Genomic DNA, 72,089 nt, shown 5'->3' with positions numbered 1-72,089 from the left:
TGGTGAAGAAGATAAAGGGGTTGGCGGGGGTGTGATGGGCTGTGTCTGGCCAACCTAATGGTAGCTGATTTTGCGACCACATAGGATGTGCTAATCAGAATAACAGTAATAAAAGAAACAGCGTGTTTCTCTAATGAGACTCAATGCCCTGATTTAGAGAGGGTCACCAGTGAAGGAACGATTTAGGTTCCCTTTGTGCTCCAAAGGGGCATAAATGCCTATAGCAGTGCACTAATTAATAAATATAACAATAAATAACAAGGCCTACTGGAAGAGCCACATGAGCTGGTTCAGAGGTATTGTTGCTAAAGCTAACAACTACAGTAAAATTTAGCAAGTAACTACATCTTAATCAAGGAGGGTCCTCGCTTGTGGTGGAGTCTTTGAATAGGGTGGACTATGAATGTCTTACAGCCATTGTTCAGCGTCATCTGGTGGCATGGGAAAACCCTCTTCAGTGGTGCTCTTGGTGTTAATGGGGTGTCAAAATGGCTGGGGGTGGAATGGTAACAAACCCGCCTGGTACTCCTGGTACATACTGCATTTCCCTGTACTATTTACACCACATGGCGTGCAGTATTCCAGATGCTGATACTGGGGGTGCAAACCAGGCATCCAGTATCAGTTATCTGGTATCAGGCTTTGAACAGCCACGTTCAATGAAAGCACCTCTAGGGAATGTGGCTTGGGAAGACAGTGAGGAAAATGCAGCACCACTCCTCTCATTAAACGAATTGTGACAAAACACTGACACTGCACACAGGATAAGAATTCTGGTGTTCATGCATACTCCACTGAAGTGCAACAGATGATTATGTGAACCACTTGGTGTTGCACAGGACAAGCTGCCAAGAGTATGGCCAGAAGGTGTTGCCTGACTGAAGCAGAAGAAGAGACTGCTTGGATGATAGTTCGGCATGTGTGGCGTCAGGAAAGCATGTTCATCTAAGCTCTACCTCCACCACAAGTGACCAGTGAGGGTGCTGGAGGGTTGTGGTGGTACCTTGGTGGATAGATACTTCACTTATCACTGGTTTTTGGTCTGTGCAGCCTGCTGTCTGCTGCTACAGGTGGAGGTGATGGAAGTCGCCACAACATGTAAGGGCATCTGGTGTTCCTTCCCATTCCTTTGCAAAGCACCAGATGATGTATAATAACAAGAATATAAAATTAAATTAATTGTGAGAAGGAAAGTTGCTACTCACCGTATAGTGGAGATGCTGAGTTGCAGATAGTCACAACAAAAAGATTTTCATACTTAAAGCTTTTGGCCAATTGGCCTTTGTCAACAATAGACACAAATACACACACACACACACACACACACACACACACACACACACACACACACACACACACGCAAATGCAACTCAGACACATGACTGAAGTCTCAGGCAACTGAAACATGAAACCACACTGCGAGCAGCAGCACAGTGCATGATGGGAATGGAGTCTGGGTGGGGAAGAGGAGGAGGCTGGGGTGGGGTGGGGGAGGGATGGTATGGAGGGAAGGGTGTGGAGGGAGGGGGGGCAGGAAGGAGCAGAAAAGGAGAGAAATGAATAAAAAAATAAATAAATAAATAAAAAGGCTGGGTGTGGTGGTGGAAAGACGGCTGTGTAATGCTGGAATGGGGCTGGGGAATGGGCTGGATGGGTCAGGACAGCAACTAACGTAGGTTGAGGCCTGGAGGGTTACAGGAATGTAGGATGTATTGCCGGGAAAGTTCCTATCTGTGCAGTTCAGAAAAGCTGGTGTTGGTGGGATGGATCCATATGGCACAGGCTGTGAAGCAGTCACTGAAATGGAGGATATCATGTTTGGCAGTGTGTTCAGCAACAGGATGGTCCACTTGTTTCTTGGCCACAGTTTGTCGGTGGCTGTTCATGTGGACAGACAGCTAGTTGGTTGTCTTGCCTACATAGAATGCAGCACAGTGATTGCAGCTTAGCTTGTAGACTGCATGACTGTTTTCACAGGTAGCCCTTCTTTTGATGGGATAGGTGATGTTAGTGACCGGTCTGGAGTAGGTGATGGTAGGAGGATGTACAGGACAGGTCTTGCATCTAGGTCTATTATGGGGGTAAGAGCCATGAGGTAAGGGATTGGGGGCAGGGGCTGTGTATATTGTGTAGGTTTGGTGGATGGCGGAATACTACTTTGGGAGGATAGTGAGCAGGACATTACTCATTTCAGGGCAGGACGAGAGATAATCAAAACCCTGGTGGAGAAAGTAATTCAGTTGCTCCAGTCCTGGGTGGTACTGATACATGAGGGGAATGCTCCTCTGTGGCCGGACAGTGGGGCTTTGGGAGGTGGTGGGAGACTGGAAAGATAAGGCATGGGAGATTTGTTTTTGTACAAGGTTGAGAGGATAATTATGGTCAGTAATTAGTTTTTTATTTATTTATTTTATTAATTTTTTAAATATATTTCCTTTCCACTATTTCCTCCCCCCCTCCTCCAGCCTTCCCCTCCTCTCCCCTGCTCGCCGCCCAACCTGCAGCACTTCATTGTCTGCCATCACCACCATACCATCCCTCCCCCATCCAGCCCAAGCCTCATCCTTTCCCCCACCCAGTCACCACTCCCATCATGCACTGGTGCTGCTGCTCGCAGTGTTGTTTCAGTTGCCTGAGACTGCAGTTGTGTGTGTGAGTTGTGTTTGTGTGAGTGTGTGTGTGTGCATATGTGTGTCTTATTGTTGACAAATGCTATTGGTCGAAAGTTTTGAGAGTGAAAATCTGTGAGGCAGCATTGCCACTATATGGTGAGTAGCAACTTTCCTTCTCATACTATTACTACATTCCATCCTGGATTTTCCATTGTTAAATTAAATTAATTGTTGGATAAAACAAACTTGTTGCTGCCTAACTACAGGAGTGGGAGCACACTACAATATATTAATTTAGTGGCTCTGCTATTAATTTAGGTATGTTTGGTTTTGTGCTATTGCATAGTGCCCTTACTGAAATTATTTTAAATCGTGAGAATCCAGCCGAATGACTAGATTATGCAAAGAGGAATGGTAGCTTCAGAAAATTCTCAAAAACAAACGTTTATTTGTGTTGACATAAAATAAAATTCAGGGTGATGTATTCTTTAGCAGTTAATGTAAACCACAAATGCTGATTTGCTACAAAATAAGTTTTGTATTCAAAACACCAGTGCCAAAAATGTAGGAAAAGACACATTGCTACTTACTGTAAAGAACACAAATCAAGTTACAGGCAGGCATAATTAAAAGGCACTCACATATAACTTTCGGCCACAGCCTTTGTCAGTAAAAGAGACACACACATGCACCATTCACACACAAACACACACATATATAAGCAAACACACCTCACGCATACATGAGTGCCAACTCCAGCATCTTGGGCTGGAATATAAGCAAACACACCTCACACATACGTGAGTGCCAGCTCCAGCATATCGGGCTGGAATCAAAGATGTTTTGTGTATTTGCTTCAATTCTAGTAGAGAATTAGAAACTCTTTAGTAGCCTAATGGATTAAAAGATAATCAGTGGACTTAATCTCCAGCCTGAGATGCTGGGAGTTGGCAGTCGTGCGTGCATGAGGTGTGTGTGTGTGTGTGTGTGTGTGTGTGTGTGTGTGTGTGTGTGTGTGTGTGTGTGTGTGTTTCTATTTTAGTGACTAAGGCTGTGGCTGAGAGCTATATGTGAGTGTCTTTTAATTGTGCTTGTATGTAACTTGACATGTCTTCTTTACAGTAAGTAGCAATCTCTCGTTTCCTACATTGTGAGTACTAGTGTTTTGGATACATAACTTATTTTGTAACAAATCAACATTTTTAGTTTACATTAACTGCAGTGCAGTTTCATCTGTGCTTACAGAGTGACATGGGCGAGCAGCAGTAGCAGAAACTAGTTGTATGTTCTGTTTTTCGTATTAGTTCCACAGGTTTAATTCAAATTACTTGTGTGTTTGTGTGGTGAAATTTTTCGGATCTTTATGTATTTTCGAATTGGAAAGGGGTAGTCTCAAATTTTAATAACGGTAGAGTGTAACATTGTGTAGGCAGTTGTCATTTGTACTAAGACAGGGGTAGGATCGCATTGTAATATCTGTATAGTGGCATAGTCATGGTCATTTGATTGCTTAGTTCATAAGTAATTGTGAGGCAACTGTACACTCACATATTGCTGTTTTATTTGTCGCAACTCTATACGTCCAGATATTAGCAGTAGGATGGATAGGTGTGCTGTGTTCGGGCGCAGGAGGAACTGGCCACGGTCAGCTGCCTTCAGGCTGCTGCCTCAAGGTGCAGCGGGGTTTGGCGCATCGCATGAGACACCCCAGGTGTCACTTGCTGCATCCACTGACTCAGCCGCCGAGGCACCTTCTAGTGTACCCGGCGCATTTGGGCCGCCCTCACCTCAGGGTGAGTGGCGGACTGCAACGCATTTGCGTCACTCGAGGTGGAGGGTCAATGTGGAGGCTGGCCTCGCCCATTCATCCTGTCAGTGGGTAGGTGGCTGCTCCTTCAGCAGGGCCCGAGCAGGCAAATGGGGGCAAAGGCTTGCTGGTTATTGGGAGCTCCAATGTTAGGCGGGTGATGGCGCCCCTTAGAGAAATAGCGTACATGACTGGTAAGAATTCCAACGTGCACTCAGTTTGTCTGCTGGGGGGCCTCACACAAGATGTGTAGGCGGCCTTGCCTGCAGCTATCGAGCGTACAGGGTGCAGTCGTCTGCAAGTAGTTGCTCACATCAGCACCAATGATGCCTGTCGCTTGGGTTCTGAGGCAATCCTCAGTTCGTACAGGCAGCTGGCAGATTTGGTGAAGACCGCTGCTCTCGCATGTGGGTTGCAAACAGAGCTCTCCATTTGCAGCATCGTTCCCAGAGTGGATCGTGGTCCTTTGGTTTGGAGCCGAGTGTAGAGTCTCAACCAGAGGCTTCGTTGACTCTGTGATGGTCTTGGCTGCAGATTCCTGGACTTGCGTTACTGGGTGGGGAATTGTAGGACGCCCCTAGATAGGTCAGGGGTGCACTACACAAAGGAAGCGGCTACTCAGGTAGCAGAGTACTTGTGGCATGCACATGGGGGTGTTTTAGGCTAGGCAGTAGTGTGAGGTGTCCTGATGAACACTCACGATTCGACGTGCAGGCAGGGAAATCAGGATGCGCTCAGTGTAAAGACACTTCAGCTATCAAGGTATTAGAAGTAAATTTTCATTGTGTTCGGAATAAAGTTCCTGAATTTACTGCCATCCAGGAAGTGTGTGGTGCGCAAATTATTCTCGGGACTGAGACCTGGCTGAACCCTGAGATAGGAAGTTCTGAAATATTTAGTGAGGGTTGGAATGTGTATCGGAAAGACAGATTAGACACCGTAGGAGGTGGTATCTTCATTGCAGTTGACAAAAATATTGTGTCTGCTGAGGTCGAAGTAGAGTGTGATTGTGAAGTTATCTGGACACGTTTAACAGGACTAGGAGAAATCAAGTTAATTGTTGGGTGTTATTACTGGCCACCAGGTTCCACCGTGACAGTTCTAGAATCATTCAAAGGGAGTCTACACTCTGTATCGCAGAAGTACCTGGATCATGCTATATCAGTCGGAGGCGACTTCAGCCTACCTAACATAGATTGGGATGTCTATGGACTCATTACAGGTGGTACAGACAAGCCATTGTGTGAATTACTTTTGAACACATTATCCAAAAACTGTATTGAGCAGCTAAATCGACAGTCAATGCGTAATGGAAATATTTTAGGTCTGGTAGCCACAAACAGACCAGACCTCATCGACAGTGTCAGTGTTGAGACAGGGATTAGTGATCATGATGTTGTCATTACATCTATGGTTACAAAAGTCGGTCAAGAAGGCTAGGAGAGTATTCTTACTAGAAAGAGCAGATAAGCAGTTGTTAGCATCCCACTTAGTAAATGAATCCACTTCATTTACTTCCGGTACGATGGATGTGGAAGAATTATGGGGCCAAATTTTAAACACATTGTAAATCGCACATTGGAGAAGTATGTTCCGAAAAAGTGGGTTACAGATGGAAAAGACCCACTGTGGTTTAACAGCGCAATTCGGAGAGTGCTCAGGAAGCAAAGACAGTTGCACTCGCGGTACAAGAAAGATCGGGAGAATGAGGACAGGAAAAAGTTTGTAGAGATTTATGCTGCTGTAAAAAGAGCGATGCACAAAGCATACAACCACTACCACCGTCATACCTTAGCAAAAGATCTTGCTGAAAACCCAAGGAAATTCTGGTCTTACGTAAAATCGGTAAGCGGGTTGAAGGCTTCCATCCAGTCAGTCACTGATAAGTCTGGCCTGGCAACGGAAGACAGCAAAACAAAAGCTGAAATTTTAAATTTAGCATTTGAGAAATCTTTTACACAGGAGGATCATATAAACATACCGCCATTTGAGTCTCATACAGATTCCCATATGGAGACCATAGTGATAGACATCCCTGGGGTTGTGAAGCAGCTGAATGAGTTGAAAATAAGTAAATTGCCAGGTCCTGATGGGATTCCAATTCTGTTTTACAGAAAGCACTCTACTGCATTGGCTCCTTACTTAGCTTGCATTTATCGCAAATCTCTTGCCCAACGTAAAGTCCCGAGTGACTGGAAAAAAGTGCAGGTGACGCCTGTATATAAGAAGGGTAGAAGGATGGATCCTCAAAATTACAGACCAATATCCTTAACATCGGTTTGTTGTAGGATTCTCAAACATATTCTCAGTTCAAATATAATGAATTTCCTTGAGACAGAGAAGTTGCTGTCCATGCATCAGCACGGCTTTAGAAAGCATCGCTCCTGCGAAACGCAACTCGCCCTTTTTTCACATGATATCTTGCGAACCATGAATGAAGGGTATCAGACGGGTCCCATATTCCTTGACTTCCGGAAAGTGTTTGACTAGGTGCCCCACTGCAGACTCCTAACTAAGGTACGAGCATATGGGATTGGTTTCTAAGTATGTGAGTGGCTCGAAGACTTCTTAAGTAATAGAACCCAGTACGTTGTACTCGATGGTGAGTGTTCATCGGAGGAGAGGGTATCATCTGGAGTGCCCCAGGGAAGTGTGGTAGGTCCGCTGTTGTTTTCTATCTACATAAATGATCTTTTTGATAGGGTAGATAGCAATGTGTGGCTGTTTGCTGATGATGCTGTGGTGTATGGGAAGGTGTCACCATTGAGTGACTGTAGGAGGATACAAGATGACTTGGACAGGATTTGTGATTGGTATTGCAGCTAACTCTAAATATAGATAAATGTAAATTAATGCATATGAATAGGAAAAAGAATCATGTAATGTTTGAATACTCCATTAGTAGTGTAGTGTTTGACACAGTCACGTCAATTAAATATTTGGGCGTAACATTGCAGAGCGATACGAAGTGGGACAAACATGTAATGGCAGTTGTGGGGAAGGCGGATAGTCGTCTTTGGTTCATTGATAGAATTTTGGGAAGATGTGATTCATCTGTAAAGGAGACCGCTTATAAAACACTAATACGACCTATTCTTGAGTACTGCTCAAGCATTTGGGATCTCTATCAGGTCGGATTGAGGGAGGACATAGAAGCAAGATTTGTTACTGGTAGGTTTGATCATCACGCGAGTATTACGTAAATGCTTCAGGAACTCGGGTGAGAGTCTCTAGAGGAAAGGAGGCATTCTTTTTGTGAATCGCTACTGAGGAAATTTAGAGTACCAGCATTTGAGGCTGACTGCAGTACAATTTTACTGTCGCCGACTTACATTTCACGGAAAGACCACAAATATAAGAGGGATTACTGCTCATACAGAGGCATATAGGCAGTCATTTTTCCCTCGTTCTGTTTGGGAGTGGAACAGGAAGAGAAGATTCTAGTTGTGGTACGAGGTACCCTCCGCCACACACCGTATGGTGGATTGTGGAGTATGTATGTAGATGTAGATGTAGAATACATCATCCCTGAATTTTTTTCTGTATCAACAGAAATAAATGTGTGTTTTTGAGAATGTTCAGAAACTACTATTGCTCTTTGCATAATCTATGAGTAATTCGTAGTAAATCAGCATTTGTGATTTAGTTACTGTAGCAGATATTCTAACTAACATATTGTGTTTAAGTTTTTCCATTTTTATCACAAATTAACTCTATTTTCGTGTTTGTCAACAATTGAAATCAACCTTAAAATGTTTTAGGAAAATTAGTAATTTTTACCAGAGATTCTTGTGATACCTTAATTGAAATATTGTTTTTTTTGTATTTGCTTTAATTCTTGTAGGGAAGTAGCAACTTTTTAGTTCAACAAATTAACAGATAATCAGTGAACCTAATTTAAAGTTATTGGTTCATTGCCTGTAATGTATTGCACCAGTCAAAATGCAACCCCACTGTGAATGCTGTTCTCAACACAGGATGAGTTGGTTGATGTTCATAAGCAGCTGCAAATTGGTCTCACTACTGCCAATCAATTGGCAGCTGCGGCAAATTTGTGTGTTGGAAGAGCTTCCAAGAGTCATGTACCTGTGCTACTGGTACCAGAGGTACCTCAAGTACTATCGTCTCCTGTGGATCCTGTCTCCTCTGCAGAAAGTACATGATCTGTCATTACTCTTCCACTTGACTGCAAGTGGTGAGTCAGTGGTAGACCTAGGTGTCCTGTACAGAATGGATGGGGACCAGGGAGGACTCAGGGTGTCGTGGTGATCTCCCTAACCAACAAGTTTGAGGTGCTGCCTTTCACGAAACCAAAACTTAGCTATTGGGACCCACTTCACCTCTTCTGGGGAAACCTATTTTGTCTGGTGTCAGAGGAGGCAAATGTAAGTGGGTAAGTGTCTAATCATCAGCACTTCAAACATATGGCGAATGATGATACCCACTAGGGAACTGGCAGAAAAGGAGACGAAAGGACACCAGATGCACACTCATTGTGGGTGCCTGGGGGGCCTCATTCAACATGTTGAAGAAGCTATTCCAGCAGCCATTGAGGGAACAGGTTGCAACCAACTGCAGATTGTGGCACACACTGGAACGAATAATGCCTGCCATCTGGGCTCTGAGGTCATACTTGGGTCATTTCCAGTAACTGGCAGAAAAGGTTGAGATGACCAGCCCTGTGCGTGGAGTTTCAATGAAGCTCACGATCTGCGGCATTGTTCACAGAACTGATTTTGGCCTTTTGGCTCTGGGACAAGTGGAAGGACTGAACCAGAGACTTTGACGGTTCTGTGACAAGCTAGGCTGCGATTTCTAGGAGTTGTGCCATAGGGCTGAGAACTGTCGGGTCCCAGTAAATGGGTCAGGTGTGCACTGCATTGCAGAGCCTGCTGTGTGTGGGGTGTATACAAAAGTTTTTTTAATTAGGTGACTCTCCATCCAATCCAGATAGTGATAGTTGTAGGAAACCCAGAAGTATCTGTATAAGAATGAAAGAAGTGCCTCCTACAGGCAAGAGTATTAAAATCATAATGGTTAACTACCAGAGCATTCACAACAAAGTGCTAGAGTTCACACTCATAAAAAGCAGTGAGACTCACATAAGAGGGGAAGGAAGGTTAAGGTGGCCAGGTTGGAAAAAGTGGCCATTGCTTATTTGATGTCTTCAACAGTGGTGCTTCCTACAGAGAAGTGGCCAAATTGGCTGTAATCAACACCATTAGTATTGCCTGTGACATTGTCAAAGGAAGCTTTCTTTGTTACCTTTCTGTGAAAACATTTATGTTTTTCATTCATTTGATGTAAGGTAAGTCCCTCATATTAATGTCTTTGCTCCACTTTTATGTAGTGCAACAGGCTTTTGCAATATCATGGTTCACGCAATGCCTTTTGGCTGACAAACATATGTCAGTGTCATTTCCTTCAGCTGTATTGATTTGCATGTTAGCCACTGATACCAACATGGCATAAGATCAGGAAAACTGGCCACACTACGCATTGGGACAAGTGGCCAAGGTGGCCTTTTTTCTCGACAGATGGCCACCATTCCCAACAAATCATTTTCAATCTGTTTGTCCCACTGAGAATTAGCTAATTCCATATTTTATGCATAGTATAACTACTGAAATTTAAACATTAGAAATTGTTTTATACACGAAACTAATATCCATTATTCCATTGTACTGCTCTTCTGCAAGGGTTTGCAACAGCTTCAACATCCCAAGAAAACACATCCAGAAAACAGAACAACAATTGTGGGACCCTACTGTTATGCGAAAAAGTAATTGAAACAGTAACGAATAATAATATGTCCTTTTCATGAACAACAAAACAATTATTTCAGGTAATATGCTAAAACAAAGAGTTCTACGGAAAAAAATAGCGGTTCATTTGGCAGGAAAAAGGTTATGGGCAATGTAAGGGCAGTGTTCAATGAAGAGCAAGAAATCCTCAATCACATTTTTGAAATAGAAGAACAATTTTATGGAATTATATTGAATGATCTGTGGTGATTAGCATTCCAGTTGGCAGAGCACAACAAAATACCACATCATTTCAACAAAGAGTCTGAAATGGCAGGCAGAGACTGGGTGGATAAGGTGTGGGAGCTGTAAGAGCTGGGCTCGTGAACTGTGCACTGGATGTGATGAGGACGATGACAACTTCATGATCGAATTTTGTACATGTGTTAGTATTGTTTCTGAATGGATAAATTGAGAGTGAATCAGACTGAAAGAGTAAATCATAATATTTTTTTTGTTTCTGTATTTATGTCATTAGGAATTCTTTGCATTTTTGTGCAAACAATGTACTGCAACATGTTTCTTTCTCATTTGTGCTTTTGTTCTCCTAATAATAATCAATGGTTAAATGAAAACTATAAACCTTCCACTGCACCCCATTAGATAGGGAAAAATGGCCACTATGTAAGCATACTCTTGCCTTAGCTAAAAATACATGGCGTGATACCTTACAGTTTGTAGATTCAAGATGTATATGTCACAAGCTTCAATTAATACCCATGGTTTCATGAGAATTTAATTTCATTTAGAGTGGCCACTTTATCCCACCTTCCCCTACTAGGTACAGAAAGCTGGTTGAAACCTGAAATTGGTAGCAGTGAGATTTTTGGGGAAAATTTGATATGTTTCAAGAGGATAAGCAAATGGATAATGTTGGTGGTGTATTTATCACAGTAGACAAGAAAGTCAAATATACCAAGATAGAAACTGAAGCTGCGTGTCAGATTTTTTGCCCAAACTCAGTATCAGGGATGGGCATAAAATAATAATTAGACCCTTCTATTGTCCACCAAACTCATCTCTTTATGTAACCAAAAACTTTCAAGAAAACATCATTTTACTTGTACATAGGTTCCCCAGTCATACTGTTATCATTGGTGGAGACTTTATAATCATCCAAAAATTAATTAGGAAAATATTACAGTTTTGTTAGTTGTGTGTGTGATAAGACACTCTGTGAAACATTACTAAATGCTTTCTCTGAAGACTACCTAGAACAGATAGTTAGGAACCCCACTCATGACAGAAATGTATTGTATCTAATGGCAAACAATAGACTCGACCTCTTTGAGGATGTCCACAGCAACAATGGTATCAGTGACTACGACGCGGTTGTGCCAATAATAATAACCAAATTACAAAGGACATCTAAAACAAGCAGAAAGATATGTATGTTGAGAGACCTGGACAAAAAAAATCTACCAAATTACAAAGGACAACTAAAACAAGCAGAAAGATATACATATTGAGTAAGCTGGTTAAAAAAAATCAGTAGTGTCAATGAAGCGCTTGAAACTCTCAGCACATGGCAGGTGCATGTAGGGCAGGGATGGCCAAGATTTTGGCTTGCGTGCCATGTCTGGGCTCAAATGCCAAAGTGCTCAGCCTCGCTTCACATTTCTCCCACCACCACACCACACTGTCTGAGTATGAGGAGGGCGAAGAGGGGAAAACAGTGAATGTGCCACATTTAAATGGCAGTACAGTCATACTGCATGTGATTTGTTTTTATATTTCACATTTCTTAACAACATAGATCACAAACAAAACAAGTTTTCAGTATTAATATTTTTGGCACTCTTATGACATAACTTCTATCTGGTACAAAATGTTGGTGTATGGAGAGATGTAGACAATTTCACAGAGTTTCATATCAATATTGTCCTGTAATTGTGATTTATTTAGTTTCATAATGGAAAAAATGTCTTCCACACAAATATTTCAATCAAAATATTATAGCATTTGTGCAACCTTGTTATGCAGACCTGGAAAATCTAAGTGAGAAAAGCAATGTAGATATCCTGTACAGTTTTAACATAAGAAAGATTTCTAATTAAACTGGAATTACCTAGCAGGTCAGACAGTTGCATCTGCACATGCACAGGGGCATTTCCAATTGAAATGGCAGATGGTCTCAAAAACAGCTCAAAATAGATGAAAGACTGACAGTATTGCCAAAACCTTTATAAAACTATTTTAATTCTTGCAAAGTCACAATGAATTCTTCAAACCTATTGCTTTCTTTAATGCCAATGAGATTAGGGAACTGGATTGTCTTTGTCAAAATGTTTCACTTGTATAATGCAATTTTCTTTTTAAATGCATTCCCATTAAATCAAAAAGAAGTTTCTTGCATTGTCTCCCTATGGGTAATGTGCAGTCAAGTCCACTTTAAATACAAAGTTTGCAATACATTCTGTTCTAATTTTCATTCCTGCAGTGCTTTTTCCTTCATAAATTCAACAATAGCGAGTCTTAAACCAAAAAACCATTCCAGGCATGCTCCTTGACCTAACCATTTACTTTGCAGTAATATATGAAATTTGCATACTCTTCATTCATTTCCATTGAAAACTGTTGCAACTGAAAATGGAACAATGGTTGTGACTTAAGAAAATTTACTGCTTTTACCAACGATTTCTTCAAGTGCTCCTTGCATGCAAATTTAGCACAGAGTGCAGCTTGATGTACAGAACAATAAATCGTGTCAGTCGATCATCGTAATTTTTTGCTCTTTCATTGTCATCTAAAAGTTTAAATTTTTTCTGCATGGTACTATAATGTCGCTTCATAAGGTGCCCTCAACCACATAGCTGGAATATGGGTGAAGCTGTAATGCCATGACATAATTAGGTGCAGAAGATCATAATGCATGAGGGATATATAGTGCACCACATAAGGCGTCCTCCTCCAAATGGTCCATACTTCGGGAAAATTTGGAAAGATGGAGGTCAAACCCAGAAAGAGTTTGCTGAAAGTAAGCCAAGAGGTAGGAGACTCCTTTTAGTCACCTCTTACAAAAGGCAACATTACCTCAGGCCTATTTTAACCCCCTAACCTGCAAGAGGACATGGTTTTGAAAGTCAAGTTCATATCTTTATTCTTCATGCACCTGCAGCACTGCTCTTGTCACCTAAATATGTTACAACATTATCTTGTCACCTAAATATGTTACAACATTATCTTACCAAAATTACGTATTAAACATGTAGAAATAAACTGGGATAATGAAGTAGATTGTTTGTACTGCTGCTAATATTTGGTGTTATTGTGGAGAACTCATTGGTTTGACACTCCGACATAACTTAGTCAACTATTTATTTATCATAATTACTTGGTCTGTTCTGCAACAAATATTGTATACTCATTTTATAGCTGACTCCAAGCACAGTTAGATAGTGTGTCATATTGTAAATGTAGTTTCTGTTACTGTTGTTATAGGAAATTCCGCATATAAACGATAATAACATTGCTAATATTTGTTGTACAAACATGGTGATAATTTTGTGACTCTTTATTATGATGATTTCAGCATTATTACTAGATTTTCTGTAGCTCTTCTGAAAGTGATTTCATTATTCTCAGTGAAAATATAAGATTAGCTTTTGATGTAGCTATAATCTCACCACGCTGTCTAGCATCTACCAACACTGTGGTGGCAAAGTTTCACTCCCTTCAGCTGTGGTGAAATCCAGGTGGCTTCCACTGTCTGACTTGTGATTTACCTATTCATCACCTTGCTTCCCTTGTTGTGGTCCCTTGGACTGTGTGGTGCCTCATGCTTACATGTCTGTCCTGATTTGTTGCCATTTCTTTAAGGTTTACCATTACTCGGTATATATCATGTGAGACAAAAAGGAAACTCTATATGATACAAAAAGGAAACTCTATCTGATACGTAGGGACACCTTTGGTACTAGCATTATAGCTCATTACAAAAATTACTGTAAAATATTGAAGAAGGTTATCCAGAAATCTAAACACCTGCATTATGAGAAGAAGATAAATACATCCAGGAATAAAATAAAAACAATATGGGATATAGTTAAGTCAGAGACAAGTAGGACCAGAAATGAGGAGGAACAAATAGCTCTAAAAATAAATGAAATCATGGTAACAAACACATGTTGTGTTGCAAACCATTTAAACAAGTATTTTGTCTCTGTTACTGATAGCATGGGGTTGTCAGGTTCAGTAAATAATGCAATGGAATATCTGAGACCAATGCACACAAGCAATCTCAGTAAACTGGAACTGACACTTACTTCACCCAAAGAAATAGAATCCAACATAAAGTCCTTGAAATCAAAGCATTCTAGTGGTTATGATAACGTATCAAAAAACTTAATAAAAGAGTGTTCATGTGAGCTTAGTCATATCTTAATTTATTTGTGTAATCAATCACTTGTCTCAGGAACATTCCTGGACTGGCTTAAATATGCTGAAGTTATACCTCTCCACAAGAAAGGGGACAAAGAAATGCTGTCAAATTACTGACCGATCTCACTTTTGCCAGCTTTTTCAAAAATCTTTGAAAAGGTTATGTTCGAGCATCTAATTAAGCACCTTATTGAAAATAACATACTGTCAAAGTCGCAGTTTGGATTTCTTAAGGGTTCTGATATTGAGAAAGCTATTTACACTTAACAGCGAAAATGTCCTTAATTCATCGGACAACAAATTAGAGGCAACTGGCATATTCTGTGACCTGTCAAAGGTGTTTGACTGTGTGAATCACAGCATTCTTTTAAGTAAATTAAAATATTATGGCATCACTGGTAGTGCTGCAAAGTGGTTTCAGTCATATCTTACTAATAGAAAACAAAGGGTGTCATTATGTAACACTTCAGCATTAGGCAATCAGACATCATCTGACCGGGAAGAAATTACATGTGGTGTTCCCCAAGGTTCCCTACTAGGCCCACTACTGTTTCTTGTGTATATTAATGACCTGTCCTCTGTTACATTGCCAGATGCCAAGTTTGTCTTATTTGCAGATGATACAAACATTGCAATAAATAGTAAACCAAATATAAATTTAGAAAGGGCAGCTAATCAAATTTTTACTGACAGTAATAAGTGGTTCATAGCCATTTCACTGTCATTAAACTTTGAAAAGACCCGCTATATGCAGTTCAGAACTTTCAAGAGATTTCCTTCTGGTGTGTGTATAAAATATGACAACATGGAAATAGGAGAAGTTGGGAGTGTAAAATTCTTGGGATTACAACTAGATAATAAATTCAGTTAGGAGAAACATACTAACAAACTGCTGAAGTGCCTAAACAAGTCTGTGTTTGCAGTGAGAATGATGTCAGACATAGGAGATATAAATATAAAAAACTGGCATATTTTCTTATTTTCACTCCATTATGTCATATGGTATCATATTTTGGGGTAACTCCACAAACAGGGAAAAAATCTTTAGAGTACAGCAGTGTATAATAAGAGTAATTAGTAGTGTAAATCCAAGAACATCATGTCAAAACCTATTCAAAGAATTGGGCATATTAACCACAGCTTCTCAGTATATTTATTCCTTAATGCAGTTTGTTGTAAATAATACATCTCTTTCTCCAACTAACTGCTTAGTACACAGTATCAATACTAAGAATAAGACCAATATACATAAAGATTTAAAATCACTTACTCTTGCCCAGAAAGGAGTCCATTAGTCAGCAACGCATATTTTCAATAAGTTACCAGCAACCATTAAGAGTTTCAGACAAGGCACAATTTAAACATAATTTAAAAGAATGTTTGGTGGCCAACTCCTCCTATTCCATCCATGAGGTTCTCAACAAGTGCAGTAGACCATTTTAATGAAAATTTATTATACTTTAATTTCTGACAATACTTGGTTGTAACAGCCATGTAACTACCCATTATGTGAATGATGGATGTATGGAAAGAAGATGTCAGTCTTAAGTCTGTAAATAGTGGAAGTTTAATTTTAAATCTTGTACATAATCTGACTGTTCTTAGCTGAGGATCCCTGAAATGAATAATTTACTTTAATTTTTGACAATACTTGGTCGTAATAGCCAAGAAACTAGCAAATGTCTGAATGATGGATTTAATGAAAGCAGATGTAAGTATTAAACCTGTAAATATTAAAAGTTTAAATTTAATTCATGTACATAATTTTACTGTTTATTGACTGAGGATCATTAAAATTATTGAAACTCAAGTTTTTCTAATTACATTTTTGTAATGTGTTTGTCTGACATGTTCCACATCCAGGAAGATTCCCTCTCTTTTGGGTGTATGGAATGATTAATTAGTCTAATCTAATCTAGTCTGCCAAAGATTAATAGACTCCTACACTTTTGCATTGCATCCCCTTTACACAGGAGAAAGCAGTGTCTTGTCTTTCAAGCATGTTTAAATGCTCATAAAACTATTGTAGTTGGTTAGAAATAATAATTTGTTAAACAATCATGACAATAATACTTTCAGAACGTCTACAGAAATAGTAATGGGAAGCAGTGTAAAGACAGATAGTGTAGACGAAATTATAATTCCTGTGTGGTATTTCTACAGCTTGATACATCCTCTTTTTACACAATGTGTATGATGTCAACACTACATTGAAACTATCAGTCATTACATTTAATGATATCTGCAGTCTTTCTAACAATATATAAACTGCCAAAGATAAAACGCCAAGTAAATTATGGAAATCTTGTGGTGACACAATAAAAGTACCTGGAAGCTATTATCACCAAAAGATAAATGACAGGGTATAATTCTTGGAGGACTAAAATGTACAACATCAGCACCATCTTTTTCTTCTCCTTCTTTTCAACCAAGATTCACGGCTTTGTTCTAGTAGCCAATCTAAGATTACATCACACCTAGACCTGTAATTTACAATGGTTTGCGGTAGTCTTGGTGTTTTCTTAGAGATTTTGTATTCTTTGAACTTTGTTTACTAATTTGAAAAGCCGTAATTCCTATTGTTGCTGAATAACCTGCAGAGTTCTAAGAGAGTCAGTGCGGATATGAAACTTACTTCTTCCAAGAAGTGTCATGTGTTATAGTGCCTTCTTGGGTGTCCAGAGCTCTACATTGTATACTGAGAAGTAGCTTTGCAGGCAGCATATATTGACAAATGTGGGAAGATAACAGAACAGCCAACATTGTTCGCTTGCTTCAACCCATCAGTAAAAACCACAATGTGCTCTGGACACATTGATAAAATTAAATTAAAAACCCATTTTAAAACTAAAGTCAGGGTGTTGAGCTTATTGTACTCCATCATGTCCAAATTAAGACTGGGCCTGCCAAGTAATCATGGTTCCATCCCTGTTTAAGAATCAGTATGTCTGCTAAACCAGGTCGCTCAAGAAATTAGTTTGCACCAACAGAAAAAAGCTTTAGCAGCTCAGCAAGGGATAAACAAGCATTCTGTGGGTTGTGCTCAGCTCCAACATTAGCAACAGTATGATTAAACACGGAATCCACTTTATTTGTATAGACCAGGTCACTATCTACCCATTGCACTGGCAGAAGAAAGAGGTGGCCTTCTTCTGGGTCCTTTTATACATGGGAATCTGTGGGAATGATGAAGCTGACAGAGCAGTAAAACCAGCCTTCCAGAAAAAAAAACCACACTTCATCTTCACATCTCCCTGCAGGCTGTCATGTCATGAGTGATGAAGTGAGGGCTGGTTGGCAATGGCTGGAAGCAGACAACAAAAGCTATGGTCAGTCAAACGGACTGTTCACACATGGTGGACTTCCTTTCAAATTCTGAAAACGGATGATGAAGTCTTCCTCACTCACTTTCACATTGGCCCCTGCCCACCTATGCATGATTATCTTTTGCAATAAGAAGACCCACTGAAATGCAGTGTTTGCGGTACCATAGTCACAATGCACCATATTTTAACGTCATGTGTGTTGCATGCTGATACTAGAGAAGCCTTTAGTCTACTGAGGGACTTACCCTCTATTTTAGGTGATGACAAAATGGGGGATAACAACTGTTGATTTTTTTGTGTGGCATTAGGGCTCCTGTCCAGCTTAATTTGACAGTGGTTTTAATGTGTTTTTAGTGGTTGGCTTATCCTTGTAGTTCCATGATCAGACAGCCTTCTTACTGTCTTCCACAGTTTTTAAACTCTTTACACATGTGACAATGGTATGACTAATCCACTGGAACTTGTTTGTGACATTTTCTATTGCTGTGGCTATAGTTATAAGAGCTTCACTTTTTATTTCAGCAAGAATACTCCTCATTCACCAGTACCATGATCTTGTGAAATGATGCTAGTGGCCTAGGTGTTTCGTGCTGCCAAGGCCAGACCTCGATGGCCAGAGAAAGCGGTCATGTGGTATGTTAGTTTTGTTTGCGTGAATGTGCGTGTGTATGTTGTCTAATTCAGAAAAAGGCCTTTTGGCTAAAAACTTGGAAGTTTAGCAGTCTTTTTATTGTGCCTGTCTGCAACTCAACATCTCCACTATATGGTTAGTAGTGACCTACCCTTTTCAATATATAGTTTCAATTTGTAGTGTACATTTTATGTCCATTCTGCTTGTCTGCTACCTTTCACATGTGAAAGCAGCCATGGCTCGAATCAGCATTACCACTATTTATGTCTATATGACCATGGTTTGAAAGTGCACACAATTATGGTAACTATTAACCCACAGTTTGACACAACACTGTCATCAGCACTTCCCACACAAGTCTTGTTATTTGTTTGGAATAGATCTTGCCATTAGTTCATGCTTCCCATGAGAAAACTTGCAGTTTTGGTGAGATTTCATAAAACTATCAAAATGTCTTACAGACCTTTCCGTAGCGATCTTCATGTATACATTTCCACGTTGCTCCTGCTTGTTTTGAAACGTCATCAACTGCCCTTCCGTTAGGTCATCATTTTGGTCTTCCCAGATTTTTTTTTTTTTTAAATTCTTGGTCCACTGACCATTCATTGACTTTATTCTATCTCCTATTTGCCTTGATTCCATTTTCAGTCACTTGTAATTTTGTCTTCTCTCCAGTCTATTTCCTAATTCAATTTTTTTTTTCCTGTCTGTCCTAGTAATTCCCCACGTGCATCTCTAAATTAGTTGCTGAGTAGCTGTCAAGTTTTTAATTACCTTTGCTTTAAAATTTCATGTCGTACTGCGATAGGAGAAACCAAGTGATACACACTTATTATAAACTTCCATTTCAGACATATTAAAATGTTAATTTTGATATCTATTTAATTTACCAAAAGTACTTCTAGACATTTTTACTGTTCTGTTAATTTATCTTGATCCAGTCTTGTACTTTAACTGCCTAAATACAAAGACTCACCATCTGATTTTAGAACTTCAATATCATTTTTTACAGTTTTCTTTTTAGTTAGCTGATTTTATGCCCCTTTTAAATAAATAAAGAAGTAGTAGTGAAGACAATATGTAAGAGCTCAGTTGCATTGCTCCACTTGTATTACATTTCCTGATGATGAGTCCAGGATGGAATAGCAACGATATTGTTGGTTAGATTGCTACTCACCACATGGAGGAGACATAGAAGCTTATGGACAAGTCCTCCTCAGAAACAGTGTTCTCATACATTTACACATCAACAATTCAATCACAAATATGACAGTCTCCAGGTGCTAAGGCCCCATTGTGTCTGCATCTGATGTGAGGAGCACTCCGCTGGGGTGAATGATATGGGTAAGAATGAGGCATGTAGCAGGAAGAGGAAGTGTAGCAGGATAGAGGTGGAGGAAGCTGCTAATACTACTTGTTGGACCAAACAGGGATGTGTTAGGGACAGGAAAGGGCTGGTAGGTTCAGCATTGGATGGCTGTTCTGGAGAGGACAGAGTGGGAGGTGGGGTGGTGAATGAGATATAACAAATCATTTCAGAGAAATTGAGTTCCATGTAGGAGATTCGCTGTGGACCCCAGAGCCTTGCAGATCATGACAAACCCACTGACCTCATGGGAGAAAAAGAATATGTTTGGCTAAGAGCCAGCTAACAAAGGTGATATAGACAATACAGAACTGAGAATGACTGTAGTGTCTTATTCTGACTTGAATGTGATGTGGAATGAATAATTGTAATAGAGGTACAATATATGTGTATTTAAGATGAAGAAGTATAAAGTTTGTTAGTCAGTAGTTGGAATTGTTAGACTAAATTTCAGGTGGCACAAGCAGAGCAGCTTTTAAGACAGATACTGAAGCCTGAGTGTCCTGTTCATGGTCATTTGAGTGCTGGTTACAAAGCAAGCAGTCTAGTTTATCAATGACAGTGAGAACAAGACCGTTCTTAATAGACTACCTCCTTTCAACATTGTAGCCTACAACACATTACACTCTAAGAGGGAGAAGAAAGGGGAAAAGAGAGGAAAAGAGAAAAGAAAAGGACTTGTACAAATTTGTGGGTAAGTTTGTGCATATGTGTGTGTGTGTGTGTGTGTGTGTGTGTGTGTGTGTGTGTGTGTGTGTGTGTGTGTGTTTTACTGTATTGTGTGTGTGTGTGTGTGTGTGTGTGTGTGTGTGTGTGTGTTTTACTGTATTGGGAGAAGGGAAGAAGATAGGTAGTAGGAGCTCACCAAGTTGTAATGGTTGACATCAGGTGGGGTTACAGGAATGAAACAAATGTTGGGGGGGGGGGGGGGGGGGCACATTCCTGCCTGCACAATTCAGAAAATCCGGTGTTGGAAGAATCTAATCTAAATACCACAAATTGTGAAACAGTCATTAAACTGAAGCACATTGTGTTCAGTTACTGGATGATACAGCAACCTTTTGGCCACAGTCTGGCAATGGCCATTCATGTAAACAGACAGCTTATTAGTAGTCATGCCCATGTAGAGCATGGAGCAGTGATTGCATATCAGTTTGTAGGTAACATGGCTGCTTTCGCGTGTGCCTCTGATGAAGTAAGAGATGACAATGTCAGTTGTGAAGACTGAGAGTTGGTGGTAGTGGGACGATGTACGGAACAGGTTTTGCATCTATGTCCATTGCAGAGATATGAGCCAAGGGGCAAGGTATTGGGAGCAGGAATGGAGTAAAGATTGACAAGGATATTACGTAGGTTAGAAGCATGCACTAGAATACCAATGTGGGAGGGGTGAGGAGGATAGCGGGGACCCAGATCACGTAAGAAACAGATTGACCGTCCGTACGGCGGAACAGGCAACCTTAAAAAGAGTTTTCCCATTGGTCAACAGATGCAGGCGATGCTGCAATGTTAACTGACCTGTCCATGTTGCGGAATTGGCAACGCTGTATGTTTGGTGATGTGAATGACGCTGATTTGCGTTTGGCTAGAGCGCTGCGCGCGAAATGCATTCGTCACACAGCTGACTGTAGACCATGATCGGCTATGGTTTCTCCCGAGTTTTCAGTCGAAGAATGTAGATTAGCTCCTGTAATTCTACAAACAAAGTTTATTTCTACTGTAGGGATACTTCTCACAATCATATGCAAAATGAAATAAATGAAAAGTAACACACAAATATTTCTCGTGAGTTACTGTTTAAATGCAGACTGTATTGCAGTCGCATAGGTTTTACACTTGCCTTCCATGTCGTCTATTTCCTCTTTGTTTTACAGCTCTTCTGATATGGATTATGGTGGTAAAAAAGATCTCCACGTACAGATTAACACTTCAACTTCTTTGAAATATAATCCGTTAATTTACTGACAAATATTGCACTGAGCAGTGGGTTTCGTGTCCTGACATTTCTGACATAATTATTTATTTTGGATAGAGTATGTATAGGGATTAGGTGAGTTATAACAACAATATATTTTCACATTGAGACTGTAAATAAGTTTAAGAAACAGATTTTGCTTCCTTTCTAAGTATTTCTGCAAGCGTTCTTAAGTATAACCACATTTTGCATTTGATTACTGTTAGTTGTAAATGAATGTAATTTAATGTATGCACTTAACAACGATATCTTCGAAAAAAATAAATATTGTAAATCTTTAAATATCAATATATATATATATATATATATAAAAAATGTGATTGTAAACATCTTAACTTTGCGGTCAGCACATCTACTATTGTCACAAGCAGATTTAATGCATTACTTCTTTCTAGTTAAACGTGGTAGAGTGATCAAGGAAAGGCAATGAAACTTATTTGTGCAGCTTAATGGAGAATCTTTATTTGGTACTTAAATACAATATGAATAAATTACATTTTTTTATAATTTTCAGTTTTGAGACAGTTCTACTACACTTGTCTTTGAACATTGTTCTGCAACTGTAATACAATTTGCATTTCACAAAATGATTCAAAATGAAAAGCCTGCGTTCTCCACATTCCTCATCGTCCAACCTGTGAAAGTTTTCAATTTTTGATTTGATGTAATTAACAATACTAAACTTTATATTTCTCTTATAAATAAACCGTAAAAAACAAGACTCATATGCCTGTAAAGACATTTCAATAATGTTTACTAAACTCAACAGTTGGAGCGCTGAGTCCCACTGAAGAATGACACAAACTCCCAGTTGCATATTTTTGTATGGAGAATAAATAATTCCCTCTTCTCTTGAAGCTCACTGCTACATGTAAGTGTCTCCTTACATCTCAAACAACCATACCTTTTGATGCATATGTGTGCTATGTAGCCAGCAAAATATGCTACTGAACACTGTTCAGAGGAAAGGTCTTGCTGTGAGGAAGACAAATGCTCATCGTCCTCGATGGTACTCCCTTCTTCATTCATAGAGGAACCAGGGGTGTTCGGAATTCCGACGTTTCCAGAGCTCTCCAACAGCTGAGATTCATCATCTTCTTTTTGTAACACACCGTTGTTCAGTAACAGCATCTTGTCAGTGTCATTCTCACAAGTTGAAGCGTCAAAAGGCTTCATTAGTGAGTTAATAGTTCTTGTTCGGAACAAGTACCTTAGTGTTCTAACTGTTGGATTACGGTTGTAGCCTCCTTTCTAACGGTACACAGAAAATAAATTCTCAAGAGCATCTTGATTCAATCTGCCGGTCAGTAAAAATTTAATGCCGACAGTTTGTTCCTCAAGAAAAAACTGAGCAATAGCATTCACAGTCTGGATTAAACCCGTAATGCATGGTGGTATCGTTATTTTACCTGTCTTCTTTTTTTTTCAATTTTATTTATGGTACATAAGACATCCTTTGCATTCTGTAGCGTTTCCATTACTACTGGGCATTGTTCTGATAATGCACACCTATATGGATTAGAGGAAAATGCTGTCCTGCTGTTCAAAATGTCAAACAAATTGTTCATAAATTCTATAAAAGTAGCTGTGCTCTCTGCTGTATCACTCTGCAATTCTTTAGTTGCTACACAAGTTCTGATAGCTGCAGCAATGGAGTGGCTGAGGACCTGGACTGCCATTTTTTACATTCATTTTCTGGAATGAATCAGGTTGCAAATGACTGTCAGTGAGTTTTACCAACATTCTGCTTTTTTTGTTCTTCTTATCTATGTCATATGTTTTCCTGACATCTTCAAATGAAACAACAGCATTGTTGAAAATGAAGTCGCCACTAAGCAGATTGTTTCGTATGCTTTTGAATAAATTTGGGACATCATAAATATAAAACAGTTTCTGTCCATTTACAATAAAATAAGGTTTTTCAGGTGTAACATGTAAATGCTTCACAACACTTCAATTACTAGCTCCCTGATCACGAACGACTAATTTTGGCTCTAGGTTTGCATTTTGCAATAAAATAATTAGTTCCTGAAAGAGTCCCAATAAATCCACATGTTTTACTCCCGAATTAGACAAAAAATATGAAACAGGCAACTTCTGGTTACTGTAGATGCCTCTAATCATAAAAACAAGTGCATAATTTGCAGGAAGTGGTTTCCTTCCCCTATCACCCAAATCTTCTAGACCTTCTAATAAATCGAGATCTTTTGCATATTCCAGATGATGCATTATCGACATCTCATCAAAAGATACTATACATGCCTCTTCTAAATAAATTTGTGCCTCAAATTTCTTGCTAAGTTGACTAAAAAGCTTTTTGTTAAACCCTGGTAGAAATTTTGTGACGCCAATCCATTGTCTAATTGTGGACAGTCCAGGTAATATGATACCCAATTTTCGCAAAAATTTATATGCTGCAGGAGATTTGTAAAACAACATCAGAGAGAGATTTTTCTCGATAGAAGACTATGGACGTTTTTTGCTCTTGCACTTCATTGCAGCCAGTGCCCTGGAGTAATCAGATGGGAAGCAGAAACTGCTTAACACATGGGTTATATTACTTGAGCTCCTACAATGCAATAATCTACTCTTAACTTTTGACAAGTAGGAAGTTTTGTTTTTCAGTGATCTGTTCATATCCTGTATTTTCTGTTTCACTTTTTGCTTTGTAGGAGTATCCTCATTATCATGATGTAGCATACAGAGTTTTCTTTTAACTTGTCTCACAGGCATTTCTATGATTTCTTTCGGGTCTGGAAATGGCTCACACTTTTGTGGTGTTGCATTTGTTTCTGTCAGAAGGTGACTAGCTGCACTGTATGTTCTCCTTGGAATGTTCACTTTCAGTTCAGGTGATGACAATCACTAGTTCCCTCACATACTGCTGAAGAACCAGTGTCAGATGTAAATTTTACAGGAACTGCTGTGTGTATAAGCCGTTGTTTCGTACTGTTCATGAATGACTTTCATCAAAATGGACATCACATAGCAGCCTATTGTGCAGTTTTTCTGGGTCCATATCCAGCAGTTTGACATTGCCTGTAACAATAACTATCTATCAGAAAAATACGATATATGTATATGCCATTAACATATTTAGTAGCACAGTCTACATCAGCATGGTAGAAAGGAATCTTTCATTAAGTATTTGCTAAGAGAGATCTTTGTGTGCAACCTTTTTTGGACTTTAAATATTATGATTAATTCTGGGATTGTGGTCCTATGGCGTTTTAAGCCTGGTCAACACTGAGCAAACTAAAACAGGAAAAACTGCATTCTCATATGTGTAGATGAATTTGAGCAAACGACATTCAGTCGTGTTTGGTTCGTAAACTTTCCTCGGTGCCCACAGTGCCTCTGAAGTTCCTGCAAAAGTTAAGAAACACGTGATTTCTAATCTCTTCTGTGTGACATTACCTATAATGTTGTTTCTCTTTTAGTGCTTAGCTTTTCACAGTGAAAAACAATTAAGTAGTGAAAGCATAACATCAATGTTTGTGAGTGTTTGCAAGACGAAATGCTGATTCTGTAGTATTCAGTTCCATTCACCACTGCGAGACAATAACATTCAGTCTTTTTCGGTACGCATTTGGTTGTGTTTGTTAGTGTTCAGCTGGCTGTCGGTTTTTGAGCAAAGCATCAAAAGAAGTTTGCTCGTCTCCCCTTTGGCGTTATCAGAACGGAGAGTACTCGTCTTCTTGCGAACTGCTTTATGTTGCTGCTAGTAAATTTCCTTGTCAGGTGTAATGAGGAGCCAGCGAAAGGCATCAACCGACATATGTGCAAAATTCTGGAATAAATCTAAAGAAGGCTGGAGCTGCAATTCAGTGTTAAGTGCACTGGCACTACTTCCAAGCATTTCACATCTACGTAATAAATTAAGCCACCAACATATTTATTTTCCTACACCACTTTGTTTGATTTGTCAAAACCAGTGGGCAAAATAATCATATCTCAATATCAAAGATTTATATCGTAGCTGTAACTAGAAGTCTGCGCGGACAGGAAAAATGCCGCCGTCCGTATGTGCACCGCATCCACAAGATCATTACCCACATCTGCCAACTTGCTTATCCGCATTCTGTGATATTAACGTTTTGTAAAGCAGTTTAACCCACCACTGCTCTGAAAAGAGACTTGTGCCTGGCCTGAATTTTTGTCTGCTGATGTCCGCACTCGGTTGTGACGCGAATTAAGGCTTGACATATTTCAGTGACAGTCATTTCAAATTTAAATTCTTTTACTTTGCATGTAACTTATCGCAAATGATATAAGAGTGGCACAAAATGATGAATTTTGGATTGTTGTTGAAAGGGGGCTGAAAATGCGGTAATATACAAGTGAAAGCGTGTTTTTCGAGCATATTTTGGTGGTGTCAACTTTGAAAAGCCACAGACGGCAAACCATAATTATGTTAAAAATTTACTTTGTACAGTTTAAAGATAACCCGCAAATATTCGCAGCAGATGTACGCTTTTATCTGCAGCACAGTTATTACTGGAGATATCCGCACTCGCGCAGACCTGTTACTGTAAGTAGTGTTGTTTTCGAGTGAAAGCTGTGTGAGGATTATTAGCGCACGGGATTAGCCGAGCGGTCTAAGGCGCTGCAGTCATGGACTGTGCAGCTGGTCCCAGCGGAGGTTCGAGTCCTCCCTCGGGCATGGGTGTGTGTGTGTTTGTCCTTAGGATAATTTCTGTTAAGTAGTGTGTAAGCTTAGGGACTGATGACCTTAGCAGTTAAGTCCCATAAGATTTCACACACATTTGAACATTTTTTGATAAAAAAAATTAGAATAGGCAGTGACTATAGTTTGCATGCTATGCTTGTTCTCTTCTATTCTCCTCCCATCATTCCAGTATAAACGCTTGTTCACATGTGTAAACGAATGGCAGTGAACATTGGCGAATTATCTATGAATACTCATTTGCAGCAGTGTAAACGAGGTTTTACACTCATTCATTTCATTCGCTCTAGTATATACCAGGATGACCTAGCAGTTAGATGACGGCTATTATTCATTTATTTCACTGTTGCGATTTCAGCTCTAGAGCCATTTTCAAGTACCAAGGGAAAGGTCTTGTAAGGTAATGCTTCTTAAATTGTTTACCAAATGTTACCACACTAAGCTTTGCATGTTGTTATCCATATCTTATATTGGTTTCAGTTTTCACATTGCACACAAAAATGCTTCTACAGCCAAAATTACAATAGTGAAGTGAATAAACAGTTTAAAAAAGTCCAAATCGCAGCAAAGATTTCATTTAAAAATTATATGATATGATTCTTGTACAGGAAGAGCTGCCACATTATATCAGAATATAAGATTGACAATATTTAGATACGATCAAATGCTTAGGGCTCTTTATTAATTCTTACTCGTAATTAATTTATTGATTTACCTGAATTTAAAATCCACTCGCGTAACCTTTCTTTATCTTTGGCGGGAAATCTGAACAATTTTAGTTCAGGATTTGTTCGTCTACTCCTTCCACAGTTGATATACTCCCAGGCCCTCGGCATGATGACTCGATCCACTACCACCGGTATGTCAGAAACAGCTGTACTTCACAGACGCCAAATAGTGGAAAGCTGCACGTGTTCGGCCGATGTTGCCACATATTTCACAGAACAGAGTGCCATCTAGTGATTGATTCCAGATGTATGGGTGTGACGCTGTTGCCGCCTGGTGGCCATTCCCTGACAAGGGTTGTCTGCTAGACCAAGCAATCGGGCAATCTGTTTCTTATGTGATCTGGGGTGCAGAGAAAATTTTTCATTTCAGGACAGAATGAGAGATAGTCAGAACATTGTTGGAGAATATGATTCAGGTGCTTGAGTCCTTAGTGGTATGCAGTCACAGGATAATTGCTCCTTTGTGTGGGATGCGAGTGTGGTAGCTGACTGGTGTAGTGAAGCTCAGGAGATCTGTGTATGGACAAGGTTGGGAGGGTAATTTCATGAGACCCTTGGCATATTTGGAGAGGGCTGCTCATCAGTACAGATTCTATGACTATGGGTAGCTAGGCCATAAGGAAAGGACTTCCTGGTATGTAATGAGTGCCAACTGCTGAAGAGGAGCTATTGTTGGTGGTTGGTAGGTCTTATGTGGACAGTGGAACTGATGTAGCCATGCTTGAGACAGAGATTGGTTTAGAGTAAGGTGGCTTGCTTGCTGGGATGAAGAGGACTTGTTGAAGCAGATGGGGGAGATGATGTTTAGGCTCAGGAGGAACATGGATAAGGTGTCCTCAACCTCAAACCAGATCATGAAGATGTCATCAGTGAATATGAGGGGTTTGAGATTCTGTGTGGTTAGAAAAGATTCCTCTACATGGCCCATGAATATGCAATGTTCCACTTACCTGTTTGAACAGTTTTGATGTCTCACGTTGTAGAATAACAATATTTACCTTCACACATCTGCCATTGGCAGATGCACCTCCATCAAATCTGCCTGAAAAGTGGTTATCAAAAGTAGGCTATCCTCAGTGATGTAGGGTATGCCAGGTTTGCAGTGCAGGTTGAATAACCTATGGTTTATGGCCATATCTGGGGTCTCCTTCACTTTAACTATAGCCCAGATAAAATGATTAGCCACATACTACACTTGGTAGATTTCCTATGATGTGGTTGTTCATGTATGGTAACCTAACACTGGAGTGACACAAAAGTCCACGAGTGGCAAACAGATACATAATGTACTCACTGAATCACGGTCCTTGAAGTCTAACAGTCATATACCCACAAAAAGTTATGTGCACAGTGAGTAACTGTTATGGACCACAACACAGTTCACAATTAAATCCAACTGTCACAGTTAGCAGAATACATCATTGAAGATTAGTACAGTTCATGAAATTAATTATGAACCCTGGTGAGACATTTTCTGACTCATAACTGGTACTTAAAAAGTTACAGGGTGTTACAACTAACAGCAAATACTCATCCTTGTTTCTCAGTGATCTCTGATGCTGCAGTAGCAGTAAAAAAGTTGCGAACATCTGCTCCACCAAAACTTGCTGCAACTTACTGAGTTCTTGATAGTGTATCTAATGATTTGGTAGTGCCAAGAGAAATTTCAACAAATTCAGGCTGATCTCATGTTCTCTTTCAGAATTACATATTTATCAGGTAATATGATTACAAGACTGTAACAAAACTGGCACACAAAAACTATAAGAAAGTGGTGACCCAGATGGTTGATTTGCCATTCCTTCTGTATTATTTTAAAAATTACTTGTTATGTCATCCATTAGTAGCAACAGAAAATTTATGGGTTACGATCAAAGACATGCTGGTGTATACAGGCTGACATCACAGAATTACCTATAGGCTCACTCTTCTCACTTTGCAACATGAAGTTGTACGTGGATGCTAGCTTCATAAAATATGCTTAATAACAATGCTTTTTATAAAGTTACTTGTATCATGACGATTATTAACTGGAAAATTTTCCTAACATTTGCATGTATTCCTTCCATGAACACTAACTAAAACTAGTTTCCCTTCTTCTGATAGGTATTCAGGAATTATAAAATGAGAATTGATTAAGGATTATGTTCAGTTATTGATTAATAACAGTCAAACCAATGTAGAAGCAGTGCTTGCAAAAGTAAAAAAGAAATTAATGACAGAATTGGCATCAGTATAATAACTTAAGTTCTGAAATGATCAGATGAAATAAGATTGTTATAAAATTTATATAAGCTTGTAAATGTGGCAGTCTGGCACTTGAGGTCAACACATATCCTTTTGTTGTTGTGGTCTTCAGTCAAAAGACTGGTTTGATGCAGCTCTCCATGCTGCTCTTTCCTGTGCAAGTCTCTTCATCTCTGAGTAACTAGTGCAACCTACATTCTTCTGGATCTAAATAGTGTATTCATCTCTTGGTCTTCCTCTGTGATCTTTACCCTCCATGATTCCCTCCAATACTAAATGTGCGCTTGTTGATGTCTCAGATCATGTTCTACCAAGTAATCCGTTCTTCTAGTTAAGTTGTGCTACAAATTCCTCTTCTCCCTCCAATACTAAATGTGTGCTCCCTTGATGTCTCAGATCATGTTCTACTAAGCAATCCGTTCTTCTAGTTAAGGTGTGATACAAATTCCTCTTCTCTCCGGTTGTGTTCAATACCTCCACATTAGATACATGATATACCAATCTAATTTTCAGCATTCTTCTGTAGCACCACATTTCAAAAGCTTCTAGTCTCTTCTTGCCTTTCCATAATCTATCTTCTAAGATGTGTTTTAGTGTTAGTATTGCCTTATGAGTTCCTACATTTCTATGCAATCCAAGACGATCTTCCCCAAGGTCGGCTTCTACCAGTTTTTCCATTCATCTGTAAAAAAATTATGTTAGTATTTTGCAACTTTTTAAACTGATAGTTTATAATTTTCATACCAGTCGACACCTGCTTTCTTTGGAATTGGATTTAATGTACTCTTCTTGAAGTCTGAGGGTATTTTGTCTGTCTCATACATCATGTTCACCAGATGGAAGAGTTCTGTCATGGTTGGCTCTCCCAAGGCTATCAGTTGTTTTAACAGAGTGTTGTCTACTCTCAGGGCCTTGTTTTGACTTAAGTCTTTGAGTGGTCTGTCAAATTCTTCACTTAGTATCATATCTCCTATCTCATCTTTATCTATGTCCTTTCCAATTTCCATACATTACCCTCAAGTACATCACCCTTGTATAGACCTCCTTTTTACTCCTTCCACTTTTCTGCTTTCTCTTCTTTGCTTAGGACTGGTTTTTCACCTGAGCTCTTGATATTCATGCAGGTGGTTCTCTTTTCTCCAAAGGTCTCTTTGATTTTCCTATAGGCAGCATCTATCTTACCCCTATTGATACACGCTTCTACAGCCTTACATTGGTCCTATAGCTATTCCCGCTTAGCCATTTTACACTTCCTGTCAATCTTATTTTTGAGACGTATGTATTCCTTTTCACATGCTTCATTTACTGCATTTTTATATTTTCTCCTTTCAGCAATTAATTTCAGTCTTTCTTGTGTTACCCAAGGATATCTGCTAGCCCTTGACTTTTCGCCTGCTTGATCCTCTACTGCCTTCACTATTTCATCTCTCAAAGCTGGCCATTCTTCTTCTACTGTATTCCTTTCCCCTGTTCTTGTCAATCATTCTCTAATGCTCCCTCTGAAACTCTTTACAACCTATGGTTCTTTCATTTTATCCAGGTCCCATCTCCTTAAACTTAAGTTTCTACCTTTTTGCAGTTTCTTCAGTTTTAATCTACAGTTCATGACCAATAAATTATGGTCAGAGTCCACATCTGCCCCTGGAAATGTCTTACAATTTAAAACCTGGTTCCCAAATCTCTGTCTTACCATTACATAATCTACCTGAAACCTTCCAGTGTCTCCAGGTCTTTCCCACTTATACAACCTTTTTTCATGATTTTTAAACTAAGTGTTAGCTATGATTGAGTTATGCCCTGTGTAAAATTTTACAAGGCGACTTCCTCTTTAATTCCTTACCCTCTGTCCATATTCAGCTACTACGTTTCCTTCTCTACATTTTCTTACCATTGAATCCCAGGTCCCCATGACTATTAAATTTTCATTTCCAATAACTATCTGAATAATTTCTTTCAAGCAATGGAAAATCCAGAATGGAATGTAACAGTACGACAGAAGGAAAGTTGCTACTCACCATGTAGTGGAGATGCTGAGTCATGATAGGCACAATAAAAAGATTCACACAATCATAGCTTTTGGCCATTAAGGCCTTTGTCAGCAGTAGACACACATACACACACGCACACACACACTCACGCAAGCGCAATTCACACACATGTCTGCAGTCCCAGAGAGCTGAAACTACACTGCGAGCAGCAGCACCTGTGCATGAAGGGAGTGGCAACTGGGTGGGGGTAAGGAGGAGGCTGTGGCGGGGAGGGGTAGGGATAGTATGGTGGGAGTGGCGAACAGTGAAGTGTTGCAGTTTAGACGGAGGGCAGGAGAGAAGTTGCAGAGGGGGTAGGGGGTAAGTAGTGGAAAGTAGAGAAATAAAAATAAAAGGAAATTAAAAGAATGGGTGTGGCGGTGAAGTGACAGCTGTGTAGTGCTGGAATGGGAACAGGGAGGGGGCTGGATGGGTGAGGACAGTGACTAATGAGGGTTGAGGCCAGGAGTGTTATGGGAACGTAGGATGTATTGCAGAGAAATTTCCCACCTGCACAATTCAGAAAAGCTGGTGTTGGTGGGAAGTATCCATATGCCACAGGCTGTGAAGCAGTCATTGAGATGAGGGGTATCATGTTTGGCAGCATGTTCAGCTGCAGGGTGGTCCACTTATTTTTTGGCCACAGTTTGTCGGTGGCCATTCATGCGGACAGACAGCTTGTTGGTTGTCATGCCTACATAGAATGCAGCACAGTGGTGGCAGCCTAGTTTGTAAATCACGTGACTGGTTTCACAGGTAGCCTTGCCTTTGATGGGATAGGTGATGTTAGTGACTGGTAGGTGGTGGTAGGAGAATGTATGTAGGATGTATGTAGGCGTAGATGCAAGACCTGTCCCATACATCCTCCTACCACCACCTACTCCAGTCTGGCCACTAACGTCACCCATCCCACCAAAGGCAGGGCTACCTATGAAACCAGTCATGTGATTTATGAGCTAAGCTGCAACCACTGTGCTGCACTGTAAGGAAGGCATGACAACCAACAAGCTGTCTGTCCTTATGAACGGCAACTGACGAACTGTGCCCAAAAAACAAGTGGACTGCCCTGTAGCTGAACACGCAGCCAAACATGATACCCCTCATCTCAATGACTGCTTCACAGCCAGTGCCATATGGATCCTTCCCACCAACACCAGTTTTTCTGAATTGTGCAGTTGCTAACTTTCCCTGCAATACGTCCTACGTTCCTGTAGCACTCCTGGCCTCAACTTTCGTTAGTCACTGTCCTCACCCATACAGCCCCCTCCCTGTTCCCACTCCAGCACTACACAGCTGTCATTTCACCGCCACACCCAGTCTTTTAATTTCCCTCTCCTGCCCTCCGTCTAAACTGCAACACTTCACTGTCCGCTACTCCCACCATACTATCCCTACCCCAACCCCTTCCAGCCTCCACCTTACCCCCACCCAGTCACCACTCCCATCATGCACCGGTGCTGCTGTTCGCAGTGTAGCTTCAGCTCTCTGAGACTGCAGACATGTGTGCAAGTTGTGCTTGCGTGAGTGTGTGAGTGTTTGTGTGTGTGTCTACTGCTGACAAAGGCCTTAATGGCCAGAAGCTCTGATTGTGTGAATCTCTTTATTGTGCCTATCACGACTCAGCATCTCTGCTGTATGGTGAGTAGCAACTTTCCTTCTCTCGTATTGAATAATTTCTTTTATTGTGTCATACATTCTTCAATCTCTTCATCATCTTCAGAGCTAGTTGGCATATATACTTGTACTACTGTGGTAGGCACAGGCTTCATGTCTGTCTTGGCTACAACAATGCGTTTACTATGCTGTTTGTAGCTTATCAATGTTCCTATTTCTTTTATTCATTATTAAACCTACTCCTGAATTACCAATATTTGATTTTTTATTTATAATCCTGTATTCACCTGACCAGAAGTCTTGTTCCTCTTGCCATCAAACTTCACTAATTCCCATTGTATCTAATTTAACATATCCATTTCCCTTTTTAAAGTTTCTAACCTACTTGCCCAATTAAGGGGTCTGACATTCCACACTCTAATCCATAGAATGCTAGTTTTGTTTCTGCTGATAACAATACCATCCTGGAGTAGTTCCCACCAGGAGGATCTGAGTGGGGGCTATTTTACCTCAGGAATATTTTACCCAAGAGGACGCCTTCATCATTTAACCATACAGTGAAGCTGCATGCCCTCAGGGAAAATTACAGCTGTAGTTTCCCCTTGCTTTCATCCTAATGACCATATATTGCTATGTTTCAACATCCCCTCCCCCCTCTCTGCCTCCCTCCCTCCCTCTGTTCAGAGTATCACAGATTTAAAAAAATGACACTCTGTCAAAAATTAAACTTGTGTCAATTGCCGGAAACATAATATAAAATTTCCCGAAAACTACCTCTCAACACTACACAAGGTTGTTTTCAGTGTACATAAAATATGGTAGTGAGTGTAGCAGATTAAATATCCAGCAACTATGAGTATATACTGAGAGAATAGCTTAACAAAAATATTGATTTCCACATAATTTGAAAAATAAGTAAAAGGAGCAGTTACACATAATTATATATATCTTTAAAAATATTCTTTCATGTTATATGCTTGTCTCACTGCTTTAGAAGATTCCACACCATTTGTGGTGACACTTTCGTCCAGTTTCTTAATATTCCTCTAGTGTTCACAGGCACACATTTTCTGTGTTGAATAGTGGCAGGGGTGGGGTGTGGGTGGGGAGGGGGGGGATAAAATGTAATATGTAATTGAAACTGATTAATAATTGCACCTTAAATAATTAAAAAAAGAAATTTTGAAAGAATAATTGAAAAAAAATAATAGAAGGTCCATTGTTTGGATGTTGGTCCGTAAATCTCTGTGACACTATCATCATATTAACAGTCTTTGGTTGTACTGGTCTCTCATTGTATATTAAACCTATTGAGTCCAGTACAGATAGAAAGTATTCAGTGTCGTGTTCTGGAATGGTAATGTGTTTTTCCCTAATGTGGGCAGGAAGACGGCTCTTTAAAATTTTCAGCACGTCTACTTGAGATTCCGGGTTCATCCAGTACCTGGTTTTAATCAAATATTTTTCAGTATAGCCCCTTAAGCTTCCATACTTGCTACTGAGTGGAGCTGGGTCTGAGCCTCTCTTGTATGGCCTCAGACCAATACTTATCCAGAAATGCTCTCTCAAACTGTTCACAATAGTGGCAATGTTCCGACATGTCTGTAGCTCATAGCAGAATGTCATTCTGTGTGTATCCAACAACAGATCTAATTTTCTGGGATTCCATCTGGGTACTAAAATATTTTGAAATTTTCTGATAAAGACCACAGGGTATGTTCTTTTCCCTTCAGAAGTAAATATCGGAAATTGTCAGTGCCTAAGTAATCCCTCATCTGCAATTAATGTTGACAAACACACCGCACTGTCAGTGACAGGTATGTTTATGTTCACTTGTGGGGTAGCGCATGAGAACTGCGCTTGCTCTACAGGTGAAACTGCTGGCAAGTGTTGCGTTTTGCAACCTTTGATGTTTTTCTTTGACAGGCTAACCCCGTATTGTTGGTAACCAGTGAAGGTATCTAACTTCTCTAAAAGCATAGATTTGTTTTCTGCCATATGTTGTTTTGGAGTGTTAGTAGTTTTAGCGACACTGCCTCGCAACCTTTCCTCTGCTTCCTTTAAACCCAAGTCTATTTTAGCTAGAAGCTGACTTTCTTTAGAGTGTCTTCTACAGTATCTACATAAATTTTGCAATCTGACACTACCTTTTCAGCAAGGGCGCTGCCTTTATCCAGCATCCTGGCTTCAGCTTTTTCAGTTATTTCCTTTACCTCTGCACATAACTTGTCTCTCTGTTTTTGGCAAATTCTGACTCTAAACATAACTGATCTACTCTTAGACTCAACTTGTGTATTTCTGTAGGTAGGTTTTTGTGTGCGTCTTGCAGCTCGCTGACTGCATTTGTCTTATTTTTTTCCGATGCATTGTGTCTCCTGAATTTGAGAATGTGCTTCACGTGCAAGTTGTTCCTGTTTACAGTCTACATAATTTACCTTTTCTGTTAAAGTATTTATATTGTGGGACATGTCAGTAATTATTTCTTGTTTTAGTTGTTTTCTGTCAATCTTCCAGGATGGTTCATCAGATAACTCAGTGTGTGTAGTTTTGCCACCTCACTGAACTGTTGACTAATACTGTACTTGAAGTCATTAAATGCCTAATTTTGCTGTGTAAACTGTTGTCCTATATTTTCGTGATGTCTTGTGAACAGCTATATTACACTCTTAAGCTGTTGTGTTACACTTTCCTGAAATTCCTGTTGTTTTGTAAACTGTTGTGTTATTAATTGCATGAGTTGTGTCAAATTGTGGGTGTCACTAGTATTTACATTGTTTCTTCAAACTGTTTCCTGCTATTGCATTCGCAACGTAGTGAGCAAATAGTCAGAGGAAGTCTCACTATCGTGTGCTTCAGTTTCACTATTTGGAAAAATATTTCCCGGTGGGAACTGAGAAATTGTCTCATTGTGTGTCATAAAAGTGACATCACGATTAGTTATATCACCAGTGTCATCAATTTTTAATAGTGGGACACCAACCTGGTTGTTTCGGTAGTCCCTTTTTTTTTCTGTTGCCAAGCTTGGATTTCTGACGTCTTGGCATATTGCATTTTGTAATGAGTTTTTAACAATGGCCATTTCCTTTGACTCCCATTGTGAACAGTGTTTAACAAAATTATGAAAAGAAAAAAAAAAAAAAGAATTTAAACATGAAATTTTGGTTGTATCAGTACTTATGACTTAAAGCACATTTATATGCGTATTCATTAATGAACCACATTATTCTCTGATAAAGGCTTACAGAATTTGAATGAATTATTTTGCACTCTAGTGATGACTTTAGACAAATTTTCATCTTTCCTATAGAAATGCACTTTCCATAAAGGATATTAATTGCAAGGAAAAGGGATTATCTACTGTGAGAGAGATGGCACCAAGTGCAGCCATATAAGCATACAGCGTAGTAGCTTCCTACCTTAACCGTTAAAATCTGCATTCGCAGTGCATCTCATTTGTAGGCAGAATTTAATTTTAATCTGCTCCTTCAAGTTTTTATTAGTCCCAATCTTATGGACATGTAACAAATGCAACAAAGGCATCATTCGTTTCTTGTAATGAACAAAAAACTCAAAAAAACATTTATCTCAACAATTGAAAGGTCTGTTCCTATTATGCTTGGCGCCATCCTTTGAACGGTCGCCATTGAATAGTGGCGGGTGGAATAAAATGTGATGTACAGGGTGTACATAAAGTTTGGGAACACTTTCAATTATTTATTGCACAAGAACTAAACATTCTACAGATGTCATACATATTGCATTTTGAAGAGAAACTCTGAAAGTTTATTTATTTATTTTTTTTTTTTTTTTTTTACAAACATTCAATATGTGAACCATGAATGACCCGGCATACGTCAAGAAGGTAATCGAATTCTTGCCATACCCATCTCAGCTTGGCATATCATCGACTGTTGCAGTCGCTTCCTGTATTCTCTCCCAGAGCTCTGCTACATCACGTGGTAGAAGCGGTACATACACCAGATCTTTAATGTATCCCCACAGAAAAAGGTCACATGGAGTGAGATCTGGTGGTTGGGGAGGCCATTTCACGAAACAGTTGTCCCCTTCTGTAGCTCCACACCTGACTGACTATTGGGAAATTACCAAACTATGCTGTGGTGGTATACATAAAAAAAAAAAAAAACTTTCAGAGTTTCTCTTCAAAGTGACAAATGTATGATATCTGTACAATGTTTGGTTCTTGTGCAATAAATAACTGAAAGTGTTCCTAGACTTAATGTACAGCCTGTATAATGGAAACTGATTAATAATTGCTTCTTAAATAATCAAAGAAATAAATTTTGAAAGAATAATTGAGGAAAAAAAAATTGGAAGGTACACATATCCGAAGTGAACTTTAACTGGCATTAATATCAACAGACCCTCAATATTCAATACATATATTCAGCATTTAAATTTATGTACTTCTTTTTCTTGTTACCACCATTGTGCATAGAGCTTGGTATGACAATACTGGTTCTGGATCATCCCTCTTCTACTCACAAATTATTCTTGTCTGCTTCGATCCTCTTGATGCAGGATTCTCGGTGCATTGCGGAATGATGAACAGACAGGTATGGTCATCGTGCATGTTTGAATAAACTCTGCTATCTCGAATACTTTCTATAACACCTTTCAATGTACAATTGAAATACATATATTTTTTTAACAATATTAACTCGGCAGAACTCGTCATATGTTCACCCATTATCACTTATAGAGATGAACAGCTGAATATAAAGAAATTAAAAAAACTGAAGAATGTCCCTCTACATGTTTTGTTTCTATGTCAGTGTTATCTACGGTACAAAATTATTATATACATTAAAAGAATAGAATGGGGGAGAAAAATAATATTAATAATAATAGCAGAAAGGAAGGAGGAAGGGGATTTATTGACATAAAAAACCTATGTTATGGACCGATAGACAATTTAAGAAAATTCTTTATAGAACGAGCAGAAACTAGTAAAATACACAAAGCAATCACTCATATTAATACATCGGCTACACCATTGCAATTTCATAACTGCTTCTACAACCCTTTAGATCACATAACATCAACAGATATGAAGAAAGTAAATTGGAAAAAGAAAACACTACATGGCAAGCACCCGTATCATCTAACACAGCCACACATCGATCAAAACGCATCCAACACATGGCTAAGAAAAGGCAATATATACAGTGAGACGGAAAGATTCGTGATTGCAGTACAGGATCAAACAATAAATACCAGATATTACAGCAAGCATATTATTAAAGATCCCAATACCATAACAGATAAATGCAGACTTTGCAAACAACAAATAGAAACAGTAGATCACATCACAAGCTGATGTACAATACTAGCAAATACAGAATACCCCAGAAGACATGACAATGTAGCAAAAATAATACATCAACAACTTGCCATACAACATACACTAATAAAACAACACGTTTCCACATACAAGTATGCACCACAAAATGTACTGGAGAATGATGAATACAAATTATACTGGATAAGAACCATTATAACAGATAAAACAACATCACATAACAAACCTGACATCATACTCACCAATAAAAAGAAGAAATTAACACAAGTAATCGAAATATCCATACCCAATACAACAAATATATAGAAGAAAACAGGAGAAAAAATTGAAAAATACATCCAACTGGCTGAGGAAGTCGAGGACATGTGGTGTCAGGATAAAGTTGACATTATACCAATTATACTATCAACTACAGGAGTCATACCACACAATATCCACCAGTACATCAACGCAATACAGCTACATCCAAACTTATATATACAACTACAGAAATCTGTAATTATTGATACATGTTCAATTACCTGAAAGTTCCTAAATGCAATGTAACATATACCGTACAGTTAAAAAAGGAAGTCACACTTGATCAAGGTCCGCGTCACTTTCCATTTTTAACCAGACATAACGTCTGAGAAAGGAAATAAATTATAATAATATGATACATTACTGTGTTCAGTAATTTCTGCAAATACATACAATCGACTTTTAGTCACTGTTCACCACTCGAACATACACAGCATAGTTCACAAAGAAACAGAACAGGAAACAATTATATATAGTTTATGCTCAAATACTCAGACATAATTATATTAAATAGTCTCCAATTTTGTTATCAGTACATAAATATGGTTTCATAGGCAGTAGCTTTTTAGCAAGGTAATGCCCTTAATGACATTTGTGGGTAACATGTACATTCTTGAATATCATTTTCAGTGCTAAAACAGTATGTAGATAGCAAGAAAATTAGTTTGAGCTTTCACTGATGTAAGTTATTTTCAGTTTCTTTGCATCACCCATCCAGCCCCCTCCCTGTTCCCATTCCAGCACTACACAGCCATCATTTCACCGCCACACCGTCTTTTAATTTCCTATTATTTCTCTCCTTTCCACTACTTACCCACCCCCCCCCCCCCCTCCGCAACTCCTCTCCTGCCCACCATCTAAACTGCAACACTTCACTGTCTGCCACTCCCACCATACTATCCCTCACTCTCCCTGCCCCAGCCTCCTTACATCCACCCAGTCACCACTCCCATCATGCACTGGTGCTGCTGCTCGCAGTGTGGGTTCAGTTCCCTGAGACTGCAGATGTGTTTGCAAGTTCTGTTTGTGTGTGTGTGTGTGTGTGTGTGTGTGTGTGTGTGTGTGTGTGTGTGTGTGTGTGAGTGTGTACTGCTGACAAAGGCCTTAATGGCCAAAAGCTTTAATTGTGCGAATCTTTTTGTTGTGCCTATCACAAATCAGCATCTCTGCTATATGGTGAGTGGCAACTTTCATATAATGACAGATTGATATGTTCTGTGTGCAAATTATACAATTAACAATTATTAAACTTATCAAATGTGTCTGTGCAAAGAAAATAATGTTTCAGAACACAGACTGAGAGTCTTTGTAACATTAACATTTTGGCTTTTGTTAAGGAGTAACTTTTCTATGTGATGTAAGGCTTTTTTTTTTCTTCCTAATGTGCAAAATGACCATAAGTCCACAGTGTTAGAAAATGACAATTGATATTCACAAGTCAGACATCAGCAGCAAGGATAAAATAAAAGAATAGTCAGAGAATAACTGCATCACCACCAGGAGGCTAAATTACAGAAGCAAATGCCACACTTTTAATGTACAAAGAAGGCACATTTCCCTGAAGAAATATTGACTTATTTGTAAAATAAAATCATATACCACAATTTATGTATTCATAAAATAATATGTAAAAGATTTTTAACTTTTCCACTCCACATCACATGACAATTCACTCTTTCTTTCCTTGTCTTAAGCTTTTAGTTGTACTACATTACTTAACCCAAATAATTTTCTTGTTTTAGAGTAAACTAATCTCAATTACATGGTCCCTGTCCTCATTACAAACTATCCCTTTTATCTGATTGCCTTCAACACTGCAATTTTATGTCAACAGTTTCATTGAGAGTCACACCACTTCATCTTTGGGCTAATTGTACAGCAACCTCTTGAGATGGTCAAGATAGAATAGGCAGTCTCAGTTGCAAATGAATAGTTATTTATTTAATTTTTGATGCATTTCACACTTGCATGAGTATCATCAGACATCTGGGGGAAAACAAGTTTCCTCAGCACAAGTTTATGAGCTAGGAATCAGATACAAAGCTACATTGTCAGTTAAATAAAGCAACTGGAAAACCATGACCTGAGATGTGAAAAGAGCAAACCAAAGATGCAAACTCACTAGGTAAAAACATTTGAAGATCACTGGCAAGTGTACAGAAAGTTCTATAATCACCAAAAATGGCACATCATGCAATAAAATTAGAAGTACATAAAATTAGGTGTCTTGATTGTGACACACACTATATTGGCCAAACAGGGAGGTTCTTTACAGCCCATTTCAATGAGCATCATTTAACAAAAAAGGGTAACTTAAAAAACATTCTCCTTTTGCTCACCATTTTAAAACTTCTTGCCATTGCCCACCATCCATACATGATCTCCATATTTTGCGTGTTGTGAAAAAGGCAAGAAGGTGAAAATCCGTGAAGAATTTGAAATTTTGAAAAGAGCCTGTTTTAAGAGCCCAGGCCTGCTCAGTGGACAACTGACCTTTCATAATCTTGGATACTTTGAGTGTTACTTTTTAAGTAAATGTCTATGCACACATTGCTTGGTTCATACATTGATATTGTTTAGTTGTGTTGCCTTGTTTTTATCTTATATAATGGATCTAATTTTACCATTGCTCTGTGAGCACATTCTCTGTTTTCCTATATGGTGCCACCACTTAGTATAGTGTTGGTCACTTCAATCCATAGCTCTGTAGTAGGAGCTGTAAATGTGTGCCATAAGGACACTTTATACACATGGCTTCTGTCGTAAACATACTCTGTGTTGTGTTAAGACCAAGTACGCACAAACACAGGCAAAATTTGACTCTAATATTCCTTATATTACTCACATACTCTGTGGGCCAAGGTCTCTTAGTCATCAATATTTGTTCCTTTATCTCCATACTTATTTGTGTGGTTTCTAATGTTTGTTCCACTAACTGCTCTTCTCCTTGAAACATGCTCTTATTTATTCCTGTAAGTGGATGTGTCCTGTACATTTCATTGGATGACATTCCATTTTTTGTGACTGGGGGCTTTTCGTACAATTGCCAGTGGTTGTCAAGTATTTTTACCTGGTGAGTTTGTCTTGGTTACACTCTTTTCACATCTCGGGTCATGGTTTCCCAGTTGTTTTATTTAACTGACAATGTAGCTTTATGGTTGATTTTTGGCTCATAGATTAGTGCTGAGGAAACTTGTTTTCCCCTCAGTTTCTGATAATGCTCCTATGAGAATGAAGTGTGTCACAAATTAAATAAATAAATAACCATTTTGCAACTGAGACTGACTATTCATCGTTTAACAACTTTGTTTTCATTTTCTCAGTAATCCCAGTCTTTGACTCTGTAAAAATGAGTTACTCAGGTCCACTACTGAAACAAACCTGTACTTTAAGAGTCTAATCAATCCCCAAAATCAAGTCCTTGTTAAGCTCAGAAATGACAAGGCAGCCTTATACAAAGAGTACACCATTAATTTCAAATTTTAGCCTTACTTGAAACTTTAGTGTTTTACTGTACATCCCAGTAATTATCTTAATTTTGGCACCAACAACAAGTAATTTAATAAAATTCTTACTGTATTCAATTCGATGCCTCAGTTCCTCAGAAATTCCACAGATTGGACTGTCAGTGTGTGCCAAATAATTCCCTTCCCCGTTATTAGTTTTCACAAAGATGTAAGGTCTCCCTTGCAACTTTCCATCATCTGTAACTTCTTTTTCAAGTAACAAATAATTTTGTACTTCTTCATAGCTAATGCCACCCTCGCCTTGATTATTATCACATTCATTATCAGAAACTGGTTGTAAAGGTCTGTCAGGAATATTAGGTTTCTGTAAATTGCTCTCATTTTTCTCTTTCTACTATACTGGATGTAATTCATTGCAAAACCGTGTATTTTACAAACAATATTAGCATTATTATCCATAGTTTTGTAATTATCCCAAGCAACTATTAAAATCTTATCATCAATGCAAACTAATCTTTCCTCCTCTTTACTATTAGTGCTTCCCAATTTTCTGAGATCCACCTGCAACATCTGATCATCTTCTGCCACCATTCCATATGCATAATCCCTATTTGCATCATTATTTCCCTCCAAAATATCATTTTTAATCTCTGTGTTAATCATACCCTCTAACTCATCATTAAAAATAATCTCAGTTCTGAAATCATCATCCGTACCATCTATAACATAGTCACTTACAACATCACAAAATCTCTCAGTATTACATTTATAAATCACAGAAATATCATCAATCTCCTCGGCCTCATAAATCATAGAATTATTATCAACCTCCTCTGTTTCATGAATCAAAGAATCAGTATGAAACCCCTCAGCCTAACAAATCATAGAATCATTATCAACCTCTTCAGACTCATCACTCCAATTAACACTCTCCGTTTCTGCTTTTGGCACTATGTCTCCAGAATCACGAATTTCAACATCAGAACAAACATATTTACTCATACTTCCCATACCTTCAGAACTTAGCAATTTCTTTGTGCCATAAAAATCAGTTATCATCAAGACTTTCACTGCCCACATTGTTACTATTCTCTTGACTGTATAGATTATGAAAAAATTCTGCATCCAGTCTACATCCACATCTATCCCCAATTTCTAAATCTCTCATAATGTATTCATCAAACCTCATTGCGCTCTAAAACTTTCTACTAAAAACGTAATCTGTGCACCTGGTGAGTTCCTCTACTGTTGAATCTGTGGTGACACTGTTTCCTTTGGTCCTGTATTGTTTTGCCTGATTCAGTTTATTTTTTCTTGCTCCAAGCTGGTGGGCACCAGGTGAAATGACCTTTGGTTTTTGCTGATCATTACTTCTATTGTTATGTCTCAAGGTGTGATATTCCTTATAATTTTTCTCCCATGGTCCATTCCTGTTATCTATGTCTCTCTTTCTATTTCTGTCTCTGTCACTCCACTGATTATCCCTTCCATTTCCTCCACCATGATAATCATTGCTGAAATTATTTCCAACTCTCTTCACATAGTTATCCCAATTATTATTCTGATTCCAACCATTTGATATCTGTTACTCCCACTAAAGTTACTGTCTTGATTTCCAATTTATTTTTAAAAAAATGCCTCCTAAATTCGTCATAAGAAATTTCAATATCAGTATTTTCATTTGTCTATGATAGTGCCTCCCCATTCAGAAAACTTATTCAGAAATACGATTTTTAGATTATCAGTCCCCCACTAATGAGGTTGACCCTATATTGGTGTAAAAAGTCAGCAGGGTGAATTTTACTCTCATCTAGAAGTTGCTTAATTGAAATGTTACCCAACAAGCCAGCACCATTATTGCTAAATTCTTCAGCCACAAAAGTTTCATGCAACTCAGTAACTTTCTTTTTCATATTATTCATTTCATTACAACATGCATCTGTATGCATGGTAGTAACAAGTTCTTCTACTTAGTGACTTTGGAGCTTAACTCTGATACACTGTTATTGCAATGGTTTCTCATTTTTTGAATTCAAATTCTTGGTCTGACTTATTGTTATTTATTACATTTTTCAATGCATCACAACAATCTATTACATTCTTACAAAAAATTCTGAAATTGTGTTCAACACAAAAATTTCCATGTTGAGTTCTGTTACGAGAGTACCAACTTTGGTTTCCACAGGCCCCATTTGAGCATCAACCTGTTTTTGATCTGCTTCTACCCCGTTTTTAAGCCTTGTAATCTCAATTTAATTTTTTGTGATTATTGTATTACTGTTTTCTAGTTGTGTTTTTAGGTTCTTTAAAGTATTGTTTGTTTCAACAGTGTGCCCACCTAGACTATTAGCTGTTTCAGCAATTTTGCCTCTTAAAGTATTAGTTAAAGAATTGGCTGTTTTGATGAATAACTTTGACAGTTTTTCTACAGTTCCATTGTTCAAGCCTACAATTTCAGTTTTGTCAAAACCAAGGAACTGTGAACAAGCAGTCACATTAAGACTTCCTACAGCTTCATTGCCACTACTTTAGTCCTGTACTATCTCACTGTTTACTTCAATTTCATTTTTATTACTTCTAAGGCTGCTTTTGAAACTTATAATATTGTTTACTACTTGTTCCTGATTTTCTATTGGTACACTGTCTTTCATCTACATCTACATCTACATCCATACTCCGCAAGCCACCTGACGGTGTGTGGTGGAGGGTATCTTGAGTACCTCTATCGGTTCTCCCTTCTATTCCAGTCTCGTATTGTTCGTGGAAAGAAGGATTGTCAGTATGCCTCTGTGTGGGCTCTAATATCTCTGATTTTATCCTCATGGTCTCTTCGCAAGATATACGTAGGAGGGAGCAATATACTGCTTGACTCTTCGGTGAAGGTATGTTCTCGAAACTTTGACAAAAGCCCGTACTGAGCTACTGAGCATCTCTCCTGCAGAGTCTTCTACTGGAGTTTATCTATCATCTCCGTAACGCTTTCGCGATTACTAAATGATCCTGTAACGAAGCGCGCTGCTCTCCGTTGGATCTTCTCTATATCTTCTATCAACCCTATCTGGTACGGATCCCACACTGCTGAGCAGTATTCAAGCAGTGAGCAAACAAGCGTACTGTAACCTACTTCCTTTGTTTTTGAATTGCATTTCCTTAGGATTCTTCCAATGAATCTCAGTCTGGCATCTGCTTTACCGACGATCAACATTATATGATCATTCCATTTAAATCACTCCTAATGCGTACTCCCAGATAATTTATGGTATTAACTGCTTCCAGTTGCTGACCTGCTATTTTGTAGCTAAATGATAAAGGATCTATCTTTCTGTGTATTCGCAGCACATTACACTTGTCTACATTGAGATTCAATTGCCATTCCCTGCACCATGCATCAATTCGCTGCAGATCCTCCTGCATTTTAGTACAATTTTCCATTGTTACAACCTCTTGATACACCACAGCATCATCCGCAAAAAGCCTCAGTGAACTTCCGATGTCATCCACAAAGTCATTTATGTATATTGTGAATAGTAACGGTCCTATGACACTCCCCTGCGGCACACCTGAAATCACTCTTACTTCGGAAGACTTCTCTCCATTGAGAATGACATGCTGCGTCCTGTTATCTAGGAACTCCTCAATCCAATCACACAATTGGTCTGATAGTCCACATGCTCTTACTTTGTTCATTAAACGACTGTGGGGAACTGTATCGAACACCTTGCGGAAGTCAAGAAACACGGCATCTACCTGTGAACCCGTGTCTATGGCCCTCTGAGTTTCGTGGACGAATAGCGCGAGCTGGGTTTCACACCATCGTCTTTTTCGAAACCCATGCTGATTCCTACAGAGTAGATTTCTAGTCTCCAGAAAGGTCATTATACTCGAAGACAATACGTGTTCCAAAATTCTACAACTGATCGACGTTAGAGATATAGGTCTATAGTTCTGCACATCTGCTCGACGTCCCTTCTTGAAAACGGGGATGACCTGTGCCCTTTTCCAATCCTTTGGAACGCTACGCTCTTCTAGAATCCTACGGTACACCGCTGCAAGAAGGGGGGCAAGTTCCTTCGCGTACTCTGTGTAAAATTGAACTGGTATCCCATCAGGTCCAGAGGCCTTTCCTCTTTTGAGCAATTTTAATTGTTTCTCTATCCCTCTGTCGTCTATTTCGATATCTACCATTTTGTCATCTGTGCGACAATCTAGAGAAGGAACTACAGTGCAATCTTCCTCTGTGAAACAACTTTGGAAAAAGACATTTAGTATTTCGGCCTTTAGTCTGTCATCCTCTGTTTCAGTACCATTTTGGTCACAGAGTGTCTGGACATTTTGTTTTTATCCACCTACCGCTTTGACATAAGACCAAAATTTCTTAGGATTTTCTGCCAAGTCAGTACATAGAACTTTACTTTTGAATTCATTGAACGCCTCTCGCATAGCCCTCCTCACACTACATTTCGCTTGGCGTAATTTTTGTTTGTCTGCAAGGCTTTGGCTATGTTTATGTTTGCTGTGAAGTTCCCTTTGCTTCCGCAGCAGTTTTCTAACTCGGTTGTTGTACCACAGTGGCTCTTTTCCATCTCTTACGATCTTGCTTGGCACATACTCATCTAACGCATTATGTACGATGGTTTTGAACTTTGTCCACTGATCCTCAACACTATCTGTACTTGAGACAAAACTTTTGTGTTGAGCCAACAGGTACTCTGAAATCTGCTTTTTGTCACTTTTTCTAAACAGAAAAATCTTCCTACCCTTTTTAATATTCCTATTTACGGCTGAAATCATCGATGCTGTAACCGCTTTATGATCGCTGATTCCCTGTTCTGCATTAACTTTTTCAAATAGTTCGGGTCTGTTTGTCACCGGAAGGTCTAATATGTTATCGCCACGAGTCGGTTCTCTGTTTAACTGCTCAAGGTAGTTTTCAGATAAAGCACTTAAAAAAATTTCACTGGATTCTTTGTCCCTGCCACCCGTTATGAACGTCTGAGTCTCCCAGTCTATATCCGGCAAATTAAAATCTCCACCCAGAACTATAACATGGTTGGGAAATCTACTCGAAATATTTTCCAAATTATCCTTCAGGTGCTCAGCCACAACAGCTGCTGAGCCAGGGGGCCTATAGAGACATCCAATTACCATGTCTGAGCCTGCTTTAACCGTGACCTTCACCCAAATCATTTCACATTTCGGATCCCCGTCAATTTCCTTCGATACTATTGCACTTCTTATCGCTATAAACACGCCTCCCCCTTCACTGTCCAGCCTGTCTCTGCAGTATACATTCCAATCTGAGTTTAGGATTTCATTACTATTTACATCTGGTTTCAGCCAACTTTCTGTCCCTAGTACTATATGAGTGTTGTGACCGTTTATTAATGAGAGCAGTTCTGGGACCTTTCTGTAGACGCTCCTGCAGTTTACTATTAGCACATGAATATTGTTATTCCCTGTTGCATTTTGCCTACTCCTACCTTGCTGCGTCTCAGGAGGCGTCTTGTCGGGCCTAGGGAGGGGATTCTCTAACCTAAAAAACCCCCATGTGCACTCCACTTTGCTACTATTGCTCACTGTATTGATACACAAACACAGTTGTAAACTATTTGAATGAAAATTTCAGCCTTCACACTAAAATTGTAGTCTTCACGCAAAATTTCTGCCACACAGAAAAGGATTAAACACTCAAAATACTTATCTAAATTGTCTGTGTTGTTCATGCCACAAACATCAATTGGTTTTTCTTTCTGCGTCCACTTTTTGTGATGACGTTTTAGCTATTGACTCCTTTATTCACATTTTTGCGACAATATATGGTCTCCTTCAGACCTCAGTGTCAGTGCTTTCTTTTAAATTGTCCATTGTATCAGTGTCTATTATTGTATAAATGAACCTGAGGTTCAAAATTCTGTTACCAAAACCATCTGGGAACATTAGCATTGCTGGCCAGACGAAATGACTCACAGTCATATATCCAGCAGTTAACGGTAGCAAGTCAGTTCACTCTGTAATTTGAATGTGTTATGCCGTATGTTCTTGTATGCATTGAGTTTATATAAAATAAAGTGTGTTGTGTACTCTACACCACTGTGCCATCTATCATTCATTACCACTATGTACCGGAGTTCTACATTGGTAAGCCCGACTACTGCGTCACACCATATTTTCTCACTTTACTACCGAGACTGTCAATGCGCAACAGTAATGCACCCATTATCACTCTCTGCCACTATACGTTTCATATGAACTGACAATGATTTTCCTGCATTCTTGTTTTACATGCTATATGTAGAACTTTTGTGTAAAATGCATCAGACTGTGCTTGAACTTGAAACGGGAACACAACCGTATAGTGTACCAACCATCCACTGCATCTATGGTGTTCTGCTCTCCATCAGTGCACAAGAGGTGGCTTGTCTGGACATGGAATATGTAACTGAGAGCTTTGGTGCTCCACAATAGTGCATTTAGCACTCTACAAAGGACTTAAATTCAAGTACAAAGTTTCATTACAGTGCTGGTCAGAGACACGCTATCTAACCAGTTAAACAGCATGCTCTTATCAATGCTACAGTTTCAACCACTCAACATTCAGACAGTAAAAATTTTATCAATAGTGCCTTTCATCCAGTTGAATGGTGCTCAGATGTTATTTTCCAACCTAATGTTTTGAACACTCGACAGTGTGTAACTGACACCATCAACAATGGCAGCCAACTTGCCTCACTGCAACCTTCAGTCACCTCATGAGAGGAAGACCTGAATTTGCACAGATTCAGCTGACAGCCATCAATCATGACACCCTCATCACCATGCCATCCCAGCTGGCTGGTATATCACAGCTTGTCCCGAGATAACTGAAGAAGACAGAATCCCCTCCCCACTGTGGCACAAGCTGTCATGTCACACCTGTGTCCAAATGACACCGAGACATTGTGCCTCAACCCTAACAACTGCCTCACAAGGGGATGATACTTCCCTACAGTGGCTGTTGGATGACATAACAACTTGTTGCATTGTGGCTGCCAGTCTCCTCCCATGTACCGACACGTCTTTGCTGGTTCAACCAGAATTCTGGTTCTTCCGCATGAAAGTGCCAAGGGTGTGAACAGTTGCCAATATGTTTTACACCCTGAACCGTGCTCACAGAATCACAGATACTACCCAAGGCACCCAGCTACAGGATACAACAACAGCCTCAAAGATGTCATACAGCAGCGTTTGCACCACCTGGAGAATAATGTTAATACACTGAACAAGACGTTCCAACAGCATATCATGGTTTCACCAACATCTTTTGGGCAACTTGTTACCCAGCTGAGACACACCTGAAGCTGTCTCCACAGCATCTGTTCCCTCCTCAACGACTGCAAAAGCTGCATGACTATGTCATGGCGTACAATTAGTTGGTTTCAAACAAACCTCATGATTACAGACAAGTAGCTGGAAGTCGCAGGGGCCCATAATGACCTCAGTCACCAGTACACCATCTCTGGGATAGTCTCACCTTACCTTATAACATTGACACTACAACTCTTCACACATATTTCAATGACATTTCACTGATGACAGCCATGTGGCCATATCCACTACTAACCTGCCCCCTCCAGACAGTGAGCTCCTCAAGGATCCACCCGACGTGCACGTACTGGGGGATACATCTTCCCTACACCTCCCCCTCCCATGCTCACACTGTATCAGCCATGCTATCCATGCACCCGCCCATTTCTGTGACTTATCATCTCACACCCTGCACCAGACTACCCTCGCACCTCCATACCATGCTGCACACTACTGGAGAGGAGGGGAGGCGTCTGTTGTAATGTTGGCATTGATGGCCAGAGAAAATGACTCACATTCTTATCTCTGACAGTTGAGAGTAGCAAGTCAGTTAACTCTATGACTCAAGTTTGTTATGTTGTGTAGTCTTATATATACTGAGTTTCTGTGAAATAAAGTGTGTTGTGAGCTCCACACCACTGTGTTGTCTATCATTTGCTATCACTATGTACTGGCATCCTACAACTTCATTAGCAGTGCAGTAGTAATCCCACAATCCCTTGCCACAGTTGAATGTTCCAGATTGGTACAATTAATACCAAATACTCATCTTCATTTTTTAGAGGTCTCTCATGCTGCAGTAGCTGTAAAAAAATTGTGATTATTTGTTCATCAAAATTTGCTGCAAATTGATGAGCTCTAGACAGTATAGCTAATGATTTGGTAGTGCCAAGAGAAACTTCATGAAATTCAGGCTGAGACAATGTTCTCTTTCAGAATTACATATTTATTGCATAATATTTTTACAAGACTGTAACAAAAATGGCTCACAAAAACTGTTGGAAAACTGAGGCCCTGATGACTTTTTTTTCTTTGGTAAGAGTGGAGCCCTTCCCTCCCCACACTGGCACGATGGCCAACTCAAAAGGTCTACTGCCATCTCTGCATAAGGGTTAGTTTTCACTAAAGCGAGGTGTCATGGATGTGGGTACTGCGATGTTAGTGTACATCTGGTTAAGCTTAACCATTAATACGCACTCATCCGGAGAGAGATTGGGTCAAAAGTTGAGCGAAGGATAGTGATTTGAAGGGCAGAGGAAAATAAGTGCCAAGGCAAGAACCAAGGGAAAAAACCTCTGCGATAGTTAGGTTGGGTAGTAAGAGCAGTTGTGGATGTCTTGCTGCCTGCAACAGTTCGTGCAAGGGTAGGCTTTGTTAGTAGTGAGTATCATGCAACTCGATACCTTTGACGTTGTGTGGTGCTGTTACTCGGTGGCTGCCGCTTGGTGCCGGTGTTGATCTCTTGGTCAGTGTCAGTGTACTTGTAACAGTTAGGTTCATCATTGTTTTGTGTCCGATACGTCATATATCAGATGCACAGTGTAGGGTTATGATGGCGATTCGGTTATGCATCAGTGTGCGAGCTTGTCAGTTTCCCTGCTGTAGCCTGTTGGTCAGCTTTAATAGGAGCTGGTATAATCAGTTCATGTTGCTGATATGCGTGGGGCGTACCGACGTCTGTCACTTTTTCATGTATGTTATCTTGCCATAGGTGGTTATGCTCTAGCTAGTAGTGTCTTTGGCCACTTGTGCTTCCACCTATGGTTGTGATCATAGTTTCCCAGAGTAAGGATGAAAGGATTGTTCGAGGGTCTCAAGTTCCTGTATAGTCATGTGGCATGTTTTTTGAATACTTCCTTGAGGTTTCAAGGCGGTAATCATTGTGAAGATCCACGGTGCATGCATAGCATTGAGCATTGCTAATGTTGTGTAGCACTTTGTTCTGTACGATCTGCAGGCAGTACAGGTGTGAAGGATCTGCATGTCCCCATACGGGAGCTACGTACGTCATCAGAGGTCTAATCAGTGTCATGTATATGGATCTCGACACCCTCCTATTCAGTGTACTTTCCCTGTTGAGCATTGGGTAGAGTTGTTTGAGCCCCACATGTACTCTGTTGACAACATATTCGATGGGGTCCCCCCATGTAAGTTTCCAGTCCAGCCAGACACCAAGATATCTGACTTTCTCTCAGAAATTTATTGGCCGTGTGTGTCATGTTACCTGTCTACAGTGAGATGTTTGTGCAGTAGTTTCAGTTTGCGTGTGAATAGAACTGCTTCACACTTGTCAATGTTTATTTTAATACGCCATCGTTCCAACCAAGGCTCAGCAGTTCTGAGTGCTGTCTGTATTCACGAATTAATGTTCAATGGTTTCAAATCTTGCAGAAGGATGGCTGTGTCTTCTGCGTAGATGGCTAATGTCATGTTTTGTGTTGCTGGGAAGTTGTTACTGTACAGGTTGAACAAGATGGGCTCTAGGATTTTTCCCTGGGGTACTCCACATGGGTACCATGTTGAGTCAATTGTTTGCCCTGCATGTCAGTGTTAAACCATCTGTTTGTGGGATATGAGTGTATGAGACATACAAGTCTGTCCAGGAAAACCTGGTGGCTGATTTGTCACTCCTTATATATTATTTTATTAATTAATTGTGTGTATACAGGCTGACATCATGGAATTACATATAGTATTTGTTCACCCCTCTTACATTGCAATGTAAAGTTTTACATGTATTTTAGCTTTTAGTATTGAAATTCATAAAACATGTTCAATAACAATTCTTTTTATAAAGTTGCGTTTATTATTAAGATTATTAGTTGCAAAATTTTACTAACTTTGGCATATGTTCCTTCCATAAATACTAATCTAATGGAAAGCTAGTTTCACTTCTTCTGAAAGGTATTTTGGAATTACAGAATGAGAATTGTTTGTGTCTTATGTTCAAGTGTCAGTAACATTCAAACTTGCAGAGAGGTGTGTGTATGCTTACTAAAGTCAAAACAAAATTAACAACAGAATTTGAATCAGTATAATAATTTAAGTTCTAAAATGAACAGATAAATGAAATAAGATTGTTACAAAATCTAGCAGCCTGACACCTGAGGATAGCAGTTAATGTCACACACTCAACAACCGAGCTAGGTTAATAATTGGGTACTTTTACCGACCTCCCGACTCAGCAGCATTAGTGGCAGAACAACTGAGAGAAAATTTGGAATACATTTCACATAAATTTTCTCAGCATGTTATAGTCTTAAGTGGAGATTTCAATTTACCAGAGATAGACTGGGACACGCAGATGTTTAGGACGGGTGGTAGGGACAGAGCATCGAGTGACATTATACTGAATGCACTATCCGAAAATTACCTCGAGCAATTAAACAGAGAACCGACTCGTGGAGATAACATCTTGGACCTACTGATAACAAACAGACCTGAACTTTTCGACTCTGTATGTACAGAACAGGGAATCAGTGATCATAAGGCCGTTGCAGCATCCCTGAATATGGAAGTTAGTAGGAATATAAAAAAGGGAGGAAGGTTTATCTGTTTAGCAAGAGTAACAGAAGGCAGATTTCAGACTACCTAACAGATCAAAACGAAAATTTCTGTTCCGACACTGACAATGTTGAGTGTTTATGGAAAAAGTTCAAGGCAATCGTAAAATGCGTTTTAGACAGGTACGTGCCGAGTAAAACTGTGAGGGACTGGAAAAACCCACTGTGGTGCAACAACAAAGTTAGGAAACTACTGCGAAAGCAAAGAGAGCTTCACTCTAAGTTTAAACGCAGCCAAAACCTCTCAGACAAACAGAAGCTAAACAATGTCAAAGTTAGTGTAAGGATGGCTATGCGTGAAGCGTTCATTGAATTCGAAAGTAAAATTCTGTGTACCGACTTGACAGAAATTCCTAGGTAGTTCTGGTCTTACGTTAAATCAGTAAGTGGCTCAAAACAGCATATCCAGACACTCCGGGATGATGATGGCATTGAAACAGAGGATGACACGCGTAAAGCTGAAATACTAAACACCTTTTTCCAAAGCTGTTTCACAGAGGAAGACCACACTGCAGTTCCTTCTCTAAGTCCTCGCACAAACAAAAAAATGGCTGACATCGAAATAAGTGTCCAAGGAATACAAAAGCAACTGGAATCACTCAACAGAGGAAAGTCCACTGGACCTGACGCGATACCAATTCGATTCTACACAGAGTACGCGAAAGAACTTGCCCCCCATCTAACAGCCGTGTACCGCAAGTCTCTAGAGGAACGGAAAGTTCCAAATGATTGGAAAAGAGCACAGGTAGTCCCAGTCTTCAAGAAGGGTCGTCGAGCAGATGCACAAAACTATAGACCTATATCTCTGATGTTGATCTGTTGTAGAATTTTAGAACATGATTTTTGCTCGAGTATCATGTCGTTTTTGGAAACCCAGAATCTATTACGTAGGAATCAACATGGATTCCGGAAACAGCGATCGTGTGAGACCCAACTCGCTTTATTTGTTCATGAGACCCAGAAAATATTAGATACAAGCTCCCAGATAGATGCTATTTTTCTTGACTTCCGGAAAGCGTTCGATATAGTTCCGCACTGCCGCCTGATAAACAAAGTAAGAGCCTACGGAATATCAGACCAGCTGTGTGGCTGGATTGAAGAGTTTTTAGCAAACAGAACACACCATGTTGTTATCAATGGAGAGAAGTCTACAGACGTTAAAGTAACCTCTGGTGTGCCACAGGGGAGTGTTATGGGACCATTGCTTTTCACAATATATATAAATGACCTAGTAGATAGTGTTGGAAGTCCCATGCGGCTTTTCGCGGATGATGCTGTAGTATACAGAGAAGTTGCAGCATTAGAAAATTGTAGCGAAATGCAGGAAGATCTGCAGCGGATAGGCACTTGGTGCAGGGAGTGGCAACTGACCCTTAACATAGACAAATGTAATGTATTGCGAATACATAGAAAGAAGGATCCTTTATTGTATGATTATATGATAGCGGAACAAACACTGGTAGCAGTTACTTCTGTAAAATATCTGGGAGTATGCGTGCGGAACGATTTGAAGTGGAATGATCATATAAAATTAATTGTTGGTAAGGCGGGTACCAGGTTGAGATTCATTGGGAGAGTCCTTAGAAAATGTAGTCCATCAACAAAGGAGGTGGCTTACAAAACCCTCGTTTGACCTATACTTGGGTATTGCTCATCAGTGTGGGATCCGTACCAGATCGGGTTGACGGAGGAGATAGAGAAGATCCAAAGAAGAGCGGCGTGTTTCGTCACAGGGTTATTTGGTAACTGTGATAGCGTTACAGAGATGTTTAACGAACTCAAGCGGCAGACTCTGCAAGAGAGGCGCTCTGCATCGCGGTGTAGCTTGCTCGCCAGGTTTCGAGAGGGTGCATTTCTGGATGAGGTATCGAATATATTGCTTCCCACTACTTATACCTCCCGAGGAGATCACGAATGTAAAATTAGACAGATTAGAGTGTGCACGGAGGCTTTCAGACAGCCGTTCTTCCCGCGAACCATACGCGACTGGAACAGGAAAGGGAAGTAATGACAGTGGCACGTAAAGTGCCCTCCGCCACACACCGTTGGGTGGCTTGCGGAGTATAAATGTAGATGTAGATGTAGATCCTAATGATGATACATTGGTACTTTCAATACTGAAATGTCTGCAGGACATTACCGCACTTTTGTTAACATGGATCTTGTACCTCTCATAACCTTCTGCAGACTAACTATAGCTATCTTTTGAGAAGCTGCTTATATAGATTTACTATAATTAGAACTACATAGTGCTGTGGTTGCTTACAATATTTTCATAAGTTACAATTAAAGATATATATTCCAGATTAACAGAATAGTGGAGAGATATTCCTTTCAACTAGGACTTTTAGGTACTACAATAATCTTTATTGATTTACACTGTCTGGTGTGCAGAAATATGGGGTTCTGCATCAGTAACAATGGTTTAAGTTAGAATGCTGGTTACACAGAAAGTAAATGAATGCAAGTGTCACTAACATGTTTTCATCATTAACTGTAGGGATACTTCACTTATTTATACATAGTTTTGGTCTACTTTATTGGGAAGTCAATAATGGGATATATATTGACATAGGAACAATGATAACAAAAACTAAAATTTATGGTGTTGGTAATGGGCATGGTTTTCAGTCAAACTAATTAGCCCATTAACTCCTGATAGCCAAAAAGACACAATAAGTACTAAAGTTACGTTAGAGAAACCTTGTATCAATAGTTGAGAATTTTACATAGAGCGCACATTGTAAAAATAGCACTCTTTAAAAAAAAAGATGGGATTTTGTGTGTGTGTGTGTGGGGGGGGGGGCATAATAAGAGGAAGGAATCCACCGGCTTTGTTACATCACACCCACATTGGGGTATATAGACAGATTTTTGCCTAATAACTAATTATGTAATCCAAGGTCTAAACAACAAACTACAAAATTTTTTTCAAAAATGTTTCACATTGTAAATAAAAATTATTTTGGTTATTGAAGCTGGCTGTAGCTTCCCAAAACAAAGAAATACAAACTGTTTGAAACACATTCAAGTAAAAAATTTTATACCACAGGGAAAACTATATTTTCCAATGTTTGCTTATGAAAAATCAGTAATTACATTGCAAGAGAAAACAAATTAGAGGAACTACACTTTTTACCATTCACAAAAGGAAAGATTTCCCATCTTCTAGACAATTCTATGATTATTTTTCAACGTTATATTTTTCACTCTTTCACTTAGCTAAAGTTGAGTGCACACCTTTTACTGTTCCAAATGGTTGACCCATATCCTCCAGTTTCACCCATGTCCTTGGAAGTAGCTATCCTCTGTCACTGTACATGGAAAAAAAGGAAAGAAAAAAACCCCTACTTTAGTTTACAAATTACTGCTACAGTGAAACTTGCAGCAAAAAGTTTCATTTTCTAAAGGGATATTCATTACAGAATACAAAATGTTACAATAGTTTGCTTATAAAGTTAATATAAAGAGAATGGACTCTATTTCATGCTGCTCTGTACTTTAACTCAAATCACTTACTCCCTCATTTGAAAGTCTATTACCCAGTTAGATTTGTAAAGTGACCAAGCACAAATTTGAGATATTACAAACAGAACAGAACCATGATTGTTAAACCATTACGTAATTACTAGTTAAAATTAAATTAAGAGGGTGCAAGCTGTTTCAGATTATTACTTTATTTCATTCAAAATAGATTACTACCTTCACTCAACCCAAAAATTCAGCCCTTATGAAACTCCCTAACTGTCGCCAAATTCTCCATCCTTGTTAGAATATTCACATCACTTTTGAGTTACTGTTCTCAGTTAATTAGCAAAAATATTTTTTCCTTCATTGTATCATCATTACCTTAAGCCAGTCATCACCCAGACCACAAAATCAATTTCCAATAGCATGTAAAATCAATATATGCAGCAGTGTATATCTAGTACTTCATCAGAATATTACTCTTTCAGTCAACCTTCCAGTTTCAGTGTCACAAATTACTTATATAAATGTTACCAAATGTTGCCCAGCTAAAACAGACTTTCTCTATAACAAGACAACATGTACCTAAATACAGTTAGCATTACATTACTTGTTCATGTCTGTCAGTTCCACTATATCCTTTCAATCCCAATCTTATCACCTATAGGAGTGCATTCTCAATACTACACTACTGCAGACAGGCTCACTAACCATTAATGCCCTACCAAAAACATTTCTCACTAGTCAGTTCCACTATATCCTTTCAATTCCAATCTTGTCACCTAGAGGAGTGCATTCTCAATAATACACTACTGCAGTCAGGGTTCCTAACCATTAATACCCTACCAAACACATTTCTCATTACTTTCCATTGTTACTTCATCATTGGAGTGCTGCAGGGCTCAGTGCTTGGTCCCTTACTTTTCTTAGTCTTTGTAAATGACCTCCCATGGTGTGTAGCCCAAGAATCACGCTTCACCCTATTTGCAGATGACACAACCATTATGATTGACAAGATACACAACTACAGTCTAGAGAACACTGCAACCACTATATTCCAAGAAGTTCTACATTGGTTCGCTGCAAATGGTCTGTCCCTCAATGTTAATAGGACTCATTTCATTCAGTTTCAAACAGTAAACAAAAAATTGGAAAATGTTGAAATAAAATATGGAGACAATGAAATAGTGAAACTTGTATCTTCCAAATTTCTGGGTTTACATATTGATAACAAACTAAACTGGTCTGTCCACATCACTGACCTATGTAAAAGACTGAATTCAGCAGCATTTGCCATTTGCTCAATTGCATCTGCTTGTGACATGGAAACAATTGAAACTGCATATGAGGATTATTTCCATTCACTTATGACATATGGCATCATATTTTGGGGAGATCAACCACAAGCAAATAAAGTCTTTGTTGCACAGAAGAGAGTTATCAGGATTATGAGTAGAGTGCATCCTAGACCTTCTTGCAGAAATTTATTCAAACAGCTGGGGATCCTCATCATGCCTTGTCAATGCATCTTGTCACTAATGTGCTTCGTGAACAAAATTATGCAATTTACAAAATGAATAGTGCGCACCATGATCACAATAAAAGAAGAAAACATGATCTTCACAAAGATTTAAAAAATCTCAGCATGGTACAGAAAGGAGTTCATTATTCAAGTATAAAAGTGTTCAATAAACTTCCTGTCCATATCAAATCAGTAATTGGGGATCTTACTAAATTCAAAACAAAGCTAAAACATTATCTTTTGGATAATTCTTTCTATTCTTTACAAGAATTCTTTGATAATGTGTGATACTTCTTGAATTTGTGTTTAATTTCACGCATTTCTAATAGAGCTGATTATGTAGATTAGCATATCACTTGCTGGCAGAATATTTTTTAGATGAATTACTTTAAATTTGTTTATGTAATCATCTATGTCATTACTGCACTATTATTTATGCTATGTCATTACTGTACTATTGTCTGTGTTGTTATCTGAATTTTTGTGTGTAATTATCTGACATGTGGATGTCCTTTTTCATGTATCTGCTTATACGTGTTAAATTAGTTGCCTCATGATCATCTACATGCTCACACACAGGGAAACTGATGAAGGGGGCCAGTTCTATCCGAATTTGGCCCAATACAACGAATCCAGAACAAGTAGTCAACACTCAGGTGGACGTTCCGTTACTTTATAGTCAAATTAGTTTTAAAGACCCTCTACCTAATAATATATGCAGTAGTAATTTCGTTATGCACTTGAACATAAGAGGTCTGTCTGAAGGAATGATCAGGAAGCTTTATGATATAGAAATTTTGCTAGAAAGTGTGAAACAATCTGTGAAAGTAATATGCCTTAATGAACATTGGCTAAAATCTGAAAATATCGGTCTCCTAAATAAACTTACAGGTTATAAACTGGCTACCAGCTTTTGTAGGACCAATGGGTATGGAGGCTCTTGCATATTAGTTCATTCCACGGTAGACTATGATATCAGACAGAATTTTAGCCATCTGAATGAAGAAGGCACATTTGAAAGTTGTTGTATAGAACTTAAAGAGTATAACACACTAATTATCAGCATATATCGCACCCCTGGGTACCATATAAGCTCTGTATTCTTAGATAAGTTTGATACATTGCTACATAAATTAAAATGTGAGAAACTGTACAAGAAAGTGGTTATATGTGCTGACTTCAACATAGATGTAAGGACTGATGACAAATTTTCTTCACACTTAAAGAACCTGGTAGCCACAAATGGGCTAAATCTCAATTTCGATCAGTATACAAGAATTACAGCAAGCTCTGCAACATGTATTGACAATATTGTAAGTAGTTATAATTATTATGTAAAAGAAAAATTTCTTCTAGATTTAGGAGTATCAGACCATAAAGCACTATTTGTATCACTACCGAAGCAAAATTCAGTCTGCACAACAAAAAGATGTAGGAATTTCAGTCAAGAAAATGTGGAAGTATTTTGCAAAAACTAAGCCAAACCAAGTGGACAGTCAGCAAACACACTTCCACAAGTGACAATTACAATAACTTTTTAACTGAATTCTTGGGTGTATTCAATGAATGCTTCCCTTTTGTAACAGTGAGGACCAGGTCCCAAAAAAATAGATCCTGGGTAACAAAAGGAATTAGAGTGTCTAGTGCTACTAAGAGGAAACTGCATATGGAGGCAAAAGTAAATCGAAGCCCTCAATTTCTTAAGTATGTAAGCACATACAAAAAAACATTTGACAAAATAGTTAAACTAACAAAACGTACTGCAAATAACGACTTCATTACAAATGCAAAAAACAAATCAAAAGCTGTTTGGTCTGTTATAAGAAGTGAAGTTGGCAGTGAGGCAGAGAGAAAATGCCCGTCTAAAATAGTGATTAATGGTAGAGCTGTTACAGAACCCAGTGCCATTTGTGAATCATTCAATGACTTTTTCATAAATTGTAACAAATTTGGTGACTGTTCACCACCAAATACAAAGCCCAATATGACAGATAGCAATTGCACATGTTTTAAGTTTTCTCATGTTTCCATCTCAGATGTCATCAAAATCATAATGTCCCTAAAAAATTCAAAATCTGCGGGGTGGGATGAGGTCCCCACTGAAATAATAAAAATAGTCCATCACAGTATTGCATATCCACTCTCTTTCATAATCAACCAATCATTTGATGAGGGATGTTTCCCAGATCGATTAAAATATGCAGAAGTTCGGCCCATACACAAAAAAGGCAAACAAGATGAATTGGGCAACTATAGGCCAATCTCACTGTTACCAATTTTCTCAAAAATATTTGAAAGAGCTGCATGTGATCAGATTGAAAATCACAATTCATCTAACAGCATTATCTTAGCCAATCAATATGGTTTCAGAAAAGGTCGCAGCACAATCCATGCAATAAATGAATTAGTCACAAAAGTCAACAGATGTCTTGATGATAGAATGTGTGTGTCAGGCATCTTTTGTGACCTGTCCAAAGCCTTCGACACAGTAAATCATGACCTGCTTCTCCAAAAATTGGCACGCTATGGTTTTCAAGGCAAATCTCTTAGCTGGATGTCATCATACTTGGCAAACAGAAAACAAAGAGTACTTATTAACATCAACGGCAAGAAATTTCTCTCTGGCTGGAAAAACACTCAATTAGGTGTTCCACAAGGCTCAATACTAGGGCCACTGCTTTTTCTATATTATATTAATGATATGCCATGTCAGGTCCAGTCTGATACTATCCTCTATGCAGATGACTCAACAGCTGTAGTCTGTTGTAAAAATGAGGTAGACCTAATTCGTCATATTGAACAAACACTTGGGGAAGTGGAGGCATGGGTCAAAAACAATAACTTGACATTAAATTTTACGAAAACAGAAATTGTTCATTTTACCACAAAACAATCTGCACAGTCTATAAGTGAAATAAGGTATATGGACAAAAAATTAGAGACTGCAGACTGTGTCAAATTCCTTGGCGTGTTAGTCAATAAAAACCTGTTATGGAGTCGCCATGTGGATAACATACTGGGTCGACTGAATAGCTTTGTATATATTATGAATATCTTCTATAGTATTACTGATTTAGCTGTAAGAAAAACTGTATATAATGCATATTTTGTTTCAGTCATTAGGTATAGTATAATTTTCTGGGGGTCTGAAAAAACAAATTTACTTAGAGCTTTTAGACTACAAAAAAGAATCATCCGAGCAATGGTGGGAGCAAAACCAAAGCAACACTGCAAACCTTTATTTGTAAAACTGGATCTAATGAGCATTACAAGCATATACATCTATGAAACTCTCACTTTCACAAAAAGAAACCCACAACTTTTTGAGGGCAACTTCTTCTTGCATCAATATGATACAAGACATAAAACGAGCTACATGTTACCTACCCACCATTTAAAATCATATGAAAAAACCCCATACTATATGGGCATGAAATTTGTAAATAAAATATGGAAAGATATGGATGACCCAAATATAAAAGGCACCAAAAGAGACCTGGAAAAATATCTGAAAGATAAATGTTACTATAGTGTAGAAGATTTCATGAATGGTAACAATGCATTATAATTGTAATTAAAATACCTCTTTGAAGATGTTACACCATGTATATTATTAGTTTATTGTCTATTTTTAGTATTGTTATATATAGGGTAAAAACTGACAAGTCAACTATGTCACAATCTTTGATTGTATAAGGCATGTTATGTGATAATAAAAATTGAATTGAATTGAATTGAATTGAATAACCTGACACATTCTACATCCTAGCGTTACATTCATGTCAAGGATCCACAGAAGTTGAAAATAAATAAATAAAAAATAAAAATAAAACATTCTTTCAATGCTTCATTACACTTCATTACTCCATTATGTGAGAGATACTCACTTACTTTGCTCCACATATGCAAAAAATGAATCTATAGAACTGCAATCCATAGCAACAAATCCTAGTATTATATGCAAACTTTACTCTCATTACATAACAAACTATCAATTGCTGAAATAGTTACTTCAGTTCATTCCATCATATTAATTGAAATTCTGGTCATACATATGCAAACCTTGCTTTTTCATTCCACACACATTACTTTAGGCAAATGTATCTTAACTTTATTCCACTGTACTGATGCCAGAAGAGCTGTATCATCAAACATTTTAACACAGATAGACTAACCTCTCTGTGAATAGCTGCATTGAGTAAAAAACTTCTATATATTACCATTAACAATAACTGGACCATGTACTCAAGATGTTCCCTCTTTCTTTACTTCTGTTGCTGCACAAATTCCTACTGACTCCACACTTTAGCATTAATTTAGATCTTAAATGTGATTTTTAGACACTTTCCTATTTTTCACATATCCTGACACAACATTAATTTTCCATTCATCTTTCATCATTTGACTGATTGAAATCAATTAGAGCTCAAATAAAATTATTCTGATTATGACCTCCAAAACCAAAATAAATAAAGCATATCATCAATTTCACCAAATACCATATGTGCTGTAGACTACTTTGCTTCCATCCCGTTATGGTTCTATTACCTATAGTCATTAATTCTACATAAACTAATAGTATAGCAGAAACTTTGCTGAAATGTATTACCATACAAATGATCATACAAAAATTGAAGACAATTACTTATCAACTTACAAGCTACTGACAGGATGGTAGAACAGGTTGAATGTTTTAGAAGAAAAGAAGGATGAGAGACACAAGTGAGGTAAGCATTATCACCACATAATGAATTCAGTACAAAGCACTCAGCCACATATTACGTTGCTAGCTGTAAAGCAAACTTCATCTATCACAACATTTGCTATATCACTGCACAACACAACAGAATTTCTGTGCTTTCTACCCCATCTGACACAGATGCACTGACCATATTGCATCCATTGAATATAAAAGTAATGAGCATAAGTAATATACTAAAGAATGTTATTTTCATATTTAAATTGAAAATCACTTTTTGAAGACTGTTTGTTCTCTTCATTGTTTAATTATACTATTTATTTGACTCTCTACTTTTCGATCTAATTATATATTAATGTCTTCGGACCAGTATCGTCTTTAAGAAAATCTGCCAAACCACTGCATAACAGATCTAATTCCTTGAACATTGTATCCCCAGCTCTTCCATTTAATTATACGTTGCTAGCTGTAAAGCAAACTTCATCTATCACAACATTTGCTATATCACTGCACAACACAACAAAATTTCTGTGCTTTCTACCCCATCTGACACAGATGCACTGCCCATATTGCATCCATTGAATATAAAGGTAATGAGCATAAGTAATATACTAAAGAATGTTATTTTCATATTTAAATTGAACATCACTTTTTGAAGACTGTTTGTTCTCTTCATTGTCAACACCAAAAATTATTTCCACACACATCATACTGTTTATCTCATCATGAACTTCCAATAGTTTGCAGATAGCAACTGTTGATAATTTAGAAACATACTTTTATTTTCTTTTACAGCCTCTCTCTCTTCAACAGAACCACAAATTGTTACAGCCTTAATTACGTTGACACTACCAATTGCATTTCACTTACCTTACCATCATTTTTAAAAATTTTACATTCTTTGTCACTGAGATCATTAACTTCATCAAAATTTTTGTTTACTACTTGTACACACTCCATTTTTACAACAAGAACATCAATCATTATATGAACAATTTTCTGTCAACTCCCGAATCTTGAATATTAAGATCATTTACTTGTACTGCATCCACAATCAATTTTTTATTACTATCATAATGTATATCAGTATTTATGTCAACATTAGTATATATTACCATTAGATCATTAACTTAGTCAAGAACTTCACCTTATATTTCAGAATTGTTGCCACTATTCACAATATTTCATTCATTCACTGATCTCAAATTTGTCTGATCAGCTACCTGTTTCATTGCTAATTTGACAGTAATTGGTAGTTCACATATTCCTGACTTAACACTGTCTTTGTCTTCAACATTATTAGCTTGAACTTCCACTTCATTACTGTCTGAAATTGATGTACTGTTGGTAAATTTTCCCACATTTCAATTATTGATAGTTTAAATATACTTTTACTTTCGGCTAAAGAAAACCCACGTTTGTCTCCTGTTTCATCTTTTTCTTTAACACCGTCATTTGTTATCTGAACACTTGCCATTTCAATCACAGTTACTTCAAAAAATGTATTTGCAGATCATTTACATTCATTTCACTAAGTAGTTATTCACACTCTCCTTGGTCTTGATGTTCATTCACACTGTCATCCACTTTGACCAAAATATCATTTGGTCTACTTCAGCATAATTGAGGGCATCAGTTTTTATGTTAATAATATCTTGCTCAACCTCCAAATCTGGCACATCAACAGCTTTTCCACACTCTGCTTCACATATTTGTTCATTATGACCTTACAAATATATGCTGCATTTGTTGCAGTTTCTTACATTACTGTTAACCATCAAAGTTTCAGCTTCTTTCTGTAACTGGGATTAATTCACATGTTATCTATTTTGTGATTATCATCACTCATTAATTCCAGACATTCTCACTCAATATCCACCAATACGTGGACATTCAAGTCAACAACTTTATGCTCAACAAAACAATTCACACTGGTATCACATTTATACAGTTATGAACACATCCCAACAGTGCTGGTCAGTCGTGTTTACTTCTGCTTCAGTCTTTAGTAACTTATTTATACTATAAGTAATTGGCAAAGTTTCAAACATTGTTTCCTCAATAAACTCATCTGCCTGCCCAATCACTTGATTTAGTACTCATAAACACACTGCTTCCATTTCTATGTCTACCTTAGTCTTCAGTTACATCATTACTAACTACCAATAGCTCACTTTCTCCTTTCACTATCCAACACCATTTCAGCATTATCAAATTTACCATCATTTGCATCAACATTCTCTTTATCTACCCACACCTCAATATTAACAGTACTTACTTGTTTCGTATCAGAAATAACTTCATTTCTATCATCAGAAGAACAAGTTGACCCCATTTCAATTAAATAATCCTGACAAAATTCAGTGATTTCCATTCCCTTATTACATTTGTTTTCAGTCAAATTTTTCTTGTTGCCAGTAGCCTCTAAATTCAAACCAAAGTTTTCTGTTACACTTGAATGAGCAATAGTGAGGCTGACATGTGGAACAATCGGGTCTACTGCCGGATGTTTGTGTCGCTCTGGCACAATATTTCGGTCATGTAACTTGTTGCCTTCTTCAGGCGCTACCTGAGACTGCCATGTTGGAGGATCTTGTCCAATATTTATGCCCAGAGGGCGCTGGGTGCTCTCTTTGCCGTCTGCGCCCGCCTGGTGCTGCTTGTAATGTGTTGTCTCTTCCCTGGTGTTCCCTCGGACGTCTGCGCCCGACTTGGGCGCCATCTGTGGCAGCTCTCTGAGGCCTGTCCTGTGTCGGGCATTCCGTTCGTGGTCCGCGCCCACCAGGTGCTGCTCCTGAGATTTTTACCACTCCCTGGTGCTCCCACGGACGTCCGTGCCCGGCTCGTCCACCATCTGTGGTCGTGGCAGTTGTCTTGGGCCGGACCCGCATGTGGCATTCCGTTCATGGTCCGCAACCCCTTGGCACTGCTCCCGAGGTGTTGACACTTCCTTAGTGCTCCGACGGACGTCCGCACCCGCCGAGTCCCCCATCTGCAGTTGTGGCAGCTGTCTGAGGCCCGTCTCGCGTCGGGGGCACTGTTCGCGGTCCGCGCTCACCTGGCGCTACTTGTAAGGTGTTGATTCTTCCCCGGTGCTCCCTCGGACGTCCGCGCCCGACTTGGTCTCCATCTGTGGCAGCTCTCTTAGGCCTGTCCTCTGTTGGGCACTCCATTCGTGGTCCGCGCCCGCCTGGTGCTGATCATGCGGTGTTGGCACTTCCCTGGTGCTCCGACGGCCGCCCGTGCTCGGCTCGTCCATCATCTGCAGTCGTGGCGGCTGACAGAGGCCTGTCCTGTGTCAGGAGTTGCGTTCGTGGTCCGCACCCGCCTGGCGCTACTCCTGCAGTGTTACTGCTTCTTGAGGAGTTTGTTGGTTCATTTCGTTGAGCCCTGATCAGCTCCAGAGCCGGACTCCACACCGAGCTGAGCTGGTAACTGCTGTCGCGGTTTATTAGGTTGTCTGTGACCTTGATCTCGATGGCCTCCTTTATGACACTGTCCCAAAATCTTGGCGTCTGTGTCATAATTTTGCTGTTGTTGTAGTCCATTGAGTGGCCGATCTCCAGACAGTGCTCCGCTATGGCAGATTTTGTTGCCTGTCCGAGTCTGGTGTGCCTCTGGTGTTCTTTGCACCTGATGTCCACCGTCCTGGTTGTCTGGCCAATGTATGACTTTCCACACTGGCACGGATTGTTGTAAATGCCTGGTTTACATAGCTCCAGGTCGTCCTTCACACTCCCTAGCATGGTCCCAATTTTGGAGGGTGGACAGAAGATACTCTTTATATCATATTTTGAAAGAATTCTGCTGATCTTTGCAGAAATAGGTCCAGCATATGGCAGGTATGCCACCTTCTTCGCCTCCTCTGGCTCCTCTTGTGTACCCTGTGGTTGACTGGTAGTACGAAGTGCCCTTAGGATGTCTGTGGAGGAGTATCCATTTCTGCTGAACACCAGCTGTAGATGTTGTATCTCTGTGGCCAGACTTTAAGTATCTGACAGAGCTCGAGCCCTGTGAACTAATGTTTTCAAGACTCCATTCTTCTGTGCCGGGTGATGGCAGCTACTGGCATGAAGGTGTAAGTCAGTGTGGGTGGGCTTACGATACACACTGTGCCCCAAAGTGCCATCTGCCTTCCTCTTGACCAGGACATCCAGGAATGGGAGTTGTCGATCCTTCTCTAGTTCCATAGTAAATTTTATACTTTGGTGGCGTGAATTTAGATGTTCCAAAAAGTCATCTAGCTTCTCCCTACCATGGGGCCAAATGACGAAAGTGTCATCAACATACCTAAGAAAGCACTTGGGTTGGTAAGTGGCTGATGGCAGTGCCTCCTCTTCATACCTTTCCATGAAAAGGTTGGCTACCACAGGTGATAAAGGGCTGCCCATTGCCAATCCTTCCATTTGCTCATAAAATTGACCCCCATAAAGAAAATATGTTGAGGCCTGTACATGCTTGAACAGGTCGAGCAGGGCACCATCCAACTTCTCTCCAATGATATTGAGTGAATTGTTGAGTGGCACTCGTGTGAAGAGTGACATCACATCGAAACTGACCATGATGTCAGAGTCCACGATGTGTAGCTGCCTTAGCTGTTGTAGGAAGTCCTCCGAGTTCTGAATGTGGTGTGCACATTTGCCCACATATGGTGCCAATATCTTCTTCAGGTATTGTGCAGTGAGGTATGTCGCTGCGCCGATGTTACTGACAATAGGTCGAAGAGGGTCCCCCTCCTTATGGACCTTGGGGAGTCCATAGAGTCTGGATGGTACAGGTGCTTTGGGATAAAGCTTCTTGGTGACCTGTTCATGTAGACCTGTCTCCTTCAGCAACTTCCGGGTCTTCTTGTCCACCTTGTCAGTGGGGTCACCATCTAGTGGTTTGTAGGCAGTGACTTCCAGAAGTTGTTGCACCTTCCTATCATACTCCAACTTGTTTAAGATGACCGTGGAGTTACCCTTATCAGCTGGCAGAACTACAATGCTGTCATCCTCCCATAGCTGCTAGAGTGCCACCCTCTCCTGGCTCGCGATGTTGGATTTGGGGGGCTTCGTCCTGGTGAGTGCCCTGCAGGTCTCCCTGTGGATCTCTTCAGACACGTTGGAAGGTTGCGATGACAACTTGCTCAACCGAACTGATGAAGGCTGCAACAGGTACGCTTCAGGGAGTGACTGCAAAGTTGAGGCCCTTGATGAGTCCTTTTGAGGTGGCCTCATCGAGCTGCTTGTTGCTCAGGTTGACCACTGTCCGTGTGTCCCCATCCTGTTGTACCTTCTTGTTAAGGCCCTCAAATTTGGCCTGTTGACATGCTGTTGATTTCCTCATGGTGCATTCCGCCAAGGACCTGGAGCACCATCAACCTGGTCCCAGTCTTCACAGGTCAGGGTGGCTGCTATAGAAAGGTGAAGATACAGCAAAGGCCTGGACGTGACATCTGGGCGGTGGCACATGTCACCCACTCTTTCTCTGACCAGTGCGAGGCTGGCTCGGTATTTGATTCTGTTCGCCATTCTGGTGTTAACATGATGCTTGAACCTGGCGAAGACAGGAACTACATCCCCCTCTCGGCATTTCAGAAGGAAACTGAGAGAACTCAGCATCCTCCCCTTCCTTTGTCGAAGCTTATCCAGCTTCTTGATATTAAGGTACATCTCCTCCCCGTAGAGTCTTCTGATGTAACTCTTCAGGCTGTCCCGGCGAGATTTTGACATGTGGAACAATTGGGTCTACTGCCGGATGTTTGTGTCGCTCTGGCACAATATTTCGGCCACGTAACTCGTTGCCTTCTTCAGGTGCTACCTGAGACTGCCGTGTTGGAGGATCTTGTCCAGTATTTATGCCCAGAGGGTGCTGGGCGCTCTCTTTGCCGTCCGCGCCCGCCTGGCGCTGCTTGTAATGTGTTGTCTCCTCCCTGGTGTTCTCTCGGACGTCCACGCCCGACTTGGGCGACATCTGTGGTCGTGGCAGTTGTCTTTGGCTGGACCCACATGTCGCGTTCCGTTGGTAAAAACCTCCTGTCTCGGGCGTTCCATTCGCGGTCCGCGCCCGCCAGGTGCTGCTCCTGTGGTTTTTATCAACGGAACGCGACATGTGGGTCCAGCCAAAGACAACTGCCACGACCACAGATGTCGCCCAAGTCGGGCGTGGACGTCCGAGAGAACACCAGGGAGGAGACAACACATTACAAGCAGCGCCAGGCGGGCGCGGACGGCAAAGAGAGCGCCCAGCACCCTCTGGGCACAAATACTGGACAAGATCCTCCAACACGGCAGTCTCAGGTAGCACCTGAAGAAGGCAACGAGTTACGTGGCCGAAATATTGTGCCAGAGCGACACAAACATCCGGCAGTAGACCCAATTGTTCCACATGTCAAAATCTCGCCGGGACAGCCTGAAGAGTTACATCAGAAGACTCTACGGGGAGGAGATGTACCTTAATATCAAGAAGCTGGATAAGCTTCGACAAAGGAAGGGGAGGATGCTGAGTTCTCTCAGTTTCCTTCTGAAATGCCGAGAGGGGGATGTAGTTCCTGTCTTCGCCAGGTTCAAGCATCATGTTAACACCAGAATGGCGAACAGAATCAAATACCGAGCCAGCCTCGCACTGGTCAGAGAAAGAGTGGGTGACATGTGCCACCGCCCAGATGTCACGTCCAGGCCTTTGCTGTATCTTCACCTTTCTATAGCAGCCACCCTGACCTGTGAAGACTGGGACCAGGTTGATGGTGCTCCAGGTCCTTGGCGGAATGCACCATGAGGAAATCAACAGCATGTCAACAGGCCAAATTTGAGGGCCTTAACAAGAAGGTACAACAGGATGGGGACACACGGACAGTGGTCAACCTGAGCAACAAGCAGCTCGATGAGGCCACCTCAAAAGGACTCATCAAGGGCCTCAACTTTGCAGTCACTCCCTGAAGCGTACCTGTTGCAGCCTTCATCAGTTCGGTTGAGCAAGTTGTCATCGCAACCTTCCAACGTGTCTGAAGAGATCCACAGGGAGACCTGCAGGGCACTCACCAGGACGAAGCCCCCCAAATCCAACATCGCGAGCCAGGAGAGGGTGGCACTCTAGCAGCTATGGGAGGATGACAGCATTGTAGTTCTGCCAGCTGATAAGGGTAACTCCACGGTCATCTTAAACAAGTTGGAGTATGATAGGAAGGTGCAACAACTTCTGGAAGACACTGCCTACAAACCACTAGATGGTGACCCCACTGACAAGGTGGACAAGAAGACCCGGAAGTTGCTGAAGGAGACAGGTCTACATGAACAGGTCACCAAGAAGCTTTATCCCAAAGCACCTGTACCATCCAGACTCTATGGACTCCCCAAGGTCCATAAGGAGGGGGACCCTCTTCGACCTATTGTCAGTAACATCGGCGCAGCGACATACCTCACTGCACAATACCTGAAGAAGATATTGGCACCATATGTGGGCAAATGTGCACACCACATTCAGAACTTGGAGGACTTCCTACAATGGCTAAGGCAGCTACACATCGTGGACTCTGACATCATGGTCAGTTTCGATGTGATGTCGCTCTTCACACGAGTGCCACTCAACAATTCACTCAATATCATTGGAGAGAAGTTGGATGGTGCCCTGCTCGACCTGTTCAAGCATGTACTGGCCTCAACATATTTTCTTTATGGGGGTCAATTTTATGAGCAAACGGAAGGATTGGCAATGGGCAGCCCTTTATCACCTGTGGTAGCCAACCTTTTCATGGAAAGGTATGAGGAGGAGGCACTGCCATCAGCCACTTACCAACCCAAGTGCTTTCTTAGGTATGTTGATGACACTTTCGTCATTTGGCCCCATGGTAGGGAGAAGCTAGATGACTTTTTGGAACATCTAAATTCACGCCACCAAAGTATAAAATTTACTATGGAACTAGAGAAGGATCGACAACTCCCATTCCTGGATGTCCTGGTCAAGAGGAAGGCAGATGGCACTTTGGGGCACAGTGTGTATCGTAAGCCCACCCACACTGACTTACACCTTCATGCCAGTAGCTGCCATCACCCGGCACAGAAGAATGGAGTCTTGAAAACATTAGTTCACAGGGCTCGAGCTCTGTCAGATACTTAAAGTCTGGCCACAGAGATACAACATCTACAGCTGGTGTTCAGCAGAAATGGATACTCCTCCACAGACATCCTAAGGGCACTTCGTACTACCAGTCAACCACAGGGTACACAAGAGGAGCCAGAGGAGGCGAAGAAGGTGGCATACCTGCCATATGCTGGACCTATTTCTGCAAAGATCAGCAGAATTCTTTCAAAATATGATATAAAGAGTATCTTCTGTCCACCCTCCAAAATTGGGACCATGCTAGGGAGTGTGAAGGACGACCTGGAGCTACGTAAACCAGGCATTTACAACAATCCGTGCCAGTGTGGAAAGTCATACATTGGCCAGACAACCAGGACGGTGGACATCAGGTGCAAAGAACACCAGAGCCACACCAGACTCGGACAGGCAACAAAATCTGCCATAGCGGAGCACTGTCTGGAGATCGGCCACTCAATGGACTATAACAACAGCAAAATTATGACACAGACGCCAAGATTTTGGGACAGTGTCATAAAGGAGGCCATCGAGATCAAGGTCACAGACAACCTAATAAACCAAAACAGCGGTTTCCAGCTCAGCTCGGTGTGGAGTCCGGCTCTGGAGCTTATCAGGGCTCAACGAAATGAACCAATAAACTCCTCAAGAAGCAGTAACACTGCCTGAGTAGCGCCAGGCGGGTGCGGACCACGAACGCAACTCCCGATGCAGGACGGGCCTCTGACTGCCTCCACGACTGCAGATGATGGACGAGCCGAGCACGGACGACCGTCGGATCACCAGGGAAGTGCCAACACCGCAGGATCAGTGTCAGGCGGGGGCAGACCACGAATGGAGCACCCAACAAAGGACAGGCCTCAGAGAGCTGCCACAGATGGAGACCAAGTCGGGCGCGGACGTCTGAGGGAACGCCAGGGAAGAGACAACACATTACAAGCAGCACCAGGTGGGCGCAGACGGCAAAGAGAGCACCCATCGCCCTCTGGGCATAAATACTGGACAAGATCCTCCAACACGGCAGTCTCAGGTAGCACCTGAAGAAGGCAGCGAGTTACGTGGCTGAAATGTTGTGCCAGAGCGACACAAACATTCGGCAGTAGACCCGATTGTTCCACATGTCAAG

The sequence above is a fragment of the Schistocerca americana genome, chromosome 1 (genome assembly GCF_021461395.2).
Source record: "Schistocerca americana isolate TAMUIC-IGC-003095 chromosome 1, iqSchAmer2.1, whole genome shotgun sequence".
NCBI lineage: Eukaryota > Metazoa > Arthropoda > Insecta > Orthoptera > Acrididae > Schistocerca > Schistocerca americana.
The sequence above is the reverse complement of the archived record's forward strand: the minus strand, read 5'-3'. Positions refer to the sequence as shown.